The sequence below is a fragment of the Moschus berezovskii genome, chromosome 16 (genome assembly GCF_049115385.1).
Source record: "Moschus berezovskii isolate FMDL1 chromosome 16, NW_MosBer_1.0, whole genome shotgun sequence".
In the NCBI taxonomy this organism is placed as follows: Eukaryota; Metazoa; Chordata; class Mammalia; order Artiodactyla; family Moschidae; genus Moschus; species Moschus berezovskii.
Genome location: NC_142475.1, coordinates 71,368,711 through 71,440,799, shown reverse-complemented (window position 1 = coordinate 71,440,799; position 72,089 = coordinate 71,368,711). Strand labels below are relative to the sequence as shown.

The following is a 72,089-nucleotide window of genomic DNA, read 5'->3' as shown; positions in this document are numbered from 1 at the left end:
CATCTCATTCTCTGTCATCCCTTTCTCCTCCTGCCCCCAATCCCTCCCAGCATCAGAGTCTTTTCCAGTGAGTCAACTCGACCCATGAGGTGGCCAAAGTATTGGAGTTTCAGCTTTAGCATCAGTCCTTCCAATGAACACCCAGGACTGATCTCCTTGTATGTTACTTGTTGCTTTTCCCTTGCTGCTTTTAATATTCTCTTTGTGTTTAGTCTTTGTTAGTTTGATTAGTATGTGTCTTGGCGTGATTCTCCTTGGGTTTATGCTGTATGGGACTCTTTGTGCCTTTTGGACTTGATTGGCTGTTTCCTTTTCCATGTTGGGGAAATTTTCAACTTAATCTCTTTAAAAAATTTCTCATACCCTTTCTTTTTCTTTTCTTCTTCTGGGACCCCTATAATTGGAATGTTGGTATGTTTGATATGGTCCCAGAGGTCCCTGAGACGGTCCTCAGCTCTTTTCAGTCTTTTTACTTTATTGTGCTCTTCAGAAGTTATTTCCACCATTTTATCTTCCAGCTCACTGATCCATTCTTCTGCTTCAGATATTCTGCTATTGATCCCTTCCTTTCTGTTACTGTTTGTCTTATGTATTGAAGTGCTCCTATGTGGGTGCATAGATATTTACAATTGTTATGTCTTCCTTTTTGTTTGTCTCTGTATGCTTAGTCTTGAATTCTTCTAGGTGTTTGTTAATTGATTCTTGCATTTTCTCCATTTTGTTTTCAAGGTTTTTGATCATCTTTACTGTCATTATTCTGAATTCTTTTTCAGGTAGTTTTCTTATTTCCTCTTCATTTATCTGGATTTCTGTGTTCTAGTTTGTTCCTTCATTTATGCATTATTTCTCTGCCTTTTCTTTTTTTTAAATTATGGTGTTTGAGATCTCCTTTTCCCAGGCTTCAAGAAAGTAGAATTCTTTCCTTGAAGAAGGTTGAATTCTTTCATTCTTTTGGTTTCTGCCCTCCTAAGGTTGATCCAGTGGTTTGTGTGAGCTTCGTATAGGGTGAGAGTCATGCTGAGTTTTTGTTTGTTTGTTTTTTCTCTGATGGGCACAGCTGAGTGAGGTGGTACTCCTGTCTGCTGATGACTGGGTTTGTATTTTTTTTTTGTCTGCTGTCTAGATGAGGTGTCGTGCACAGGTGCTACTGGTGGTTGGGTGATGCTGGGTCTTGTATTACAGTGGTTTCCTTTATATAAGTTCTCACTATTTGATACTCCCTAGGGTTAGTTCTCTCCTCTTTCACTTTCATCAAGAGGCTTTTTAGTTCCTCTTCACTTTCTGCCATAAGGGTGGTGTCATCTGCATATCTGAGGTTATTGATATTTCTCCTGCAGTCTTGATTCCAGTTTGTGCTTCTTCCAGCCCAGCGTTTCTCATGATGTACTCTGCATATAAGTTAAATAAGCAGGGTGACAATATACAGCCTTGACATACTCCTTTTCCTATTTGGAACCAGTCCATTATTCCATATCCAGTTCTAACTGTTGCTTCCTGACCTGCATATAGGTTTCTCAAGAGGCAGGTCAGGTGCTCTGGGATTCCCATCTCTTTCAGAATTTTCCACAGTTTGTTGTGATACACACAGTCAAAGGCTTTGGCCTAGTCAATGAAAAAAAGCCTCTTGATGAAAGTGAAAGAGGAGAGTGAAAAAGTTGGCTTGAAGCTCAACATTCAGAAAACTAAGATCATGGCATCTGGTCCCATCACTTCATGGGAAATAGATGGGGAAACAGTGGAAACAGTGTCAGACTTTATTTTTTGGGCTCCAAAATCACTGTGGATGCTGATTGCAGCCATGAAATTAAAAGACACTTACTCCTTGGAAGGAAAGTTATGACCAACCTAGATAGCATATTGAAAAACAGAGACATTACTTTGCCAAGCAAGGTCCGTCTAGTCAAGGGTATGGTTTTTCTATTGGTCATGTATGGATGTGAGAGTTGGACTGTGAAGAAAGCTGATCGCCGAAGAATTGTTGCTTTTGAATTGCGGTGTTGGAGAAGACTCTTGAGAGTCCCTTGGACTGCAAGGAGATCCAACCAGTCCATTCTAAAGGAGATCAATCCTGGGTGTTCATTGGAAGGACTGATGCTAAAGCTGAAGCTCCAATACTTTGGCAACCTCATGCGAAGAGATGACTCACTGGAAAAGACTCTGATGCTGGGAGGGATTGGGGGCTAGAGGAGAAGGGGATGACAGAGAATGAGATGGTTGGATGGCATTACCGACTAGATGGACATGAGTTTGAGTGAATTCCAGAAGTTGGTGATGGACAGGGAGGCCTGGCATGCTGTGATTCATGGGGTCTCAAAGAGTCGGACATGACTGAGCGACTGAACTGAACTGAACTGAATCTTCTGGAATCTTGACTGCAATGTTCAGGGCCACATTGGGGTTGAAATAACCAGAAATAACCACCACCAGAATGGTTTTTGTAACCTCCACGCAGGTTTCAGGACAGTCTTTTCCAAGTCTTTGAGGATGGTGGTTTCTTCCAAGTCTGTGGTAAAGTTAGTGGTTGAGGGGCAGAAGGCTTCCGCATCTTACTGTGGATTCTCTTCACACCCTGGGTATGGACAAAGCCCCGCAGGAGACCTCAGCAGACCTGCCAGTAGGCAGAATCCAGAATCCGCCAAATGCTTTGGTGTCTCACTCCTCTCCTGGGCCACATGGTGAAGGCTACGTGCTCCAAGCGGGGCAGTGGAGGGCAGTGGATCCCATGGGTGGCGAGTTTGCAGAGGGTGCGCCGTCTGGCTGGGGGCGCATCGCTCCCATGGCTGGCGCAGGCTCGGGCGAGGGAGATGGTCTCCTGAGGAATTTGGCGGCACTGGGGGCTGACTTTGGACTTTGCGCTTGCTTCACCTCCAGTGGCCGTTGCATTCTCCGGGGTAAACGGAGTCGCCAGTGGAATGGGGGCCGGATGCGGGAAACCTCCACTGGCCGCCTAGAAAAAGTGCAGCAGCGTCACGCCGCTTGGAACCCCCAGCAGTGACTGGAGCAGAGAGTTAGTGAGAGCACGCGGCTGCCTCCTTCAGGCTAAAGGACCCTTTGCTCCCTAACTACCTCTTTAACATAAAAATCCGTAGCTTTCCAGAATCTAGACACCAAGTGAGATGGTATAAGGAAAGTATTGAATTTACAATATCATGCACAAAGATAAATACTTAGTCATAAGCTTAGTAAGAAATAAGAAGGACCAAACCCATTTAGGATGTAAGTAAAAACTTGAATAAATGAAAAACTGATTTTTCTTAAATAGGAAAATTCAATAAAAATGCAAATTTTTGCTAAATTAATTATAAATTTAGTAGAATCATATTAATAAAATTTACTAGTTTTGACTTATTTTTGGAACCAGTAAAGCTAGTTCTAAAACCCATTAAAGAAATAAGGAAATAGGAGTCTGTAGTGAAAAATAAAAAGTTATGGGTATACACTAAATCTGCCAAATACAAGAATGTATTAATACAGTATATTTTGTACTGGTGCAGATAATTGCCAGACCCATTGAGGTCCATAAAGTAATTTAGAATCTGATACAACTGGGCTTTCAATCAGTTGCCACTGAAAGGAAAAAAATCTGGATGTTTACTTCATTCTTAGTCTTAAAACGAATTCCAGATTTGTCAACAATTCAAATGTTAAAATTAACTTGTTTTCTACCTTGCATCCTAGAAAATAATTCCACAAAAATACAAGAAGCAAATGAAAATTTAAAAAAAAAATAATGGAAAGGGAAAAGTTTTTCTTTCTAAAAGCAATAAGAAATTAAATGCTATTAGTTTTAAACAAAATAATCACATAAAGTTAAAAATAAATGTATTAAACAAATACCTTAAACAAAGTCAAGTTAGGGAATATTTGTGATACAGTTGGACTGTGAAGAAAGCTGATCGCCAAAGAATTGATGCTTTTGAACTGTGGTGTTGGAGGAGACTCTTGAGAGTCCCTTGTACTGCAAGGAGATCCAACCAGTCCATTCTAAAGGAGATCAATCCTGGGTGTTCATTGGAAGGACTGATGCTAAAGCTGAAACTGCAATACTTTGGCCACCTCATGCGACGAGTTGACTCACTGGAAAATACTCTGATGCTGGGAGGGATTGGGGGCAGGAGGAGAAGGGGACGACCGAGAATGAGATGACTGGATGGCATCACCGACTCTGTAGACATGAGTTTGAGTGAACTCCGGGAGTTGGTGATGGACAGGGAGGCCTGGAGTGCTGTGATTCATGGGGTCGCGGAGAGTCGGACACGACTGAGCGACTGAACTGAACTGAACTGAACTGAACTGAAGATGTAGGACTTTTAAGTTTAACTTCATTAACATGTAATTACCCTTCAAATCAATAATAAAAAAATCTAATTTTTAAATGGGAGAATTCTCTGGTGGTCCAGTGCCTAAGACTCTGCACTCCCAGTGCAGCAGGCTTGGGTCTGATTCCTGGTCAGGGAACTAAATTGCATAGCCTGAAACTAAAAATATCCTCCAGGTCAGAGATGAGACCAAATGCAGCCAAATAAATAAATATAAAAAAAATAAAATGGGCAGAAAATAGTTAATAGAGAAATATAATTATCTTATAAATTTGAAAGAAGTTTTAATAAAATAAAAAAATCACAATATAATAAATTTAGGAGATGCTTTTTTACATAAACTTTGCAAGGATCAAACACTCTGATACTGCACTATAGACAAAGGATGTAACAATAATTTCTTATGCACTTTTAGAGAAACGCAAATTGATATAAAAATTTTTGAGGAGGATTTTGTATCATCCAAATTTAAAATCCACTTGTTTTTTACAAGAAAATTCCATTTCTAAGAATTTATTATACAGACACACTTTACATATTGATGTCATATTATACAGACATATGTGTTCCTAAGAATATGTGTATAAGTTCAAGTAGTTTTATAATAAAAGAATGGGTACAATATAATTGTTGGTCAATAAGGAACTGGCTAAACAAATGTGAGAAACCCATTGGCGTACTGTGAAGCTGTTAAAACAATGAGGGAGATTCAAATACAACGATGAAGAAAAATTCTCCAAGCAATATTATTAAATGAACAAAATAAGATGTGAAAATAACACATATATTACATCCTTTTACAAGTGGTGATACATGTATTCACATTTTTCTGAAAGGAATCTATTACTAGCGATTGAGTCTACAGAAGGGGAAATGGATTGGAGAGGGGAAAATTTTTTTACCTTTTATAGTATCTTTAGTACTTCCTAACCTGATTTGGTTTTCTAAATGAGATTTTATCCTAGTCCATTCTAAACTAGCTACTTCTTTGTTTTGACTCTGTGAAATTATGAATTATGAGTAAGAACAGGTGTTCTTGCTAGCAAAAATTAACACTTTTAAGTATAACCAGTACATCTTACAAGTGCTCTGATTTTAAATTCACAGTGTTTTTAAACTCTTTCCTTTTGATTTTTAAATTGCGATTGTGTGTCAGGATTCCACACAGGGAAATTGTGAGAAATCAGTAACCATGACAATTAACTGAGCCAAAGAGCTTACCAAGACATCACCACCAATCTAGTTGAAGAGGCTATTAACATAGCAACAGACTTTCAAGGTCAAATCTAAATATTTTCTTTTCTTGATGTCAAGATTGGCCCATTTTGGATTTTTCCTTTCTCTTGGCTTTTCCCAAACATCTTTTTACTTTTAACTGGTAATGTTTTGAGAAAGATGCTTTGCTATCGTGAAGTTTGGTATCTAGAAAGACAGAAGGTTCGTGTTTTAACAGTCTCTGTATTTCCTATACTAACATTTCCATATGTTCATTTACTGAGCCCTGTGTGGCAGAGATAGAGTATGAGACAGTCTGCAGAGAAATACTCTCCACCCGAGCACTGCACTGGCTTCTCCTTTTTGCTTCCGCTCCCGTCCTGTCTCAGCCAAAGGGCACTGGCTCTACAACCATCCACTTCCACCGCCCATGCATTTGCTTAGCTCGGTCTTTTGATGAGTTTTCTGGAGACTTTATGCTTTTATGTGAGATACACATGGATTGCAGGAATGTGGGATGGCTCTTATTTTTTTCATTTTCTTGTGTTCCTCAGCCCCAAATCACCTAAACTCATCCATGTGTTGAGTTGATTAAACTCAGAAAGACCTGCTGGTCCATTCTGGGAAATCAGCAAAACCCTTTTTTTCTGCTGTGGACTTGGAAGTGTTTGACCAGAATAGAACTAGTGACCTTTGACAGTATCACATCTAATCTCCTCACTCTAAAGCTGGGGAAATTTAGCCAAGAGAAATAGCAATTTCCTGGTATCTCCTGCTAGTTGAGTGACAGAGAAAGACCCCAGACCCCTTGGTCACAGTCACAGGATCACCTGAGGGACTTGTCTCAGGTTTGAGCCAGATGAAAATCAGATCTTTACATAAAAATTACATCATCCATCTTTCTATTTTGCATATGTGACAGAAGGGAGAGATTGAATTTTAGACCCATGTAAATGGATATTTGAAGTTTCTTGACTGTCACAGTTTGGTGTCATTTAGACAGGAGGTACCTAAAACTGTGGGGCTTCCCTTATGGCTCAGTGGTAGAGAATCCTCCTGCCAGTGCAGGAGACACAGGTTCAATCCCTGGTCAGGGAAGATCTCCTGGAGAAGGAAATTGCAACCCATTCCAGTATTCTTGCCTGGAAAATTCCATGGACAGAGGAGCCTGGCAGACTGCAGTCCATTAAGTCACAAAAGGGTTGAATATGACTGAGCGACTGAACAGCAACAACCTAAAACTATAAGATATTTTACCCAAACTAGATCTTTCTATTTTCTACTAAATATTTACTGCTTCATGACTTGGACCATCTTGATTACGTTTTTTTTAACTTAAAGCAGCCGTATTGGCCGTCATTACTTTAGTGGCTCTCCGGTGTCAGGCAGACGAACACACTAAGGAGAGAAACAGTTTGAGTGGCCACCTTATGCAGAAACAACTTCCTGAATTATGAAACAGAACTCTCTCAAACAGCAGCCTTGCAGACTCCATGTGAGCTGGCATGCCTTTCAGAGGACTAGCAGATTTAAATGATCAAATGAAAAGATTTAGTTTCCCTTTTGATAATGAATGCTGAATGATCAGAGAGAAAGCTGGGATGAAGCATAATTCTGGAAAGTAAAGGACACATGTAGACTAGGTGGCCATGACCTCTTCAGCATGGGGGACTTGCGGGGGTGGAGGGCCGGGCCAGCTCATGATTTCGGTGGCCCCTTCTGTAAATGAAAACCAAAGAGCATGCCATGCCCTTAAGGATATTTCCAACTATAAGATTCTTAAGTGTGTGTTAGTGGCTCAGTCATATCCAACTCTTTGTAATCCCATGGACTGTAGCCCACCAGGTGCCTCTGTTTATGGGATTCTCCAGGCAAGAATTCTAGGGTGGGTTGCCATTCCCTTCCTCAGGAGATCTTCCTGACCCAGGGGCCTAACCTGGCTGGGTCTCCCCCATAGAGGCAGATTCTTTACTGACTGAGCTACCAGGGCAGCCAAGATTTCTAAAGTTAGATTCAAAAATCATATTTAATGGTGAAAACTACTATCTTATTCCTCCACCCTCTACCACCAACCCCAGGTTTATCTCTAGCCTGAAAATAGATTGTAGTAATTTGTTGTTGTTTAGTTGTTGAGCTATGTCCGACTCTTTGTGACCCCATGGACTGCAGCACGCTTGGCTTCCCTTTCCTGCACTATTTCCCAGAGTTTGCTCAAACTCATGTCCCTTGAATTGATGATGCGACCACCCATTGTAGTAGTTAGCTAGTCCTTTTCTAAACAAACAGGCTCCTTTAAATCACATAAAAGTCCAGCAGAAAATTCCAAGAGATGTCATCCTTAGATGAGAGTTACCTTAATCATCACAGGCATAGTTCAGAAGCCTTGTTTCTGGCCATCGTGGGGCGCGTGGGATCTATTTGTTTCTTTTTTCCCCCCTGGGAGCCCCTTTCTGTCCTTGCGTCTAGCTCAGTGTGTTGTGATAAATAATGCAGCGCCGTCCCAACAGTTGCCTTAGCCATACGAGGAGTACATTTTAAAAAAGAGAACAAGCAGACACAGAAATGGAAATTAACCCCAGGCCTGCCAGACTCCGTCAGGAATAATGGTGTCACATAATTCCAGGGTTCAATGAGAAGTAGGTGCCTTTTTACTGACTCGGGCTCTTTGTCCTTGCCTTAGTGTGTCATTGTGGCAACTGTCATGTAAGGTTAATGACAGCCCCTCATTACCCTTGTCAAATATGTAATAATGTGGCCCAACAACGGGGCTGAATGGCTTCTGCTTGTCAGACCCCTCTGTTTTGCCTAGCAGATGGTCACTGTGTTCGGAGGGGCCCGCGTTCAGATCCATCACACTGATATCCTGAGCGCGCGTGTGCGCGGGAGGCACTGCTCCCTTGGGACAGCGTGCGGCTGGAATGCTAATGGAGCGCCGGCCGGGTGACTTCGCCCTTCTCTGCGCACCCCCCGCACCACCCCCGCGCCAGATCCCCATCAGATTTCTCTTAGGGAGAGGAGAAGACGGGGCTTCTCTTCTATTAATTCCGGTGACACGCGACACTTTTCAGCTGTGATACGCGCCCGTTTTCCAACCCTTTATTTGGATCACTTAAGAGGCTGCGCCCATGAAATGCAGACACATTCTATTCTTGGAGACGTAGAAACAAATCTTTTTCCCCCTTGAGGAAAGTGGCAGTGAGGGAAGTGGCAGTGGGCAGGCTTCACTGGAAAACAGCTACCGTCTAGGTGGCAGGAAGCTCGAATTCTAGCCTGTGCGTTTGTGCCAAGGCGCGACCTGGCCTCTGTTTACTTCCCCAGGAAGGTCACCGGGCTGCAGGAGGGGAGAGACACAGGTCACGGGGCCAGACGCAGCGATGGGATGGGAGGAAGACGTCTCTCTCCCTTCCCAGGACTTCTCCAAGGGCCCTTCCTTTTCTCATCTTCATTGGTTTCTTTCACCATGTCACTTCCTTTCTCGGAACTCAACAGTGGCTCCCAGTTGCTCTGACTGGGAGCAAAAATCAACTTCGACCCTAAATCATACCTGCAGAGTGAGTTACTGGGCAAGCCACTCTTTCCCTTTTCTAATCTGATACAAACCTCTCCACCTTTTTCTGTGCCAGAGTTTTCTTGGCTTCAAGTCTTCACTTATGCGTAACTGCCCACATGAAACTCTCCCTCTAATCAGCATCTCTTTTTCACAGACATTTCTTGAGCACCTTCACCAGCCCTGCTTAACTCTGATAACCCCTGCTTCTCCAATTATTCCTAATAGATAAAGAATTTCTTTGTTAGTAGTATACATTCAAACTAAGAGAATTTTAGAATCTGAGGAACCTTGGAAATAATTCCGTACAACCAATTCATTTTTTAATTTCAGCTTACTTTTATTTTTTAACTTTTTATTTTATATTGGAGCGTAGCCGATTAATAATGTTGTGACATTTTAGGTGGGCAGCAAAGGGACTCGGCCATACATATGTGTGTGTGTTAGTACTTCAGTCATGTCTGACTCTTTGCAACCCTATGCATATATATAGATTTATCAGTTCAGTTCAGTTGCTCAGTCGTGTCCTACTCTTTGTGACCCCATGGACTACAGCACACTAGGCTTCCTTGTCCTTCATTATCTCCCAGAGTTTGCTGTAACTCATATACATGTATACAGCCATAAATATATGTACCCATTCTCCTCCAACTCCCCTCCCATCCAGGCTGTCACATAACACAGAGCAGAGTTCCCTCTGCTATACAGTAGGTCTTTGTTGGCAACCACTTAATTTTGAAGACGAAATAATCTGTGTTGGTCAAGACTGAGTTCAAGGACCTAACATGGTAGCAAGACCAGCCCTCAGGTCTTTCAATCCTGAGTTTTGAGTTTTTTCCCACAGCAGCCACACCCGCTCCCTTTCTTTCAGTGTTTTAGTTGTTTTTGTCGCTCAGTCATGTCCAACTCTTTGCGACCCCATGGACTGTACAGCACGCCGGGCTTCCCTGTCCTTCACTGTCTCCTGGAGTTTGCTCAAACTCATGTCTGTTGAGTTGGTGATGCCATCCAACCATCTCATCCTCTGTCATCCCCTTCTTCTCATGCCTTTAATCTTTTCCAGCATCGGAGTCTTTTCTAATGAGTTGGTTCCTTGCATCAGGTGGCCAAAGTATGGGAACTTCACCTTCAGCATCAGTTCTTCCAATGAATATTCAGGACTGATTTCCTTTAGGATTGACTAGTTTGATTTCCTTGCAGTATCTTACAGCCTGTCCTTATCAGTTTTCTCTGCAGTGGAGTGCAGACTCTCTGAGGCATTGTGTCCTGTGTTCCTTTGTGGTTCTGGCAGAACCCACCCAGGTCTGTGGGCACAGGGACATGGCTTCAGGTCACACCTCTGATGCCAATCCCTCTTATAATCTCCACAACATCTAACACTTGGCCAGATTATCTGCTGGCACTAATCTAGAAAGAGATATTTTCTGTTTTATCTTCTGAGTGACCCATCCCTGAGGCCAGCCATTCACTGTGAAGCAGTCTTCATGAGCGAACTGCCCTGCTAGGTCTTATTGAGCAGAGAAGCCTGCAGCCTAAGACAGGGAGGAGTTGTTACTCCACTGCTTCTCCATGAACCTTCCTACGACATAGGAAGTGACCCTGAAATAAATCAGAAGAATTGCATCCAGCCTTTCCAGGATGGAAAAGGAACTAAATCCTTAGGTCTTTCTAACCAAGTGTCTGTGGAGGAAGATACTATTTCAGATGATTATAGATTTGGCATTTGGTGACTGTCCTTTTTCCCCTCCCTTTCATCAAATATGTGGAAATTTCCACTTCAGTGTTGAAGAACTTTATTTCTTAAACCAGATCTTTGATGACCATAGAATACATCTGTTCTTTTTGCTTTCAGATAGTCTCCCCGAAGTTTTTCTCATGTTGTTTCATTTCATCATGTTTTTGCTCAAAATCATACAGTGCACATGCACCGTCTCCATAGCTTTTGTAAACCATAGAATTCTTCCCCCTGAATGGCATCAAAGTTATACTCTGTAACTGCCATTTAGCAATCATGCCCTACTCTCTCCACAAACATTTGCTGAGCACCTAATAGTTCAAACATTATTCTAAAATAGGGAAAGAAGTAAGACAAAATCCTTGGTCTTCAAACACTGTCTAGGGGCTAAGGAGTCATATAAACAGATAAGTCTTATTGTTCAATCGCATCCTTTTCCTTCCTCTGATCTAATCCAACCCTTTCCCTTCTCACACTCGAGTTTTACAGTCTGCCTTCAGAGTTCTTGTCCATACTCACTAGTCTTCCCTAGATTCCCAGATGCTTCTCTAAATGCTGCTTCCACCTCCTGAATCCTTAAGTGGCACTCAGCTGTTCCACAAAGACTTGGAGGTTCATTGTGTGTTTTCTCAAATGGCAGTTACTCAGGGCTGAGGATGGAGTTGGTGTCCTCTTCCATCCCTATTGCCAATTTTGGCCATTATTTCTGCGCCACATTATAAAAAAATCCAACTCCATCCTATTACTTTGAACCCTATACCATCTGGTAAAACCACCTGTCACTCCTCAGTATGCGGGCTGCCGGTAATCTCTTGGTAACCAGCTCCTTGTTTATCATGGATTCTGGATCACAAAGACAGCCTCGTACCTTGAACACCGATCTTCAGTGAGTCTTTCCCGCTGCCCGTCTTTCTCCCATAGTCACATCTGGATGCTGCCATAATCAGGAAGGGTATTATAAGGAAGGGTATTACATTTAAAATAACATAAATGAAATGGCCTATTCTCTCCCATCAACCTCCACCTAATTCACTTGTTGAAAGATACCCTGGAAGCATCATTCCATAGATTTCTGCCATCTATTTTCCTCCCCATTTTCTTCTTGCCATCTGATCCCATGAGGATTCAGTGGTAAATCGTTATTATCACTTCCTTGCAAAAAGCCTTCAGTCAATCTGCCCCAGTTTTCATCCACCATGTTTCCCATCCACAATATTTCTTGGCAAAATCCCAAACCAGGATAAATCCAACCATCTGTCTCCCTGTGGCTACATCTGAGCAGTTGATTGCCATTGGTGAAAATAACAAACTGGACAGGCAGGTTTTCCTTCAAATGTATCAATAGCATTTCAAATGAGTACTTAACATGACCCAGAAATCTATATTTCTTTAGAAAGCATGCCCTAAAAGACCATCACATCACTTCCTCTCTCTTCAATCCGCTCTCCATCTCCTTCCGCAAAACATTTCTTGTCCGCTATTCCTGCACCTTTTCTGGATTCCCTAAGTCATTGTTCACAGGGCATCTAGGCTGAGTTTTTGAAAATGCAAATTAATTGCGTTTGTCTCCTATTGGAACCATTAAAATGATGTCCCTTTTTATCAGAACAACGTGCGGGCTCCTCTGTGAGGCTGCAGCTTATATGTCTGGCTGTGTTTCTCACGTCCCAGGTGCTCTCCTGCCAGGGCCATTACTGCCATCAGCGCCTTGATCACACTAGTCTCTGTCCCCTGTTGTCACACTTGCTGCCTTCTCTTCCTCGGACTAATTCCCCTTGTGTCTCAGATCAAACCTCCCTTTCTCAGAATAGTGTTCCCTGAACTCACCCTCCCCAGCTCTTTCCCTCCCTCAGCTTCTCCTGGGCACATAGTTCTTCCTGATCCACACAGCATCATCACAACTTACAGTTTTCATTTACATATGTGATTCATTGTTTCATTTCTAGACCTTCTACTTGACTCCACCAAAGAAGGCATCTTGTCTGTTTTGTTCATCATTGCCTACTCAAATTATAATAGAGTTAATTGCCCCATAGTGGGAGCACTTCTTGGCCTTTTGGCTAAGATCAAGTGTACTGTGGGGCTTCCTAGGTGGCTCAGAGGTAAAGAATCTGCCTGCCAATATAAGAGACGTAAGAGACGCAGGCTTGATATCTGGCTTGGGAAGATCCCCTGGAGAAGGGAATGGCAACCCACTCCAGTATTCTTGCCTGGAGAATTCCATGGACAGAGGAGCTTAGTGGCAGTGGGCTGCCATTTCCTCCTCCAGGGGATCTTACTGACCCAGGGATAGAACCCCAGTCTCCTGCATTGCGAGTGGTCCCTTGCATTGACAGCAGATTCTTTACCGCTGAGCCACCAGGGAAGCCTTATTTTATATATAATAGTGTGTATATGTCAGTCCCAATCTCCCAATTTATCCCTCCTCCCATCCCTTGATAACCATAAGCTTGTTTTCTACATCTGTGGCTCTATTTCTGTTCTGTAAAGAAGTTCATTCTTAGTGCTTTATTTCTTATTCTAGAATAAATGTTCCTGAAATACAGTGGCTTTTAAAAAATACGGACTATGTCTTTCTGATTCCTAATAGTAGCTGTTCAATAAACATGTACTGATCTTGTCATAAATAATGACAGGCAGATGTCCTCACTGTGCTGGAACTATGCCAGTTTCTTAGACAAAATAGGAAGAATGCCAAGAATGCTGTGCTGTGCTAAGTTGCTTCAGTCATGTCTGACTCTTTGCCACCCCATGGTCTGTAGCCCACCAGGCTCCTCTATCTATGGGATTCTCCAGGCAAGAATACTGGAGTGGGTTGCTGTGCCCTCCTCCAGGACATCTTCCATACCTAGGGATGGAACCTGAGTCTCCTGCATCTCCTGCATTGGCAGGTGGGTTCTTTACCACTAATGCCACCTGGGTAGCCCAATGCCAAGAATACCAACTGTCAATCTCTGGCTTCACCTTCTAGAACTATGATTTCCTAGTCAGTAAAACAGGCATGAAAGTAGCTCCTCCTCTCCAAATTTCAAAAATGAATAAGATAAGCTTGAAAAGAACACCAATGATTGGGAGAGGCAGGCCTTCTTTCTTAGGCTCTAAATTCCAAGCAGAATTTTCAAAACACTGTTGATCAGCCAACATCTGCCTGCCTGACTGGGGCTCAACTGAAATCATTGGGACCTTAATTTTCACCCGCTTTTTAAGAGAGTGTGAACAGAGGATTATAAAAAGCTGTGTGGTGGTTTAGTTTGTGACTGCCTTCTTTTCCCCTTGTCTAAACTACTTGGAAAAAAAAAAAAATAAGACAGCTGTGGAATGAGCCAGTTCAGCAATCTGTTTCTCGCCTATCATTCCGCCCCACTGTCTGTGTGTTCCTCTGGGAAGGAATCCTGGGGAAGAGATGGCAGGAAATCACAGGCAAATTCTAGAACTTCTCTGGGCTAGGAGCAGGCAGGAAAAGCACAATAAAAACTGTAAAATACCAGTGCGCAGCCAGCTACTCCCTTGGGGCTAATCAGAGGAAGCTGGCCTTCCTCCTTGGAGAATGAGGCATTTGAAATTAATTGTTTCCATTTTATGCAGACACTCCACCTGAAATGAAAGGAATAACATAATCCAGTGCTGTTACAGGCCTCCTTATAAATGTGAATACACACAGACATGCACATATGTGCATGCCAGAGAAAGCAAGTGTTATTAGCATGTAATTAAATGACCAGGTATCTTCCCCAGGGGCTCAGACGGTAAAGAATCTGCCTGCAATGCAGGAGACCTGGGTTCAGTCCCTGGGTCAGGAAGATCTCCTGCAGGAGGAAATGGCAACTCACTCCAGTATTCTTGCCTGGAAAATCCTATGGACAGAGGAACCTGGCAGGCTACAGTCCATGGGATTGCAACGAGTGGGACATGACTGAGAGATCAACACTAAGTATCTCTATACTGTCAATGTTCTAGGTAGTAACAGTGTCCCCAGTGAGTGAACAGTATGATTTTTTAATGTTTTTTTCCAGCTTCCAAGTTCCACAGTGTCTTTATTGCAGTGTTTGGGCACGTCCTGCCTGCTTGTGTTTGTCAAGCTGATGAGTGGACAGATTACTGTCTGTTTGCTGATGGTGACTCTTCCTTAGAAGGAAATGAATCCCTGGGGCTTCTTGTCCAGAGCAGAGGGGTTTACCTTTGCAGATCCAGGTGTGGGTCATCCATGCCACTGCTCCAAATCTGCCTAGAAAATTCCAGTTTCTTCTCATGACTCTGTCTATGGTCTATTTTGGGCCTAACATTCGTTTACCTTAACTCCCTTCTTCCTTCTCATCCCCATCAGATCCCATGTCCCAGTCCCTTTATTCCTCTCCTTGTTTTGGGGACACAAATTGTTCTTCTGTGTTTCTGTGCTTTGTTGTTGTTCAGTCACTAAGTTGTGACCGACTCTTTGTGACCCCCATGGACTGTAGCACTCCAAGATCCTCTGTCCTCCGGTATTTCCCAGAGTTTGCTCAAGCTCCTGCCCATTGAGTCGATGATGCCATCCAACTACCTCATCCTCTGTTACCCTCTTTTCCTCCTGCCCTCAATCTTTCCCAGCATCAGGGTCTTTTGCAATGAGTCGACTCTTCGTATCAGGTGACCAGAGTATTGGAGCTTCAGGGTCCGCATCGGTCCTTCCAGTGAACATTCAGGGTTGCTTATCCACATGCTTACCTTGTCCCTCAGCCTGGTGTTCTTGTCTCTTCCTTTCTTCGTTCAAGAAGCCTACTTGTTCTTCAAGTCCCTGCTCAGATTCCCTGTCTTCTGGGAAGCCAGAAACGTGTTTTAATGTTCCCTCCTCATTGATCTACTGGCTCTGAGCCTCCAGACTTCATTCACACTTTTTATTTTTAGTTCCCACTCCACATTCTGACTTGTGTCATTTGCATTTCTGTCCATCTCACCCACAAGAGTCTGTGAGTCCCCTGGGACTTGGGGTTCTATCAACTTCACTTTGGCACATTTTCACAGACACTCAATACGTTGCCAGATACGCAGTCAGTGTCCAACGACCAGATGGTGCGGTGAAGTAAATCCAAGTTGATTCCTGGGCCCGTCAGGTCAGCTCTCTCCTCTCCTCCGAGTATCTCTCTTTGGAGTGTGTTTCTCAAAGGACAACTGGTGTGGCTGCCCTTGTGGGAAAGCAGCACACAGAAAGCTGTCAGCGTGGGTGCACGGTGGGCTCCCATGATACCTGGAGATGAGGGGCTGCGGGCACACTGGATTCTCAGTCGTCCAAAGGTGGCTTGAATACAGGACGATGCAGGTGTCCATTCTTACAAGAATGCAACATTTGCTCAGAGAAGAAACTCAAAAAGGTGTTGGTTCCCCTCTTCATCCCTGAAGGTATGTTGTCGCTGATTGTTCAGTCGCTCAGTTGTGTCCTACTCTTTGCGACCCCATGGACTATAGCACGCCAGCTTCCCTGTTCTCCACTGTGTCCCAGAGCTTGCTCAAACTCATGTCCGTCGAGTCGGTGATGCCATCCAACCATCTCATCCTCTGTTGGCCCCTTCTCCTCCTGCCCTCAAATTTTCCCAGCATCAGGGCCTTTTGCAGTGTGCAGTGAGTCAGCTCTATGCATCAGGTGGCCAATGTATTGAAGGCATATGAGCTTTTAAATTTATAAATTGATGTTAAGTTAGTTTCCAGTCCTCACTTTGGAGGCATTTGTTTTTATCAGCTCTGGACTATCTGAAGAGCAGGAAACGTTATGTCAAAGTCATGTGTGTTCGTTTTTGTCTTCCTCCTAAGGAGAGAAGCACTTACCAATTTGGGGATGAGGGTTAAAAAGAGCACGATAATAACAACAAGCAACAATTGCATAGCAATTTGCAGCCTACAGGCCCTTCAATCTGCTATTTCATTTAACCCTCAAGACAGTCTTGTGAGGTTGGTATTATTGCCCCCACTTTGCAGAGGAGGAAACTCGGGCTAATGATGTTTAAGTGACTTGTCTAAGGTTATATAAAAGCCCTGAGACTGACAGAATGCTATTTATTCAGCATAACACAGAGTGAATTGAACTCCAGGATGATTATGCTGGAATTTTCCTCTGTAATAACATGCAGCCCTGACTGACTGCTTACAATGGAGCAGACACTGTTCTAAATGCTTTCCATGTAGTAACTCATTTAATCCTCAAACCACCATGTGAGGTAGGAATGGTTATTATTACCCTCATTTTACAGATGGGAAAACGGAATTCCAGAGAGGTTAATTATCCCAGTCTTGCTCACATAACAGATAAATGACAGGGTGAAAATTGAAACCGAGGCAGTCTGGCTGCCAAGTCTGTATTCATAACCACTAGAGGTGACTGCCTCAGGGAGGATGTGGTACCCGTGTGAGGCAGTGACTCTGATGAATAGTAATAGAATGCTTTCATCCTTGCATCAGTGTTTAACATTTTTAATTTAAGACTTTCAGAGTCAACAGAAAACATTTTAGAGATAGAATCTCGGGGTCTTATCTCCTCTTTTCCCTGCTGTGCACACCCAATGCCCAGAACAGTGCTCAGTTTATAACGATGGATCAGAAAAATATCTGTTGAATGAATGTAAATAATGCCTCCAATATTCAGTTAGCAATAGCTGGGGGAAATAGCTCTTGTGACCAGTTGGAGCATCAGCCTGTGAATTTATTCTCAGCTCTTTCTCTGTATTCAAGTTGAAATTGTCTTCTCTTTTTCTCCGGCTGTTTCTGTTTACCTTCTGGGCTCTGTCTATATGTCACCTGCTTTGAGAAGGGTGCCCTACCCCTTTGTCCTACTTCCCCCCCACCACCAGTCAATCAGATGCTCCTTTGAGGGAGTACATAGTTCCATATTTTCCCTTTATGTAATATTTATAATACTTACCTCAGTTTCCTCTCTAAGATTTTGCGTGTGTGTGTGTGCAGCACACACACACACACACAGTCATTTCTGTGCAGGCAAGGATGGTGTGATTCATCTGTACTGTTTCTCAGGGGATTTGAATGGTAAATGTTCAAATTGTAGCTATTTGTTTGAAGAATAAATGAGTGAAGGAATCCACTTTAGCAGCAGTTACCCAGAAATGTTCATTGACTGATAGAAATGTATAAACAAAACTCATAGCCTTATCTAGTAAAGCAGTTGTTAAAAGTCTTTTCAACACAATTCTTCTAGAGCTTAAGGGACATATTTCAAATGTGGAGTCTCCGTGCATTTTCTTCTTTCATTTAGAAGGGCTCAGAAAGTGGTTACGGTGGCTTCTGATTCTTGCTTGTTAGCTCCTATTCTGAGAATTCCGCCCCACCCCCGCCGGAATGTGATCTGCTGTAACCTTGACCTGACTTGAGTTGGGATATTCCTTGGTGCTGCTGTGAATGCTGTTTGTTCCTTTTTGGAGTGGAGAAATTAAAAATGATCACACACAGGAAAATTGATCTCTTCTTGATCAAATTTTCCAGATTAACTCCCTCAGTGAGTTTGACGATTTTTTATTTTCACGAGCATTGATTTGTTGGATGGGAGATTAGGGTTGTAGAAGGGAAACTAAGACAGGCCCTATCTTAGTGGAACATCGACCAGAAATAATGACGTTTAGAAATATTCCGTGGAAATATTATCTTGAAAGATCCTAGCCCTAGATGGTATTCATATTTCAGGAATATTAACATCTTAGTATTTATTTGCTTTGTCTTATAATTTGGTGGATTTTGATCTCTGGCTTTTGAACTCTGAATTTGAGAATGTACCTGGATTGGCAAAATTAATTTTCTCATAAACCATCAACACTGTCATGTGGATGACACTGTCATATAGTATGCCATGAAGACTTCTGCTCAAGTGACTTGCTTCTAAAGAGACTTTTCTAAAAATGAAAGCCAAACTGCAAGGCTGGAAAAAAATGCAATTTTTGGTCACTGTGTAAACTCAATGTTTCTATCTGCCCCAGATCTTAAGTTGATCGTCAAACAGATAATATTAAAATCTACTCATTCTTACAGAAATATAATTTCTAATAATTAACAACAATTTAATAAAGAATTTGTGGAAATGTCTTGTTCTTGGCTATAGGATTCATTGTCCTTGAGTCTTTTCTAACAGGATAATGTTTATAATTTTCTGCATATATAATTTTTAAAAACCTGTCTTCACATAGATTCAGTGGGGTTTTGCCCATGACAAATTCTTTTTTTATAAAGTATCTTGCCATAATAGATTTTAAAGGCTTGTTTACGTAAATATAATTTTATAGTGTATCCTGATGCTCAAGTGAGAAACCTGAAATTACTGTACTTATGATCTTTCTCCATCTTTATATTTTCCACACTGGCTATTGATATCTGATTGTGTAATAGCATCCTTCCTTTAACTTTTTAAATTCTAAAGTGTTTTCGAAGAGAAAAGAGAGACAGAGACTGCTATTCATCCATTAATAATAGCTATTTTCTTTTAATTTAGCAATAGAATGCCCTGGTTTTCCTTGGCTGCCTTTGATTAAGACTGTATCCCTAAGACTTCCTTGATAGATTTGGCCAAAAGATTATGTTTTGGCAATTCTGCTTTATTATGTAAGCAGAAGTGACAAATATAACTTCCATAAAGTATCCTTGTGAGTAAGGGTCAATCTTTATTTTAAACTCTCTTCTTTCTTCCTGGTTAGAATGTGGCTAGGAGGGCTGGATCTGGAGCAGTTCTTTGGGACTATGAGGAAAGTCATATGCTAAGAATAAACAGCAGAGCTAAAAGACAGAAGAAGGATCCACGTGCCAGTCTTTCTTTTCATATTATTTTTTTGTTGCTGTTACTGAGTTTTAAGTTCTTTTTAAAATATATCTTTTCAGAATCCTGACTCTGTATTTATTTATTTATTGCAGAATCTTAGTTCCCTGACCAGGCATTGAACCCCGGGACCCAGGGTAGTGAATGTGCAGAGTCCTAACCACTGGACCACCGGGGAATTCCCCACCTATTAGTCTTGAATTGCGCACCACTGGACTTTGTTTGCCTGAGATAGATTTTTGTCTTAAAACTTGTCATGCTATTTTTTCTGTTTTTAAACTTAACATTGACCTATGTAAGGAGCTAGAGTAGATTCCATGAGATTATCTCAGGCAGGTGTTCAGAGCTGTGTTGTGAAGTCATTTGCCCTTGTGGAATTTGGGGGATAGCTCATGGGTGGCTGGGACCCCTACCCTGGGATTTGTGAGGTCCTGTCTGTGGCCTCAGGAGTGGTAGATGCTGTCAGTCATTCTCCTAGGGTCCACCGTGTGCTGGCAGACTGGGTGTAGCAGCGGTCCAACAGGAGTGGTGTGTAGTATTACTTCTGACATCTCTAGCAGGGATAGTGGGATTGTTTCAAGAGAGAAGTTACTTGCCAATTCCTAGCCATCACCACTTCATATTCATATTTTGAGCTTAAATATGTCTCTGTTTCACCCAAGAGCAAAAATAAGCCTTTCCTCAAATCCTAATAATTACCTAGGAACATCCAAGCATCCTTAACACTTAAGCACATTATTAAAGTTTCGTGGAGATTTGAAAATGGTTCTGACAACATATGCTTTAGAAGAGGATTTACAAACTTTAGAAAGAAAGCTTATTAACATGTGAAACAGTTTTATAACAATCACTTAGACTCTAGTCTCTCTTTGATGGAAATATTTTATGTATGCTCAATTGCTCAATCGTGTCTGACTCTTTATGACCCCATGGATGGTAGCCTGCCAGTTTCTTCTGTCCATGGAATTTTTCAGGCAAGAATCCTGGAGCAGATTGCCATTTCCTACTCCAGGCAATCTTCCCCACCCAGGAATCAAACCTGAATCTCTTGCTTTTCCTGCATTGCTGGCAGATTCTTTACCACTGTGCCACCTGGGAAGCCCAGAAATACTTCGTACTACCTCTTTAAGCCAATGAATTAGTTTCACTTTGCCTTATCTTTCTCTTTTTTTTTTTTCTCAAAGAATAAAAAAAAATGAATAATAAAAAAATGTCTGAAAAACAGTAGTGGAACTAGGACCATGACATGTTATCAGTTCAGTTCAGTTCAGTCACTCAGTCGTGTCCGACTCTCCGCGACCCCATGAATCACAGCACGCCAGGCCTCCCTGTCCATCACCAACCCCCGGAGTTCACTCAAACTCATGTCCACAGAGTCGGTGATGCCATCCAGCCATCTCATTCTCGGTCGTCCCCTTCTCCTCCCGCCCCCAACCTTTCCCAGCATCAGAGTCTTTTCCAGTGAATCAACTCGTCGCATGAGGAGGACAAAGGATTGCAGTTTCAGCTTTAGCATCAGTCCTTCCAATGAACACCCAGGATCGATCTCTCTTAGAATGGACTGGTTGGATCTCCTTGCGGTACAAGGGACTCTCAAGCCACCCTATAAAATATATGTGACACTAAAAGTAATATTTACCTGTCCTTTATAGTTGAAGGATAACAAAATCTTTTATGAATTTGTGTGAGTATGTTTCTTATGTATAGATAAGATTCTTAAATTTCTATCCTGAATAATCTTCTTGATTACTGAGAATGTCTCAGTTTCTGATGGTGCAACTCTTTATGCTTGGAAGGAAGAGTTGAGAGTTTGTTAAGGGGCAGTTGCCACTGAAAATCCCCTGAACCAGTGTAAACGCTTCTTCTCTAGTGTATTGGGAATAAATCAATAGACATGGTAGACAAAAGCCTTAGTAAATGGCTCCTTTTCAAAACCATGATGCAACCAGACACATTATATTTTTAAAATATGAATCATTAGTGTTGACAATTATTACTCATATTGTAATTAAACATTTCAGAGACATTTCTCTAGCTTCCTTCAATATGTCTAACTTCAAGGCTATAGCAAACCACAGCCATTGTTGGTGAAATTAAACTGTAGTTTGATTGCCCACTTAGATAATTTATGAAGCACCAGAGAGTTGGGGATGAGAATGGTAACTCTGGGTAAAATAATTTAACTCTGAACAACTATTTTTATGTTTCTTCATTTGATAGAAAAGAGAGAGGCACAAGCATATTGTTGAATTACCTCTAAATCTTAAAATGAAGGTGCATATCTCAATTAGAGTACTATTTTCAGAGGCTAAGAGAGCATTTGGGGTGGGGGGTTCCCAGAAAAGAGTTCATTCCTGGTTTATTTGATTACTTGGGTAATTCCAGAGAGCTTGTGTAAATTATCTCGGTTCTTTTCTCCTTCCTTATTTATATCTAGCCAACATCAAATGCTGAAGATTCTTTATTTTAAAAAGCAGTTCGCCTTTTTGAGTTTTGCAAGGCAGACATCCACATGGTCACTCACCTTATTTTTAAATTAGCTGCACCTGTATCTTCATGTCCTTTAGGGAAATTCTGTAGGAAGTACACTGAACGGTGGGACATCTGTATATTTAGCCTTGCCCCAACCATTGCATCCTTATAGTTCTAGGTTCTGCTTTTCACATAAAAGTTCCTGGTTTTATCTAAAGTCTGATTGAGGAAGAGAGTGTATCTTTATTTAAATACTTCCTGGTAAGAAAAAAATCATGATATCCTATTTCAATGTTTAACACCCTTCATGCTTCATAGAATACTCTTGAATCCAAATTTTGGGAAAAACATTTTTTTTTTTCTCTCACATCAAGACTCAAATTCCTTTTTGGAATCTGCAAGCATCACCTCTCTCTTCCCTTTCCTGTCTTTGCTGCAATCTGGGAGGTATAACAGATGAATGCCTCAAGTCATACCAGGTCTGGCTCTCTGTCCATCGCTAAGGCTCTCCATATGGCTTATGAGAGTGGTTCCCCAAATCTCAGGCTTCTTTTTGGGGAAGAGAAGGTATTACCTTTGGGAGATCTGGGACTGTTTATTGATAGCTCCTAGACCCCAGGGAAAGAAGTGCTGGTGAGAACTTATGAATCCGCCCTGTGTCCGGCTGTGGGAGGAGGTGCTGTGACTTGCAGCTGACCACAGTATGTGGAGGAGGCTCCATTCCCAGTGGAAGGTAATGAGGTGCTATTTCCAGTGGGAGGAAAGGGATGCTGGAGAGACAGAAATAACAGATGTCTACTCCAGGCAGAAGACTATAAATAACCGGTACCTTGTATGTCTGTGCCCACGTTTCTATAGCTATACCTATATCTGCATCTGCATATCTACATATGTGTCAGTATCCACGTTTGTCTGGATCTACATCCACTTATTGTCCATATGGGCTTCCCCGGTGGCTCAGTGGGTAAAGAAACTTTCTGCAATGCAGGAGCCGCAGGAGATACACATTCCATCCCTGGGTTGGGAAGATCCCCTGGAGTAGGACATGGCAACCCACTCCAGTATTCTTGCCTGGAGAACCCCATGAACAGAGGAGCCTGTTGGGCTACAGTCCATGGGGTCATAAAGAGTCGGACACGACTGAAGTGACTTAGCACACACACACACATACTGTCTATATAAAAGTTATTTATTCTATAGCATCTTGAAATATGTTTCTGTTAAAGACGATCCATTATATGAATGTAGCCACTGAATAAATATTTATCGAACACTGACAGTATATACACTTCCAAGAACATGCAAAATTAGGTTCAAATGGTTCATGTCTTCCATGTCTTATTTTTTTCTCAACCATTAGAATTAATGTTGATTCAAAGCAGGTGAAATATTCTTACAACATTTTGCACACAGTATGCACATGTGATTTATGAACTTTTTCTTTATATGACATTGGCAGGAGGAATACTCCTGGGAGAAGTGTGACATTATATATAAATTAAAGTCTTCTTGTATTGCGGATATAAAATTTCTCACCTGAAATCTGAACTTTTCAGTTTTTTAAACCTGGTGTTTCTACCCATTGGTTTTCCTTTCATTCCTGAGGAAGATGCTGTTCCTCCAGAAAATATTGTTGGTTTTATCTGCAGAGATACAGATTCTACAACTAATTTTTAAAGCACCAGTCTGTTAAATAAGCTCAAGATTAATATAGAAGAATATGACTAAGTAATAAAGATGTTTATGTAATGAAGAGTTGTTTTATTGTATTTGGCAGTGGTTCTGAAATCTTTTTTTATTCCAGAGAATGCAGTATAGTTTTATTTAAAATGTTATATAGAATACTTTGAATCTCTGATCTAAAATAAGATTTGCAATGATGAGATGAAAAACATATCCATTAGTACCAGCAGTTTGATAGCAGCCCTCATATTTACTTTTATTAATTTTCACTTTTTCATCTTAAAATGAATTAACCATCTTGATGGTTTGCTCTAGGGGTTACTGTGTGAATTTATGAGTCAAACTGATTATGGTGCAAATGGAAAACATAGAGTTTATGACCTTTCAAACACTTAAACTAGTTTCTGAAATAGGACTATATGAATTCTGCTTCTGAAATGTTACTTCCTTTCATGGCACTTCATACATTATAAATTCTGTGATGCAATTACATATATAAAAGTGAGATTCAGGATTTATTCACTTCCAACCATTATTTGGTGGCAAGTGAGTAAAATATTCTTTAAACTATCTTGAGAAAAGGAAAAATAGGGGATCATTCCTTGGCTCATACAACCCATCCATGCCCAGGCTGGGGTTGATCTAGCCTCAAGCGAAATAAAGTCAGGGTCTGAAGGAGTGACTGACAGCAGTCGCTCTGTCCATCAGTTTGTTCTGTCTTTTTGTCCCCACCTTTCTCTCTCTTCTTGGCTTTCATGTGCTGGTGCTCAGAGTATCAGACCCCAGGCTTCTCTTTTGGGGGGATATTACCTCTAGGAAATCAAGAATCACATATCTTTACAATCTTCAGACCCAAGGGAAAGAGGGGCTGATGAGCACTGAGTCTGTCCTGTGTTTGGCAGTAGGAGATCTTCAGCCATGAGAACATAGAGAGGGGAGGGTTAGCTCTGCAATGGGAGGTACTGAGGTATTAGTATTATTTCCAGTGGAAGAAAGGGATATTGGAGAGATAGAATTAAAGATATTTACTTTCAGAAAGAAAACCTTTTGCACACACACACACATATATATATATTTTACCACTTTAGAGCCTCACACAAATTACTGAAGACCCCAGAATTTGGTGTTGGACTTTACTTGTGAGTCTTTAATTGGGTTTCCCTAGTGTCTCATATGGCAAAGAATCTGCCCACAATGCAAGAGACCTGAGTTCCATCCCTGAATTGGGAAGATCCCCTGGAGAAGGGAATGGCTACCCACTCCAGTATTCTTGCCTGGAGAATCCCATGGACAGAGGAGCCTAGTGGGCTACAGTCCATGGGGTCACAAAGAGTTGGACATGACTAACACTTTCACTTTCAAATGCAAAGTAGCATGATAATGAATAGAACATCTTCTGGCATCTAAAGACTCTGAATTAGAATCCCAGGCTTTCTTATCTCTTAGGAACTCTGTGGCCTTTCTTCTGGTTTGATTTGTGGTCCTTCAGAATTTATAGGGTGAAGTCTGACCTCCAGGGCTTCAAAATGTGACCTTGCTTGGAGGTAGGATCTTTATAGAGACCCTCATTTTAAGTTAGAATTCGGTCTCTAGGGCAGGCTCTAATCCATTATACCTGACACAAAGGAGAAGTTTGGGCGTAGAGTCAGACATACACAGAGGAAAGACTATGTGAAATAGCCATCTCAAGGCTAAGGAGAGCAACTTGGAACAGATTCCTTCATCATGGACCTGAGAAGAAACCAATGCAGCCAACACCTTGATTTTGGACTTCCAGCCTCCGGAACTTTGAGACAATGCATTTCTCTTGTTTAAGCCACACAGGTTGTGATACTTTGTTACGGTGGTCCTAGGAAATTAATACAGCCTTGAATGTCTTGCTTCAATTTGTAGAGTCACTCAAGAGATATTAGCACCTTTATAAATCCCCCTCTTCTCCCTTTACCTCTTTTACTCATTGTCCTGTAGTCCAGAAATACGACTGACAAGTTTTTTATCCTTCCGAAATGGCAACCCACTCCAATGTTCTTGCTGGAGAATCCCAGGGACGGAGGAGCCTGGTGGGCTTCCGTCTATGGGGTCACACAGAGTCAGATACGACTGAAGTGACTTAGCAGCAGCAGCAGTCCCTTTCAAAAGTAAAATATGTTTTAAAAGCATTTGGCTGCCTTAGGACAGATCCAGGTGAGAATTTAAATAATCTACTAAGGAAGAGGAATCAATAGCTATTATAGTAGATGAAAATACTGGGGTTTAATTAAAACTTTATTAAGTAAGGAGATGTAATAGCTTCAGAGTGTAAGTGCTCAAGAGGAAAGTTCTAGAGTTAGACAACCTGCATTTTAAATCTCAGTCCTGCATTTACTATGTAATCCGGGGTCAGTTATATAATCTCAATGTATTATATAATCTCCCAATGTATCTCAGTTTCCTCTTTTATAAAATGGGGGTACTAATAGCTGTGCATAGTCTCTCAGTTGTGTCCAGCTCTTTGTGACTCCATGGACTGTAGCCCGCCAGCCTCTTCTGTCCACATGATTTTTCAGGCAAGAATACTAGAGTAGGTTGCCATTTCCTTCTCCAGGGCATCTTCCTGACCCAGGGATTGAACCTGAGTCTCCTACGACTCCTGCATTGCAGGTAAATTCTTCATCCACTGAGCCATCAGGGAAGCTCCGCTAATACTGAATCAAGATTAAATAAGTTAGTAAATACAAAGCTGGCAACAGTTCATGGACCACAGTAAGCTTTCACTAGGGGCTGACTTTTGCTATTTACTTGCCTCGAGTTTCATTTCAAGACTGGTTTAAAATGAAGACTACTGTGAATGTTCCAGGGTGGAAAAGTATAGATCATCCTGCCCCATAACATCTACTATATAGATATACTTCTATATATCTTCACTGTAGAACTGGCTTAAGAATTCAGCATTTTGAAGGACTCTCCTATAAGCAAAAGAAGGCAGAACGTTCAAGGGTATCTCATTGTCTCTCAAGGCAAGGAAGTGCAAGGCTCTGTTTCTCTCGGCTGAAACGTCTATACAGTCATTCAAGAATTCAGGGCAGGATTACTCAGGAAGCACAAGAAGATTATCCTCTCATTTATCCACACACACAGCTCCAACTGTAATTGGGGTCCTTTATCTTTAATGCCTGGGCCCTGATAGAACGAATGCCCTTTGTACAGCGACACACCTGGGAGATGCCACCATCCGCTTCCTAATGAAAGAGATGAGAGGGGGTCTTCACAGAGACACCAGAAAAGCACCAGCTGCTCTTGTGACGATCGTGCCAAGAAGGCCGCTCATACCTGAACACAACCTGGTTGTGTGTAATACTTTTAACAACCTGGTCAAACACACACATTTCCCACTTTAAACCTTGGCTTGATCTGTGGCACAATACTTTTAATGGTAACCTTGCAGGAGGACAGACTAACTCAGTGATATAATTGCCTATGAAGTAATTTATAGCTCAGGTATGGGTGCAAGTCAGGCTAACAGTGGTTTATGGTCCTTGGAAACTTTGCCTCGTGTTCCGGCATAATGGAGATTTGTGTGGTCTGTTTTAAAAAATCCAGCAATTGTTCTCCCACTTGATCTGCAAATTAAGTTGCAAATAAAATGCATTCACTTGCAAGATTTTTTATGACTTATCCTAAACCTATATATAATGCTTGTTGTGTCGGTGTTTGGTAATATATCAAAGAAACTGATTTATTTTGTGTGGGGCTGCATTTTAACATTTTATTTAAATTTTCATTTTTAATTTGTTTTAGACCCAGCTTTCTCCATCCTCCCCCAAATGGGTCTGTGGATCAAGCAAATTTGTACAGTAGCCTAAAGGCATGACCTCTAAGTCACGAGCCACTATGTAATTTCCCCCTTAGATTGAAGGTCTAGAGCTACACATAGTAGCATCCATATTTCTTATATATGATTTCTGATGCCTTATGTGGTCTGCTCTGAAATACTGTCCGCAGGGAAGCCAAATGATCAAGGCCAAAAAATCAGTCCCAGGTACTCCACGAAAAGGGAGGGGATTCCTATCACTACACACTTTATTCATTCAATCCTCTGTCAGAGTGTATATATTTACATATTGCATAGAATTATGAGTACCAAGCCATTCTTAAAAATTACGCAGTTTTTCTACTTCTACCTTAAATACAGCATTACTTAAAGCTTTATCACTTGTCACTTGTTTTCTCAAAATTCTCATTTTCACTTACACATGTATTTTTCATCGACACGTGGCTGTTTTACAGTTTCTAACTGGAGCCTCAGCTCTGCCTCTCTAACTGCTTCTTAAACAATCCACGCACAGCACATCTAGCAAAATCAATACCGGTTTTAGCTCCTCCTAGGAGCTGAGCACTCTGGTAGGCCCTGCTAAGATACAAGGAGGAATTAGGTAAGGTCCAATCTCCTTTGAATCTCTAATAACCACGTAGAAAGAGCTTTATTAAAGTGCATTGTAATAAACAATGAACGGGTGTAACTGCGCATTCTCCAGTTTGGGCGAGAGAGAGCTTGACTTTTACTAAATGACGTAACGTTTGGGAAATGTTATGGGAGAAATAGGATGGGATGGGGTAGACTGATGAATACGGGACAAAGGGGAAGAAGGGAAAGAAAGGGGTGTTAGCATAAGCAGGAGACTGAAATCTCATGCTGCTAAGGATCGGAGCAGAAATCAAGAGATGCAGCTGCCGCCCACTTGCAAATGTCCCGGGCAGAGTGGCAGGAGGTGCATCAGGTGAGGGCCAGAGATAGGTAAGCTCACTCCATCCCAGGGAACTTTGAGGGCCGGGCAGGATAGTCCATGGAAAAGTCTAGCAGGTGGAGGGCGGATGTTAATAAGGCGCGCAGAAGGTAAATGCAGGGATGGAGTTGAGACAGATCATAGCAAAGAGATTGGTCCACAGGTCATGGGGGTGACCTTCAAAAGCATTTTAGAGCTGGCGAGACTTGAGTTTGACATGCAGCTCCAGCACGTTCTAGCTGCATGAGCACCAGCAGATCATTCAGCTCCCTGAGCACCATCCTTCAGTCTGTAACAGGGGAGTAAGGGATTGGGTGCGAGTGTCCATGAGGATTTGTATATAGTATCCATCGTATTTGTGCCTGCCATTTACTCAGTAAGTATTCCAAAATTTTAGCTAGTATTTTAAATTATTATTGGTATAGCACAGGTTTTCATGGATTCAATTTAGTACAGGGCATACTGATTCATCCAGCTATCCATTTAATCAGTAAATGATTCAATCAATCAATGATCCATTCAATCAGTAAACTTTGGCTGGTTACCTTCCAGGCATTGGGGATGTAATTGTGAACAAAAGTTTCCGACATCTTGGATAATATTCTACTGAACAGAAGCAAACAATGAACAAGCACCCGAGTAAACTCTATGCTGAGTGGTGACAGGTACCCTGGACCATTTATGCTGTCCACTCCAGTATTCTTGCCTGGAAAATCCTGTGGACAGAGGAGCTTGGTTAGGCTACAGTCCGTGGAATGGCCAAGCATCAGTCACAACTGAGCTACAGAGCACCCAAGAGCCTAGAAAAGTCCTGGCATATGTGTGACATGTAAGAGTCACTAACAGTGCCTCCTTTCAGTCATGTAAATGTCTTTTTGGCTGGTGAATTATATGATGACCCCAGAGAGAGAGGATAACTGAGCAGATGCTGGCACAGGGCTGGGGTAGGGGATAGTATTTTATACGATGGTTGGTCAGGGAAGGTCTCATTATTAAAGTGTCCTCTGAGCAAAGAGGGAGAAAGTGAGTAGTGTGTGTATGTGAGAAAAGAAATTTCCAAGGATGCGCAAAAGGTGAGAGTGTACTTGGCATGATCACAGATTAGCAAGGAGGCTGGCATGGCTGGAGATGAATGAATGAGGTGAAAACAATAATAGGAGATGAGGCCAGAGACCCGATCAGCTATGTCCTTGGGGACCAAGGCAAACACAGAGCATAAGGACATGGGCTTAGTCCGAATGAATTTGGAGGCAATGAAAAACGTGTGCAGGAGAGTGACATGAACTAACACATTTAAAAAGAATGACTGTACTACCCAGAATGGTATGTGTAGAAGCAGAGAGATGTTTTAGTATAGTGTTGCAAGAATCAAATCAGGAGAAGATGGAAACAGGGTGGTAGTGGTGGACAGAGTTAAATTCTGCATATTTTGAGAGTATGACTGGCAGAATTTGCTGTGGATTGAATGTGGGGTGGAGAGAAAGAGGGGACACAAGAAGGACTTGAGAATCTTGGGCTGGAGCAACTGGAAGAATGGATTTTCCACTTAGAGAGATGGCAAAGATGGTGACATGAGCAAATTTGATGACCAAGAAGGAGGGATATCGGGAGCTTGATCTTATTTGCTCTCGCTCTGTTAGAGATGCAAGGAGACTGTAGGGTATTCAGGTGGATATGAGTTTGGAGTTAGGACAAGTCCAGGATGGAAACATCAGTTTGGGAGTCTTGGAAGTGAAGTGGTTTAAAACCACAGGATCAGAAGAAAACATCTCTGAGGGGTGTATAGCCAGAGAAGAGAAGAAGTCCGTCTAAAGACTGAGCTCATGTCCACATTTGGAGGCTGGGATGATAAGGAGGAACCAGCAAGGTGGAGGAAAGTGCTTTTCCAGCAGCCAAAGGAAGGATGGATTTCAAGAAGGAGGGAGTAAAAATCTGTGTCCAGTGTTGCTGACAGGGCAAGTGGTGGTGTGAACCTCAATGATAACTCTCATGGAATGTGTTTTGGTGGAAAATGAGTACCAAATATATTGTTAATACTCTGTGGACATGAGTTTGAGTGACCTCCGGGAATTGGTGATGGACAGGGAGGCCTGGCGTGCTGTGATTCATGGGGTCGCAGAGAGTCGGACACGACTGAGTGACTGAACTGAACTGAACTGTGCAGGTGTGTGCATATTCAGTAGTGTCCGACTCTTTGAGACCCAAGGGACTGTAGCCTGCCAGACTCCTCTGTCCATGGGATTCTCAGCCGAGAACAGTGCAGTAGGTTTCCATTCCCTTCGCCAGGGGATCTTCCCGGCCCAGGGATCGAACTCGGGTCTTCTGAGACCTGCAGAAATAATTCTTTGTGATATTCATAGATATCAGAAATATGATATTCATAAACATCATATATATGACATTCATAAATTCATAAAGATATCCATGAGCATATTTTTTAAAGAATGAATTTCCCTGGATCTCAGATTCTGTCACAGACTTGACCTCAGTGGTATGTGCACACGATGAGTGTATATGTGGGTTTCTGTGTGTGTGTGTGTGTGTAATAGTGAGAGAGAGAGAGAGAGAGAGGGCCTGACCCACAGTATAGCTCAAAGAGAATCACTTTGCCTCTGGTGGCCCCTTGCCAGCCAGTGCGGTTGGCTGGCTGCTGTCTCTTATTAGCAAGATTACGTATTCCAGGATATCTGTGTGCCCTTGAAATGTCTGAAGGATTTGTCTTGCTTCTAAAATAGATAACAAACTGGAGCTTTAGCCAAGGAGCTTGGCTTCCTAATACTGCTATTCAGTTTTATCCTACTTCCAAAACTCCCTGGTCCATCCCCCAAGTCTGAACCCATGGGCCATGAGAAATAGTGACAAATGGGCAGAAAAAAAACAACCTTAGCAGGAAAAGTACGCAAGATCCAAGGTGCTTCAGAAATTGGGTGTCTCCTTAGTAAGGGGATTGCAGGGTTATGGCTGAACAGAAGTCTCTAACTCACCAAGCTTTCGTCAGTTGCAGAGGGTTGTTTAGCTGGTTGATATTTTATAGATTTTACATCTTTGATGCTAATAATACCTCCTGCACTTAGTTCAGCTTTAGCCACTCCTCTTGGCTATACAACTGCTAGGTGAATCTGAATCTAGGGTTAGGGCTTCCCAGGCGCACTAGTGGTAGAGAATCCACCTGCCGATGCAGGAGACCCAAGACATGAGGTTCAATCCCTGGTCGGGAAGCTCCCCTGGAGAAGTAAATGGCAACCTACTCCAGTATTCTTACCTGGAAAATTCCATGGACAGAGGAGCCTCGTGGGCCATAGTTTGTGGGGTCACAAACAATCATACATGACTGAATGACAGCATGCGTGCATGCAGGCAGGGTTTATAAGCCCTGTGACTTTAGTTTTCCCATATGTAAAATGGAATATCCCATAATTGTGAACTGAAAATGCACTTTGATAAGTTTTAAGGCCAAAGCTTTGTTCAATGAGATGCTTTATTTGTGTGGATACCACACAGCATGGGAAACTAAGGCACCTCATGAAGAAGATTTATTTGCTGGGCTGCACCCAGATGCCCTAATTGTATCTGTGTCTGCAATCGCTGATGCGCTGACCTGATTTGATATTCTGAAGCCTTGATTTTCTCAAAGGTTAAAGCTGAAAATAAAAGCAATGCTGCTTTGTAATGTCTATTGATCCTGAGTTGATAATAATGTCTTAGGCATCGTGGGAGAATCATTGCTTATCCTGACAAGCACAGTCTGCGTTCCATCTTAGCGACTGAGGCTATTCAATCAGCAGGCGAAGCTTTACTGGAATGTTCTTCTTCCAAATGGCTCCCCTTTAACTACACAAAATATGTTAAAATGAGAGGCCTCCGTGTCAGAAATCCACAAAAGTGAGAGGGAGAAAACCCAGCTCCTCTGTTCTTATCTCACTCACGCTGACGGCAGAGGCCTCTGAACAGCAGGGAGGCAGAAATGAAATTTATCACCAGATAAGCCTTCCCAAAGCCCAGGCGGGTGAAGGACGGGGTCTTTCTCTCATAGATGGTATTTTCCACAGGGCAGGATGAGGCTCCCGAACCCTAGAATCACCACTTTTCTCCCTTGCTGAGCCTCTGCACAGTAAAGCATGCGATGTGATGCACAGATGTGGACTGAAATTTTTTAAAAACGTTCACTGACCTTTTGGTAGCTTTCATGCTGTTTAAGAATCTACTGACCTACAGGCAATTACTGCACGTAAATGCCTAGCTTCTGCTGGGAATTCAGCTCCGGGCTTCTACCTGCAGCTTCTCTCCTTTCCTGCTTTCCCCAGGCAGTCCTGTGCTGCAGCAGGGCCCCAGCTGCTTCAGCCCACAGGGAGAACGTGGGCCCAGCCTCTCCGCCCGGGCTGGCTCTGGACTGCTGTTTGCTTGCAAACATGCAGTTACCAGGAAATGTGGAGTCAGCTCTGCTCCTGTTCCACTTAATTTTCTTCACCCCATGCACTGGGTTTTTCTCTTCTGCTGCCCCAGCTGTTCTTGCTGTTCCCAGGATGACAGAGTCCCCGCCCCTGCTGCAATCCGAGCTTCCTACAAGTTTCCTTAGCTGCCTACTTGACCTCAGCTGCCCTGCCTAGATTTTTCATTTCCCCGAGCCTTCCCATGTGTGTGCATGCTCTGGTCGTGTCTGACTCTTTGTGATCCCCTGGACAGTAGCCCACCAAGTTCCTCTCTCTTTGGAATTTTCTAGGCAAGAAATACATGAGTGAGTTACCATTTCCTTCTTCAGAGGATTTTCCCAATCCAGGGATTGAACCTGCATCTCTTGCATCTCTGCTGCAATGGCAGGTGGGTTCTTCATCACTTGCACTGCCTGGGAGGCCCACTGAGCCATCCAAACCCACCCTGAAAACCTAGTAGAGGCAGCCGGAGCAGCAGCAGCAAGTGACAAGGGCATTCATGGAGGCAGAGAAGAGGCACTGATGCATGAGTCAGATCCTGGGTTCAGATTCTGCCTCTGTTATTATTCTCATGGGCAAGCTGCTTACCCCTTCTGAGAGCCTCGGGTTCTTCAACTGTAAGAAGATGATGCCAGTCTGTTGTAAGGATGTGTTATTTTACAATAACATGTGAAAATTTCAGCACCTTGTCGCCCCCTGCCCCCAGTGTCTCTGTTCACCTCTGCTTCTCTTCCTGAAAGTATATTTGTTCAAGGCAGTGTTCTGGGGTCTATGAGCAAATGCAGATGATAAACAGCAAATATAAACTCTTCAAGGGTGTGAGCCTAAGTGGGAAAAAAGGCTCAAGCCGACTCCAGGTTTTAAATGAAATTTGGAAGCTAACAGGGAATTTCTTGGTGGTCTAATGGTTAGGACACTGAGCTCTCACTGCCGAGAACTGGGGTTCAATCCCTGGTTGGGGAACTAAGATCCCACAAGCCACATAGCATGGCCAAAATAAAAAGAGAAAGAAATAGAATTTTTTTAAAAAAAAGCTACCAATAGGGGATGAACTACAGGGCAGAGACAATTGAGGAATTAATGTGAAAGATGATGTGCTATAGAAATTGACTGGAGTGATTGAGAAGATTTTATGGAAGTGATGCAGTTTAAACTGGGTCTTCAAGATGAGCAGTTTTAATCAAGTGGAGAAAAGAGGGTGAGGGCGTGTTGGGCAGAATTGCATGGAGTCGGGAGCAGGTGGGGGAGCACGGAGCCCCTAGTCTGGCTGGAGCAGAGAGCTGCCAACTGTGGGGAAATTAGCTGACCAGAATGTGGTGACAGGACTTCTTTGCCAGATTTAGCAAATAAAAATTTGGGATGCCCAGATCAATGTGAATTTCAAATAAACAGGAGTAATTTTTCAGTTTAAGTTACGTCCCCAATACTGCATACTTATACTAAAAAAAAAAAAATGTGTTTGTTTATCTGAAATTCAAATTTAAGCATCCCATATTTTATCTGGCAACCCGACCCTAAACTCCAAGCGAAAAGGATTCTGCCCTTGACCTTGCATCACCGAGGGCTTTAAAGAGAAGAGTGAACAGATGAATAAAGCATTTTAACAGAGATCAGCTGGATAAAATGCCAGAATGGCTCGGAGAGGGAATGAACTTAGAGGCAGGAAGGTTGGCCCTTTTGCATTCTCTTCCAGTTTAAACTTTTGCTCTCATATGTAGAGACCGAATTCTCTTGATAGTGTAAAAGCTAACGATATATTTGTTTTTTCTACAATTTAGAAAATTATAGAATATGAGGATGCTGGATGAAAGTTTAGTGCCTAACCTGAAAGTCATTCTAGTGAACATTAATCCAGGCTCTGAGGGCTGTTAATACACTTCTAGAGCTAGGATCCGGAGAAGGCAATGGCAAGCCACTCCAGTACTCTTGCCTAGAAAATCCCATGGATGGAGGAGCCTGGTAGGCTGCGGTCCATGGGGTCGCTAAGGGTCGGATACGACTGAGCGAATTTCACTTTCACTTTTCACTTTCACACATTGGAGAAGGAGGTGGCAACCCACTCCTGTGTTCTTGCCTGGAGAATCCCAGGGACGGGGGAGCCTGGTGGGCTTCCGTCTATGGGGTCACACAGAGTTGGACATGACTGAAGTGACTTAGCAGCAGCAGCAGCAGCAGCAGAGCTAGGATCAACAGCCCATCACATACCATCAGTGAAGGAGTGCTGCCTCCATCTCTGTCTAGAATTCTTAGTGATGAATATTTTTTGGGGGGATGCTATTGCTTTGGTTTGATTTAGAGTTCACAAGACAAGGAAGCAGTTTAAATAGTAATGCTCTCCTTGGATATTTATTTAGATAGACTTAGGAAACACTGGGACATACTTTTTATTCATTTTTAGAGGTTTATCTGGTTGCCATTTAAAATTAGATTTCCTATTGAATGCATTTTTACTCTCTTAGTGGAAGAAGGCAAATCTTTAGGGTTTTTATTTTGGGATAAAGGAATTTCTAGGATTATGATCTAAGACAGTTTTAAAAATGGATTTTTTCTTTTTATCAACTTTTATCAAATTTGATCTAAATCGCTGAAATTCAGCCCATTGAAAACTAATAGTATTATACATCTTGTTGATGGTTTGATTATTTCCTCAAGTGATTTTGCTAAATATTTTCACTGAAAGAGAAGAGACCCAGGGAACTCATCCAATCCTGAACCTGATTTTAAAGATGTTGAATTTATATCGTTTGTTGTTGTTTAATCACTAAGTCAGGACTGACACTTTTGCAACCATTTGGACTGTATGTAGCCCACCAGGTTCTTTTGCCCATGGGATTTCCCAGGTAAGGATACTGGAGTGAGTTGCCATTTCCTTCTCCAGGGGATCTTCTTGACCCAGGGATTGAACCCATATATCCTGCATTGGCAGGTGGATTCTGTACCACTGAGCCACCAGGGAAGTCCCCTGAAAAAAAAAATATAAATTTTTCATTAACTACATTAAAATATGTATTTGTAGAATTCTATTAATATGGAAAATCCAAGTGCTTACCTTTGTCACCGGGGCAAGGACAGGTAGAAATTAATATCAGAGGCTATGATATAATGGTCAGTTGAAATCATGTTCTCAACAAGTTTTAATGAGGACACAGGTGCATATACCTGGCAACCATGTCTTTAGAAGCACTGGTGACTCTTACTTTGGTTACTGGTGAGCAGTCTTTGCTCCCCAGTATCGGGAGTTTAGGGTGGAGCGAAGAAAATTGTTTTTAGCGTGTGATGCTTTCTCACATATAAGCACTTAATGTGTGTCCCCCGACAAAGAAACATGATTTTTTAAAATAATTAAATTTATTTATTTTTAATTGAATGATAGTTGCTTTATGATATGTGTTGGTTTCTGCCAAATATCACCATAAATCAGCCTCCCACTCCATCTCACCCCTCTAGGTTGTTACAGAGCCCTGGTTTGAGTTCCCTGAGTCATACAGCAAATTCCCATTGGCTATCTATTTTACAAGTGCTAATGTATATGAGAAACATGATTCTTTACTTTATCTTCCCAAAGTGATGTCTTTTCTTGAAATGAGAACATTCAGGTACAAAGATGCAAATGTTAAACCGGCACCTCCATTTGACTCTCAGGCTCAGAGTCAACCCAGGAAACCTAATCAGTAAAAAATCATATGCAGAGACTCTATCTAGAGGCCTAACCTTGGAGGCCCACCAGTTCAGAATGCCCTGTCTAGTTCACAGTGACATCCATGTCCGCCAAGATGTTGGTGCAAATCTTCTGGCTGCAGTGACTTGGTGGTGCTGCCTTCTGGCCACAGACGCATCTCTCTTGTCACCCGGAAAACAGCAGAGGTGACTCTGCTCACCAGGGAAATATATTCTTCCCAGGTTCTCTGCTCTGAGCTCAGGAATTAGAATCAATGGATAGATACATACTGGCCCCTGAGTTTAATTTTGGTTGAATACTTTGCTCCTTCATTTAGTTGCAATTTTGAGAACCCTTCTCTGTTGAGCTACAAGCCTTATCTTATAGTTATTGAAGAAAATTCTTCAGGATTATGCAAATGAATTCAAGTTGAGGAAAACTGGCCTTCCCTCCAAATCCCATTTCTAATTCTGTGGATTTGCCTTGGAATTATTTTTGAAATGCACTTCAGTCTTTTGACCTCCTTTACCCCAATTTCATCATCTCAAACACCTTGGGTTGGTTTTGCCCATCTTTACCAATGAATGACATCTTTCAATGTCACATCCTCCTTCACAACCATCCCCTCCATTTCCTCTCCTTCCCCTTACAAAATGAGGTAAAAGACATAAATGCCTGTAGCAAATGAACAGAAGAGTTATTCAGGGACAGAGTCCCATGAAAGCTAAAGCTGGAAGGATGAAAGCAAAGCAGCCGTCTTGATTTTTTTTTTTTGAGCTTATTCCCAAATTCACTTCCTAAATCTTGACTTAGGGGCCATTGCTTATTTTCATGCCTAAGTTTTTTTTCCTCTGGCTTAAGTTTCTTCTTTCATTCCCTCAAAATATATTGGTACATAATGGTATCTATCTATTTATCTATCTAGGTATGCATTTTATAAACTTTCCACTAGTTTTGTTGGAGACGAGGTATACTTGGATAAGTACTAAAGAAAAGCTTTAGTTTGGCTTAGGGGTAAGAAGATCAGCACTTCCTTTCATGTAGAGAAGATTCCTAAGGCCTACTTTCTGATATCTTCTTAAATTCTGTCGATGATTGAGTCTTTTAAAAAACAGACCTAGTGCCCTTTGCCCGGGGCTAGCGAAAAGCCTTTTCTGAGGTGAATTAGTTTGACTTTTAAAAATCTATATCATATAAGCTAAGGGTTCTTGAGAGAAGACAAACTGACAAGCAGGCACCTTTTATCTTTTTTTGGCCTCCAAGTATGATTGAAATATGCATTTTCATTTCATAGAAATTGAGAATTTTAGAAATTGTGGGGTCATCTTTAGGGTTTTCCAAATCTGGCAGTCTGCCACATGCTTTGAGTGGGAACTTTCACAAACACAATGCATTAAAAAATTAGTTATTCAATGCCAACTAAGATGCTTCTTGACCAAGCCAAGAGGTCAGCCACATTACCCATACAAGTCATTCCATTAGCATGTGGAGCGAAGCTGATTTTTATAAAAGATGAAGCAAAATGTGTCATGGTGCTGTTATAGGAAGCCGAGCTTCGCCAGATCCGGAGGACCCTTCTCTGGGAGATGAGGTTGAAGCTCAGGGATGCAGCCATAAGGATGGTGGGAAGTGATAAGACACATGCTGCTGCTGAAACCAAATGGGAGTCCGGATAAGTGGAGGAAACCTACAGGAGACTTCGAGGGTGTCTGCAGCATATGGAGCTATCCCAGAAAGGTGGCACCCTGGTATACCAATCGTCTTCCTTCCCACTTTGATATTAAAAATGTGCTAAGCACAAAGCCTTGTATTAAAAGAAAAATAACCTTTAGCAGTTCATTAATCTTCTTTTTTTAACACAGGAAAATATTGTTGTTGCAAATGAATGCATAAATAGTTTAATACTTTAATAAAAACCACTAGAACCCATTTAAATGACTCCCTGTCGAATGAGTGTATCTCTTACCTCTAGATCACTCTTACAGGCTGCTCCAGAGGATGCTTGGCTTACCTCCCTTTTGTGAAAACAGCATCCAAGTGTTTTACTGACTGAAGAAGGTAGAGTAGTGAGTAGAATCCCCTGCCTTAATATCATTCCCCAACTAATGCAGCACAGTTTGGAGTTTCTGGAACAAAGGTATGATGTGCTTATATATCTTCCTATTTTGACACAAAATGCTTTCTGTTGTGTTGGGAAGCTGCTTGTAACCCTGTGTCCTATGCCTTCTGAAATAAAAACTGTTAGCATAAGATAAAAAAGGTTAACATTCCGAACATCTTCCATGCTCCAAATAAAGGCAACGCAGTGCAATCTGAAGTCCTTCCAACAGAGGGCTCTATGGGTTTGATTTAGGTGGAGAAAGTGAGAGAAAACTACTTGGGTTTAGGTTGCTATAGTAAATTCTGTATTATCCTTAAAAATAGAACCGATAAAAATGGAGTCAGTTGAGTTGAACTGGAAGAATCATCTGAAGATTAAATGTAAGGTCTCCTCTTATAAGACAGAATTTCATAATTCTCTGAATTGATGTTCTTTTCAAAAGAGAAAATACATTTTACCCTCTCTAAATAAGAAAATAGGCAAATTAGAGATATTCCGTGCTTTGAAGTACTATTAATATCACCTCGTTCAGCTACATTTTAAAAAGAAAAAGGAGCGACTGTACTCATTCTCTCTTCAGAGACATTTTATCTTTGCTGTTGGCAAATGATTTAGTGTTGGTGTAAGGAGCTGTGGTATGTACATAAAATGCCTTGTAAATATTTAATACGCAAAATATATATTTGTATGCATGCAAAATGCAAAATGTTAGTAAAATATTTTTACAAAGATAAGTGATACCATTTAGAAAGGTGAAGTACAAAGACATAAGAATAAGCTCTAGTGAAATATATTTCTTTACTTAGGCGTAGCATGCAGATTACTTTTTCATGTTAGGCCTAGCTTTTAAATCTGTTTTCAAATCAAAGAAGCTTACAATATATGCACCAAAGTAAAGCAAAGAATAAACTAAAACAAGTTACTTTTGGACCATAGATTTTTTTGTCTTCTAATTTTTAATCTCATCTCTTTCAGTGTTCTTTGAAATGCAGGGGTCATTATATTCTATGAACAGACAGCTTTTAAAATTTGTAACCTATCTTATTGTGTCTAGTTGAAAATATTGATATACTTTGATGTGTCCAGCATAACTAATATTCAATTTAAATAATTTGAAGTTTGATTTCCTAAAATGCATTTACCTAAAATAACCAAAAACACCCCTTTAAAACAGTCTCTAAATATCACTTAGAAATATTGGCATCTTAAATGCCCATATTCACTATCTAAATGTTTTCTTCTAGATTTTCTTGAATACAAATGCAGATTAAAATTTAATATTCTGAGTAAACTATTAGTATATAATCTATGTATAATGGGTGTATGTTTATATGTAACAGTATATTAATACATTTTGTATAATTTATATTTCTGCAAAAGGCTTATAATTATTTTCACTATAATGGCTTTGACCCGCTAAGATTTTGCTATATATGAAGCTTTGATCTGATTACATTAATAAGCAAACCCTTGTTTATTAACAGTGTGCTTATGAAGAGTAAATCCTTGTTTATGAATTGTGTTCATAACATATGTCCTTACTGTGATCTGTTACTAAGCAAATAAAATTTGGTTTTATTATCCATAAAAGCATTCTCAACATCTTTTTAATTTACAAAATATTTTGCTTAAAAAGAATAAACACAATCACAGCTGGACTGTTGATGTAGAAGGGTTTGATTATCAATTATACTTCTTTTTCTATGAATTGGGAAGAGAGACTTCTAACAGAAGGAAGATTCAAAAATTATTTATATTCCTTTCTGAGATTTTTTTGTTGTTGTTAATAAAGGATCCTTATGATACAGTTTTCGCCGTGGGTAAATGTTTTCTGATTTTTATTTTGTTTAAAATGAAACTTATCTGGAGCAAAAGTTGATTTTCAATGGATTTTCTAATAATGATTAATAGCAGCAAACAATTTGGCTTCATAGGGTGGCTGTTTTAATATTGTAAGATTTTGCATGTATTTCCAGAAGTTTTTCTTACATGTAAATTCTTCCCGAATATTTCCCTCTTCACACACAGGGAGAATTATTTTCTTTGGTTTCTTTTTACTTGCCAGTGATGAATGTAAAGTTACAGGCCAGGTGCCTTGACCCTGCAGAGGACAGAGCAGGTGTGGAGCACACACAGACGAGTATCTTTGGCTGAAATAATCGCCCGTTTTTGTCATGGGGTCCCGAGATTTAGGTAACTTTTACTGGTGGTAGTTAACCTTCACTAATGTTTCAACCTTTTTATTTAAAAGATAGTTACGTTGACAACCATAAAATGCCAAGTAAAGATAAGGTGGCTACATTTTAGACTCCATTTCCACTAAAGGTAAAAGTCACCCATATCTAAGCATCGGTTTATATAATATCAGCAGTGCATCTGTACAGGTAAAATGCAAAACAGAAGTCGTAAAGTCCTGTACCCATCCTGTTTACAGCAAGGCCTAGATCAGCATTATTTGCATCTGTGAGTATTTCTTTGTATGGTTAAATGAAAACGAAGCCCCCTCACCCCAAACAATAATATTTTCTAAAACCAGCACACAAAGCTCATGGTTTGCTTCCTGCACCTGCCAGTTTGGGAACCTATTAAAGCCACCCTGGAAATTTTCCTTTCTTTGTGCAATATTTTATGCTTTTCTTCTCTTCAGGGCAGATTGGTTCTGCCTGCACTTTATTCCTGAACCCACGTTCATTCGAAATGGATTGGCAGACTTCAATGCTCCATCCAGTGCCGCGGCTGCTGACTAATAATACCCCTCCCCCACCGCGGCTCCCAACCCATCACACCCGGCGACGGCGACGGCGCCCCCTCCTCTTCCTCTCTCTCCCTCCCGTGCCCTCTCTCTGTCTGTCTGTCTCTCTCTCGTACACACAGACGCAGGCACACACACTCACTCACAGGCACCGTGGCCCTATTGTCAACAAAGAATGCATAATGGTGAAGTACCCGGCAGTAATTTTGGTGATGTTTTGTCTTGCATGTTTTCAAAGTATTTCTGAAGAGTATAAATAAATGTGCCCTACACTCTCCCCCTTTCTCTCTGCTGATACTCGGAGCTAAGCTCTCATCCTAAGGGGCAGCCTCAGAAACCCAGTGGCCAGAGCGCTTTCAGGGGACCACTCTGTGCCTCCACTGCTTGCTCTCTTTTCAGTAATATTAGCACTGTATAGATTTAATAATGGGGTGATGGAAAACATTTTGAAGATGAGGTGGTTTCTCTGATCTGCAGAGGAAAGACTGAAGGCATCTGATTTGTTCGTGTACCAATTAATTATTGAAGCAACAGAAATACAAGCTACTGCAAAGAGGCTGCAGTGTGTGCGTGTATTCCGTTGTCTGTGCTCTTGAGCACATGTGTATACATATGTGCGTATTACCTAGAAGGCAGTCTTGGCCAGAAATTTCTTCATATTAACCCTGAAAACTACTGCAAGATTGTCTGTGTGTGTGTCTGATAAGGTACTATTTTGACGAAGTAATAGCACAATCCTTTTTTCTTTTCCTTTTTAATCTGTTCTCTCTCCACACCACCTAAATGGGCCTCTCAGCCAAACATCACCTTTAATTTTAATTTCTATTTCTAGCCTGTATTCTATTAGCACCTTTTCTGTTTTACAGTCAACTCACTGATACAGCCCCAGATCTGTTGTGAGCAAACAATACGGTTTTGTTTCATGTTCCCATAAACATTGTTCTACTGCGTGGTGGTGCATTCCTTATTCCTGTACCTTATTTCATCTGGTTAGGTTTGGGGGGTACTATTTCATGATATTCAGACTTGAGTTCATCTTTTTTTTTTTCAGAGTCTAAGGCTCCTTAAAGTTTTAAGGTAAAAGACGAACATATCCTTAGGTTTTTGTAAAATTTGTTGCTTTGTATTATGACAATAGTGTTCCTATGCCTGACATCCTCATAATAATATTAAGCTCTATTTTTTAGTGTGATGTACTTTATACATTTGTATAAATGTCACAGCCTGTAATCACTTCCTTTGTCATCGACGATTAATCTAAAAAAATCGAATAATTCACTGCCCCTTGCCATTTACATATCGTCTGCTGCCATCTGCTCTTCTCAGCAGCAGTAAATGATGGGTAATTAACTCAGTGCCTTTGTCTTTCCCTTGCTGAATGTCTGACACATATAGATTTTCCTCTGTGTGTGTATGCGTGTGCGTGTGTGTGTGTGCACGCAAGTGAGGGGAAAAGGGAGGGAATAGGAGAGAAGAGAGCGGAAAAGAATGAATGATAGTGCAAGTCTGGAAGTCAGCACAAGATAATTTCAAGAGGAAAAGCCGAACAAAGATAGTGGTCCAGAGAAAAGGCATATCTCATGACCTTGAGCTAAAAGGAAGAACTCCTAGAGCCATGGCTGCTTTGCACAAGCAAGAAGCGTTTTCCTAAAGCCTCAGTGGTCAAGGTCAAGATGCAAAATCAAGTAAGGGCTCCATAAGCTATTCCTATCTACCAGAGGGAAAGAGAGCATGTAAATGAGACAAAATAGAGGGTACCCTGACCACAGGACTTCTGAACCAGCAGTCAGCATCTGTGGTTTAAGAAATGATTATGGAAAGGAAATCTCGGCTGATCTTGATGCAATGCATTTTTAAAAACAGAAAATATCTAGGAAAACTTACCAGGGTTTATGAGACTGCGGAATGTAGACATGCTTATTTTCAAAGGAAAAAAATCACCACCCTGGATTTTCCCAAATTTCCTGTTAAATTATTCAGTTCTTCCTGGTGTAGCCCAAGAGTGCTTTATGAAGACTATGGTATTCTGAAGACTTTTTATATAAAGACTGTAATTATTCTTGTTGGAATAATACCTTATAATATGTGAAAATTATTTGACAGGTGGCTGTTTGATACATTAAAAGAAAAATAATTAAAAAATAAAATTTTAAGGAAAGTCAGAATCTGCCTTGCTTAACATGGTTTTTATGCTAAGTAAAGTCAGCCTATAAGCTAAGTACAAGAAATATGCTATAATTGTTTTCTCATGGAATTAGTAAAGCTTGCTTCAATTAAAGATGATATATAGGTATCCCCCCCGCTTTTTGAAAGACCTACACTAGTATCTGTTTTTGCTAACTGAAATAAATCAAAGACACTGGAAGGATATTGTTGCTTCCATGAAAAAAGGCAAAAAGCAAAAATCTAGTTTAGTGTTTATTTGGTAGCCAGCGGTTACAGAAGCAGAGGGCACCCGGAATGGTGAGTGTGGCACCGCCAAACTCCTCCCCCAGGAACCACAGTCAGCATCTCAGTGTCCAGCCACCATAGCTTTGAACCATATCTGTGAGCATTTGTGTTTTAACTGTTTATTTTGTGCATTTGTTCGCAAGATGTGACCTGAGGTAATTGCTTCTTTGCTTTCACCATTTCAGCTTAAGAAAGGTTTTGTAGGAAGCCTCTGTTTTCGGAAACCTGTATGTTTGCTGGTCTGTAATTTAAACAAGCAAAATATAATTCTTGTTCTCATATATGTACTGACAGGGAGAATTGTTCAATCAATCAATCAAAGAAATACCTAAGATATATATATATATAAAGATACTGATCTTATATTTTTTAAGATTGTCGTTCTCGTGTGTTCTTAAGGTTTGAATAATCCTTGAACGCACCACCTGAGGGGAGAGATTAATATAGAATCTGGAGAAGTTCTTTGAGCACATTTCAGTCTGTGTGAGATTTTCTATGTAATATTTTATAGTGCAGTTCTAACTCTGTACTTCTATTTTTCCATCTGTATAATGGTCATGGAAACACTCTCCTCTTTTTCTAAATTAATAATGTAATACAAAGCAGTTGTGTTCTGAAAGCAAAATGCATTCCTAATGATATTGTAATGCATATGGTAGTGCTTATTTCTGATACCTCAATCAGACTATTGATGTTTTTTATGAATCATGAATACTTAAAAACATTAATCTGTTGACTTAATTTTGGTACGTATGGTTAATCTTTGCTTTAACATCTATCACCACTGGCCTTCTGAAGGTTAATTTATTTGTTTGCAATTATAAAGCAATTGTACATCACTTGGAAGGCCATTGAATTCGTGAATTACATTTTCTACGTTAGCTTCAAATGACTTTCAGAGACAACTTAATACACATTATGTGATGAAATGGCTAAAAATATACATAAGTATTTGACTTAGTAAATCACTTAAATATAAGAATGTTCTAAATACATAAAATGGACTCAGTATCTCATTGCTATTGTGTTAACTGTATGAAGTCATGTACTTTATGAAACTATTTAAATTGCATAAAAATTTTATGACTTACAGGTAAATTTGTCAGTATCTAATTGAGTAAGAGATTCTTGAAAGCTTTCACTGCAACTGTTAATTCAGCATCTTTGTTCTCTCAGGCTGTTACGTGACCCAACAGGCTGGGAGAACAATATTGCTGAATGTAATTGGCATATGTCAGCAAAATATAATTAGTAACAAGCCTTTTTCTGAAATGCTCTTTTTGTTGATTTTAAAAAGTTGAAGATTTCCTCTTGGATTAAATTATAGCTTGAATTTCTCTCTCATTTGATTTTGGTAGGTCTTAAAAAGAAATCGTGAATTCATTTATTTTTAGATTTAAAAATAATTTTTATTCATGTATTTGTATTTTTGGCTGTACTGGATCTTTGTTGCTGTGGGGCCTTTCTCTAGTTGAGGTGTGCGGGTTGCTCATTGTCGTGGCTTCTCTTGTTGCGGCTCCCGGGCTCTAGGGCACAGGTCCAGTAGTTGTGGCACGCTCGCTTGGTTGCTCCTTAGCATGTGGGATCTTCTTGGACCAGGGATCAACACAGGTCTGCTGCATTGGCAGGTGGATTCTTTACCACTGAGTGACTAGGGAAGCCCCTAGAAATGGTGAATTCATTTACATTTTTATTCCAGAAGTATGTATTGGTTTCCTGTGCTGTGTACACACTGTGCAGGCTTGTCTTTCCTTCAGTGGGATTTTAGTTTGATTTTGGGTATGAGAGCTCTGTATAGAAAATATGAGACACTGTATTTTCAAAGGTTATCAACCAAAATGAATGCTCAACCCTTCAATTTCCATCCCACCCCCGCCTCCCCACTGCCACTCCACACATCTTAAGGTTTGGAATAGATGTGATGACAGGCTATTTCTCAGGGATTGGGATTGGTAGTTACTGACACCAAAGGCAGAGACAGAAGAAATTGTTTGAATAGGTTATCATGGCACCTCTGTACATTTAACTCCAACAGTGTTATGGTCAGTGTTGGGAATGGGGGAATTGGGGATACAATTGTCTTCCCCCTCCCTGTATAAACAGGAAAATGGAAATCTTTCACTCTAGGAGATTTTGGAAGACAAAAACTTTTCCTGTAATATGTAACTTTTTTGATGGGAACAGAAAAATGTTTGTCAAATTGTTATCTTTGGAACAAGAACACTGGAAAATTTCTTCAGAACCCGGAGTTGCAGTGAAACATCATTTTAATGAAAGGCTGCTTTAGATTCACATCTGGAAATGTGATCATTTCACCTAAGAAAGTTGTGACTTTGTGGTTGTAGCCAAGTCTGCGGAGATCAAACTAGTCAATCCTAAAGGAAATCAACCCTGGATATTCATTAGAAGAACTGATGCTGAAGCTGAAGCTCCAAGACTTTGGCCACCTGATGCAAACAGCTGACTCATTGGAAGAGACCCTGATGCTGGGAAAGATTGAAGGCAGAAGACTGGGACAGCAGAAGATAAAATGGATGGATCGACTTGATGGACGTGAGTTTGACCAAACTCTGGAAGACAGTAAAAGACACAGAAACCTGGCGTGCTGCAGTCCATGGGATCGCAGAGAGTCAGATATGACTGAGTGACTGAACAGCAGCCAAGTCTAAGTGAGGGGTTGCACCTGCCCCATCCACAGTTGTCAATGGGATGAACCTGGAGGAGCAAGGTAGATAAGGAAACAAGTGCTTAGTAATCCATACCGAAGTGTGACACAGAAGAGGCAGTGCTCAACCATTCTCCTTGCCAGGGTCTTTCTCTCACGTCTTTAAGCTAATCTGATCCCATGCTTTGGGTCCTTCCTCATTTGCTCTCTCGCTCTGGATTTGGGGCTTCCTGGGCACCATCCCTACCTTCCGAGCAGGCTGCTGCCCCTCTCTTTCATCCAGGATCTTCATTTCCTTTGTCTTGTTCTTGGGTGCTGTGTTCTTGGGAGCCTGTCTTCTGTTCCCCAGTGTTCCACACAAACTATGATTGTCTGACATTTATGCTATGCTAAATCACTGTGGATGCTGATTGCAGCCATGAAATTAAAAGACACTTACTCCTTGGAAGGAAAGTTATGACCAACCTAGATAGCACATTAAGAAGCGGAGACATTACTCTGTCAACCAAGGTCCGTCTAGTCAAGGCTATGGTTTTTCCAGGGGTCATGTATGGATGTGAGAGTTGGACTGTGAAGAAAGCTGATCGCTGAAGAATTGATGCTTTTGAACTGTGGTGCTGGAGAAGACTCTTGAGAGTCCCTTGGACTGCAAGGAGATCCAACCAGTCCATTCTGAAGGAGATCAATCCTGGGTGTTCATTGGAAGGACTGTTGCTAAAGCTGAAACTCTAATACTTTGGCCACCTCACGTGACGAGTTGACTCACTGGAAAAGACTCTGATGCTGGGAGGGATTGGGGGCGGGAGGAGACAGGGATAACAGAGAATGAGATGGCTGGATGGCATCACCGACTCTGTGGACAGAGATCATCTCTTTGAGTGAACTCTGGGAGTTGGTGATGGACAGGGAGGCCTGGTGTTCTGTGATTCATGGGGTTGCAAAGAGTCGGACGCGACTGAGTGACTGAACTGAACTGTACTGATATTATGTATCTCACCATTCTTTACTGCACAGGGATCATTCCAAATGTAGAAAAGTTCTGCCCATAAAGTGAATTTGGGGCATGGGGGAAACCAGGTGGGAAATATATCTATTTCTCTTCACACACATCACCCATCTCAAGACTTTATAGCAACTCTATTTGTGCCTGGGCTTCCAAGGTGGTTCAGTGGTAAAGAATCCATCTGCAGTGCAGGAGATGCAGATTTGATCCTTGGTCAGGAAGATCCCCTGGGGCCGGAAATGGCAACTCAGTCCAGTATTCTTGCCTGGAGAATTCCATGGACAGAGGAGCCAGGCAGGCTTCAGTCCATCAGGTCTCAAAGAGTCCGACATGACTTAGTGACTGAGCACACATGCACATGTTCGATTCAGACTTCTAAAAAAGTTGTAAGAGTTCATTCACTAAAATCATACAGCAGAATTTAGAATTGTGAACATTCTTGGTGAGCATGATATTACTAAACTGTAAACCTATCATCTTGTGTTAGATATGGAAAAGCTAGAAGGTCAAACTTCAAATCTTAGCCACACTTATCAACATAATTAATCAAGTTGCACCTGCAACTCCAAGCAGTGATACCATATGCCCTTTTGCATCCTTCATCTTTGGGCTGTGGAACTCTGGAAATGTCAATAAAGCATAAGATGGCACATAATCTAACCCATAATTTTATAAAGGATGTTGTAGTGAAATGCACTGAGTTTAAAATAGCAAGCCAGGTAAGCTTTCACAGCAGGGGAGCAGAGAGCTGAACAGAAAACAAAGATCCCTAAAAGAAGGCTTATTACAGCCCACTCCAAGCAGAGACTTATTTGGGGCACTTCACATAAACTGAGAAGGGTGGGGGAGGTTGATTAATTTTCGTAAATTTATAAGAGACTAAGTTCCTGCCTATGAAAAAAAAAATCAGAGTGGGCAGAAGGACCCACCAAAACAAAATGAAACTTTTCTGCAGTGCAGAGGGTATCTCTTTGAACCAAATAAAAACTTTTACCTAAGAAAAAAATGGAATTATCAGAATGTTCTTAGTAGTATATACAAATAATTTTAAAAGCAAACTGCATTATTTGTTTTCACTCTCATCTTGAATATGATCTGAAATTTTGAGGAAAAAGTAATAATAGAAAATGTGTCTACTTGGTTTTATTGAGCCTATCTTTGCATGAAATGTTCCCTTGGTATCTTTAATTTTCTTGAAGAGATCTCTAGTCTTTCCCATTCTATTGTTTTCCTCTATTTCTTAGCATTGATCACTGAGGAAGGCTTTCTTATCTCTCCTTGCTATTCTTTGGAACTCTGCATTCAAATGGGTATATCTTTCCTTTTCTCCTTTGCTTTTCACTTCCCTTCTTTTCACAGCTATTTGTAAGGCCTCCTCAGACAGCAATTTTGCTTTTTTGCATTTCTTTTTCTTGGGGATGGTCTTGATTCCTGTCTTATGTACAATGTCATGAACCTCCATCCATAGTTCATCAGGCACTCTATCTATCAGATCTAGTCCCTTAAACCTATTTCTCACTTCCACTGTATAGTCATAAGGGACTTGATTTAGGTCATACCTGAATGGTCTAGTGGTTTTCTCCACTTTCCTCAATTTAAGTCTGAATTTGGCAATAAAGAGTTCATGATCTGAGGCACAGTCAGCTCCCAGTCTTGTTTTTGCTGACTGTATAGAGCTTCTCCATCTTTGGCTGCAAAGAATATAATCAAGAAATTTAGGGATACCACAGGAATATTTCATGCAAAGACAGGCTCAATAAAGGACAGAAATTGTAAGGACCTAACAGAAGCAGAAGATGTTAAGAAGAGGTGGCAAGAATACACAGAAGAACTGTACAAAAAAGATCTTCATGACCCAGAATATCACAACGGTGTGATTACTCACCTAGAGCCAGACATCCTGGAATGTGAAGTCAAGTGGGCCTTAGGAAGCATCACTATGAACAAAGCTAGTGGAGGTGATGGAATTCCAGTTGAGCTATTTCAAATCCTAAAAGATGATGCTGTGAAAGTGCTGAACTCAATATACCAGCAAATTTGGAAAACTCAGCAGTGGCCACAGGACTAGAAAAGGTCAGTTTTCATTTCAATCCCAAAGAAAGGCAATGCCAAAGAATGCTCAAACTACCGCACAATTGCACTCGTCTCACACGCTAGTTAAGTCATACTTAAAATTCTTCAAGCCAGGCTTCAGCAATACATGAACTGTGAACTTCCAGATGTTCAAGCTGGTTTTAGAAAAGACAGAGAAACCCAAGATCAAATTGCCAACATCTGTTGGGTCATAGAAAAAGCAAGAGAGTTCCAGAAAAACATCTATTTCTGCTTCATTGACTATGCCAAAGCCTTTGACTCTGTGGATCACAATAAACTGTGGAAAATTCTGAAAGAGATGGAAATACCAGACCACCTGACCTGCCTCTTGAGAAACCTATATGCAAGTCAGGAAGCAACAGTTAGAACTGGACATGGAACAACAGACTGGTTCCAAATAGGAAAAGGAGTATGTCAAGGCTGTATACTGTCACCCTGCTTATTTAACTTATATGCAGAATACATCATGAGAAATGCTGGGCTGGAAGAAGCAGAAGCTGGAATCAAGATTGCTGGGAGAAATATCAATAACCTCAGATATGCAGATGACATCACCCGTATGGCAGAAAGTGAAGAAGAACTAAAGAGCCTCTTGATGAAAGTGAAAGAGGTGAGTGAAAAAGTTGGCTTAAGCTCAACATTCAGAAAACTAAGATCATGGCATCTGGTCCCATCACTTCAGGGGAAATAGATGGGGAAACAGTGGCTGACTGTTTATTTTTCTGAACTCCAAAATCACTGCAGATGGTGATTGCAGCCATGAAATTAAAAGATGCTTACTCCTTGGAAGGAAAGTTATGACCAACCTAGATAGCATATTATAAAGCAGAGACATTACTTTGTCAACAAAGATCCGTCTAGTCAAGGCTATGATTTTTCCAGTAGTCATGTGTGGATGTGAGATTTAGACTATAAAGAAAGCTGAGTGCCAAAGAATTGATGCTTTGGAACTGTGGTGTTGGAGAAGACTCTTGAGAGTCCCTTAGACTGCAAAGAGTTCCAACCAGTCCATCCTAAAGGAGATCAGTCCTGGGTGTTCATTTGTAGGACTGATGTTGAAGCTGAAACTCCAATACTTTGGCCACCTGATGTGAAGAGCTGACTCATTTGAAAAGACCCTGATGCTGGGAAAGATTGAAGGCAGGAGGAGAAGGGGATGGCAGAGAATGAGATGGTTGGATGGTGTCACTGACTCGATGGACGTGGGTTTGGGTGGACTCCGGGAGTTGGTGATAGACAGGGAGGCCCAACGTGCTGTGGTTCATGGGGTAACAAAGAGTCGGACATGCCTGAGTGACTGAACTGAACTGAACTATTTGGTTTACTCAAAAGAACTTACAACTCGAAAATAAGAAATCAGAATTACTTAACACTTAACAGGTCAGGTAGTTTATAGCAAATAATATTTGGGGAAATGTTTTTGGTTTCCAAAGTAAATAATTAAAAATTAAAAAGGAAAAGTTGTACATTTTTAGAATACCTTAATGAGTAAATTTAATACTGAAAAATTTAAAAAGTAATAAGGTAACCATTGCGAGCATTACAATGAGTACTTTTTTAGAGAAATTTAAATAGTCATAAAGAAGTAAGCATAGCCTTGTGCATTTCAATTGTTTTAAATAAGCTACAAGAATCTATTATACAACATGGGGAATTTAGCCAGTATTTTATAACTATATAGAGAGTATAGACTTTAAAAATTATGAATCACTGTATTGTACACCTGTAAATTATATAATATCATACAGTAGCTACACTTTAAAAAATTTAAGAGTAAGCTGTTTAAAATAAAGGCAATTGTGTAGAGGGTTCTCTATGTATGAAGAGCAGAGTTAGTTTTTACATACATTAATTTAATCTGAAATTGCTAATTTGAAAACTGATCTTCCTACCCTGTAAATACTATAAATAATTTGTGCCATGAAATCTACCCATCCATTTACTTTTTAATTGCCCAGTCAACAGATATTTCTAGTAACCCTTTGTTCCAGGCACTTTTCAGAGTGCTGGAGAAGGAAGAATCAATAAACTAGAACCCCTGATTTGAGGAACTCTCAATCCACTGAGAGTACTGAGCATGTAAATACATGTAAATTCTTTCTCCATGCCCAAGGAGCTCAGTTAACTTTGTTCCAAATGACAAACTTTACAATGATTTGTCCCAACAAAATGCTGCATTTTGTTTGAAAAGCCAGTGTGTACCCTACTTTTAAGCAGATAGTAGAGCTGCTTCCTCCATGGTGAACAAGGGCGACTTTCTTTGGGCAAGACTTAGAGAAGAGTCTTGAACAAACCTGGAGAATGGGTGGTTCACTCTCTTCTTACCCACTTTGATATGTACTTCACCATTCCAGAAAGCATGGCCCTGAATACATGTTTCACACGAGTAAAACATGTGAGTAGCTGCACAAAAGGAAAAAAAACAAAAACGGAGAGAGAAACAAAAGATTAACCAGAGAAAGAATTCCAAAATGTTTCCAAATACTTAATAGGCAGTAAGCTTTGAGTGTGTATACTGCAGACCCAGGGATGGGAATCTTAAGATGAAATTATTGGGTGAAAGTAAATAGAACTGATGAGCCTATTTACAGGACAGGAACAGAGACACAGATGTAGAGAATGGACTTGTAAACACAGGGGAGGGTGGGATGATGAGAGAGTAGCATTGATGTATACACACGACCATGTGTAAAATTGCTAGTGTGGCACAAGGCACTCAGCTTGCTGCTCTGTGATGACCTAGAGGGGTGGAGGGAGGTTCAAGAGGGAGGGGATATATGTACATATATATATAGCTAATTCATGATGTTGTATGGCAGAAACCAACACAACATTGTAAACCAATTATACTCCAGTGAAGATAAATAAATACAAAACAGTAAAAATAAAAATTTCTTTATTTTTTGAAAGCAAGATGTAGACAGGGATTCCCACTGTAGGTAACATTTAATTGACATTAACAATTAACAATATTTAAAAACATTTAACAATATTCAGATCATGGAAAACAAAGTCATGTTCATTTCTGAGCACCATATTTTAACTGGGACCCTGGCAAATTCCATTGAATAGGGGAGAAGAACAAGAATAAGGAAATTCTAAGTTTCTCCCCATTTCTAATTGCTGGAGTCTAACTTAATTTAGGATTTATCACATAGTTTAAATATGGTCCCCAAGTAAAAGAGAAGAAAACAAACATCTTCACTCCCACTCTTTTTTCTTTATGTGAAGGATGAATTCAATACATCTTATTAAAAGAAGTATCAAAGTCTGTCTGTGTGAATTTGTACTTAAATACCATCCTGGGGGAATAAGTCCTATGTAAAGATTTAAGTCTGCAGACAGGAGAATTTTGAAGATCTAGAATTAAAATAGAACAGAAAGGAGATTTGAATAATGTGGAGATAATTATTTTTCTTTTGATGCACATTTCTTCCAGCAAAAGTAAGCACTTTGCCTTGAAAGGTGTGTATGATTTTTGGCTAAGCCATTCCACTTTTAGAATTGTATCATAAGGAAATCATTAAAGATTTATGCAGTTTTCTATAAGAGTGTTCATCTCAGTGTTACTATTAATATTGAAAAAAAATAGAAGTAATCTACATGCTAAATGTTGGAGGATGGGTTAAATAAATTATCCTCACAACGTAATATGTAATAAATAGTTGCGATGGAAGCTATTCACACTACATTGTTAAGTGAATAAATCAGATTAAAATTTGTATGCATTTTTTTTACATTATTTTATCCCAAAATATGGAAGGAGAGGATTAAAAGAATAATATGGTAATTGTGGCTCTTTTGTGTGTGTGTATGTGGAGAGGTTATGGCTCTTTCACCTTAATTTCCTTATTTTTGCATATTTTCTTTTTTATAAGTGCTTATATTCTAATTCTTCCCCAGTGAAATTGTATTGTCTTTGTAATAATGAAAATATATTTTAAATTTAAAATTACATGTTGTGTATTTAGGATATAAAATATGCTTATTTCTATTGGGATAATACATATCTATGGTATAAGGAGTATATGTTACATAAACATATATAGATAGATCACTTCCCTGGTGGCTCAGATGGTAAAGAATCCGCCAGCAACGTGGGAGACCTGGGTTCAATTCCTAGGTTGGGAAGATTCCCTGGAGGAGGACATGGCAACCCACTCCAGTATTCTTGCCTGGATAATCCCATGGACAGAGGAGCTTGGCGGGATACAGTCATGGGGTTGCAAAGAGTTGGACATGACTGAGAGATTAAGCACAGCACAGCACACATATAGATCAGTGGTCAGATGGATGGATAGATAGACAGATGAAATAAAAGCAGAGTCTGTGTTTCTCTCATGCTCCACAGGTACTCCATCACCAAGTATGGTCAGTGTTGTATTCCAACCAAACTCACCACTGGTTCTTTAAACATATCACAGTTACTCTTATTTTAGGATGATCTCTTGAGCTAATCTCTCTGCCTTAAATGTTTTCTAACATCTATTATACATGGCTGCTACAGTCTCACTTATTGGACTCAAATGTCCCATCCATAATGAGGAAGTCTCTGATCACCATTCTTCAAGTGTCTTCCTCCAATTCTCTCTTATTTCTCTACTTACTTTCCTCAGTCCTGATCACAACATGTAGGTCTTTTGCTTATCTGTGTGCTTGATGAATGCCTGTCTTCTGTCGAATTTAAGCACTGTGAAGTCAGAAACCTGTCAGTGATCACTGAATTTTCAAAACCTAACACAGGACCTGACGTAGAGTCAGTATAGGATGGATTAAAGCTTCCCTGATGACTCAGATGATGAAGAATCGCCTGGAATGAGGGAGACTCGGGTTCAATCCTGGGTTGGGAAGATCCCCTGGAAGAGGACATGGCCGCCCACTCCAGTACTCTTGCCTAGAGAATCCCCATGGAAAGAGGAGCCTGGTGGGCTACAGCATTGGGCCGCAGAGTCGGACATGACTGAGCGACTCAGCACAGCACAGCAAAGACTTCAGCAAGAGGGGCAGACTTTCAGCAGAAAACCTGGAGAACCAGTGTTCAGTGTTGAGTAGATATAAACTTACTTTATGCTGTTTCTAATGTGAATATGTACATATATATATTTATGTATGTATATATACATCCATACAAGCTTAACACTTGTATTTTGTTGTTCAGTCGCTCAGTCATGTCTGACTCTTTGCGACCCCATGGACTGCATACATACATATAAATTTATAATTTATGCATATTTAAAAACATGTAAATATATTTTGTATATACATGTAAATATTGTATGAAATTTCAGGCATATACAAAAGTAGAGAGAATAGTATAATGAATCTACTTCATGAGTCCATCAGCTACCTCTAACAGTTATCAATTTATGGTTAATCTTGTTTCATAAACAGAACTTTCTTCTCTCTGTCTGGGTTGTTTTAAAGCAAATTCCAGACATATTATTTTTTCCTATAATTTTAATATATACTCTAAAAACATAAAAACAACTATAATTCCACTCTTGTACCAAATTAATAATAATACCTTAATATTTTATGTCAAGTATTCTCAAAAATGTGTATTAGCATTTCTTTTAATCTAAAACACTGCTCTTGAACCCTCTTCACCGCCCATCTTTTTAAAAATTAATCCTTATTTCTTAGATTTCATGCAGTCAGAAATACAGGCTGTTTTTCTTAATGTGGATAGTTCTTTGGCTTTCAAAAGTAAAATCCTTTTCAGGTTGCCTCAGAGATAAGATAGACAAACAATATTTTCTTTTGCATTATATTTTATTTATTTATTTATTTTTTTATTAGAGGCTGCTGCTGCTGCTGCTGCTAAGTCACCTCAGTCGTGTCCGACTCTGTGTGACCCCATAGACGTAAGCCCACCAGGCTCCCCCGTCCCTGGGATTCTCCAGGCAAGAACACTGGAGTGGGTTGCCATTTCCTTCTCCAATGTGTGAAAGTGAAAGTGAAGTCGCTCAGTCGTGTCCGACCCTTAGCGACCCCATGGACTACAGCCCACCAGGCTCCTCCATCCATGGGATTTTCTAGGCAAGAGTACTGGAGTGGCTTGCCATTGCCTTCTCCGTTATTAGAGGCTAATTATTTTAAAATATTATATTGGTTGGTTTTGCCATACATTGACATGAATCTGCCCCAGGTGTACATGAGTTATTTTGCATTATATTTTATATATGTGTATTTCTGGTATATTTTCCCATGAATCTTTTTATCCCTCTCAGTCTTAACATTTTGTTAATCTACCATCAGATGATAAATCACTTTCAGAGAGTAAATGATCTTGAAACTTTGTTCTAATGAAGAGTCTGGATTTGTAGGTAATCAATACATATTTGTTGATTTTATTCTGATGTTTGGATACTGCAGACAGTATAGTATGGATAATAAATTATTAGTAGCTGTGTAAGAGTAATCTTTATTTTTCTACAAGCTATAGGCCTTAGTTTTTCTGTATATACCTTAGTCTGGTCCAATTTCTTAAGGCAGTTTTAGGTGACATTCACTAATTGATTGCACTGTGAGTTGTTTATAAGGACAAGAGACATATTCTTCACAAGTTTGCACTATCCTGGCAGAAAGGCACAATTTGGTGACGAAACAGAAAATCCTACTGAGATGCTGTGGATGTAGCATATTTTTGCCAGGTTTCCAGTTGTTAGTAAATTGCATCCTCAGTCCTCAAGTCAGGACACAAGGCTGACATACCAGTTGAGCACATCCATCTGTGGTTCACTCATTTGGTGAGTAAGAGCCTGCTAACTAACCTCTACCAGCTGCAGCCAACAATACACACTAGATATTAGCCAGGGAGTCACCAAGACTGGTCTTTTTTCCCCCTTAATTCTAAATATTGTATTTCATCCATCTAGCATTGTCACATATTCATCAGCTAGCCTCTGACTAGTAGATAAATGGGTGGTGGAAACATCCCTGGAGACTAGGAGACTCGCCTCTGGTTTTGATGGGATTTTATTCAGAGGATTCACACATTTATTGACCTCAAGGCTAGTGAGGTCAACATGACAATACAGTGTGTATTGATTTGGTTCAGTCCAGGAATTGCTCATGTATCGTCTGTATTTATGTAAATAAAGCACTAGTCTTTCATCTTCCAATTACAACGCGTTACTGAATTAATGTGATTAAAGATGGTGCTGGACTGATGTTAACAGGGCCTTGCTTTCTGTCATAAAGTGCAAGGGAACAATCATGCAAAATTAATATATTTCTAAGGCGGTGAATATGCATTCCGGCACCAGTTATAAACTCCCTGCTCTTTTTTTCCCTCTTGTTCAAGCCAATTTCATGCTAAAATACCTTGACATCGTTTCTTTTTATTCCTGGCTTTCCCCCCTGTTCTATGCCTGCATCTCCAAATTATATTATGTGGTAGATTTTTCTATAAATGGGAATATGATATCTTTGAGATGAACAAGGTTGGCAGGAATTTAGCATCCGAAAGGTTTTGAATAGGCATGTCTGTTATTTTTATTGAAATATTTTCAGCTATCTATTTTTCTTAACCCAATAATAAAAATGACAGTGTATGAGGTAGGAATTATGAGTTCATACATTTGGCAACTGAACTGCTTTTTCCTAGGTCATTGCTTTGTTGTCTAAGCTTGAAATCACATTTTGGAACCAATAATACAGGAGACACACAGCTATGATCCAAAAGATAAATCTTTTTTCTTTTTTTAATTAGAGGAGGGGAAAACTAAGGTTAGAAATGTGAGGAATTGTATGGGTTCTTGCTCTAACTGATAGAACAAAGCAGCTCTTGACACTGACATATAAAGAAATGTATATGCTATATTATAATTGGTTTGATATCTTGACTTTTAAAACTGTTGAATGCAGAAATCATTTTATGGAAATGTTATAATAACAAAGGGCATCTGGTATCTGTTTCACCTCATCACTTATCCATTCAGTAGAAAAATAAATTAAAAAGCGCATTCTGTAGGACAAGATTTTATGGGAAATACAGTATGGTTGATATTGCGATCTGTTTCTTAAACTTATCAAACTGTACCACCATGGGTACAGACATTCAGTATAGGGACAAGAGATGCATTCCTAAGCACTCCCTTTGGCTGCCAGGTAAGGGACATCTAAGAACTGACAGCAGTGTAGCATCTTGGGGAATCAGTCTGGTACAAAAAAAATGAATATAGACGAGATGGGATCTCTGGATATGGAGCAGTGGGGAAGGAGATGATTGGCACTGCCTGCTGATATATAAAGGTATATTATGCACAATAGCAACAGCTTGGCTCCCTGGGCTCCTAAGGCTCACCACACTCTAGAACGGAAGGTACATAATGTGCAGGATAAGTTTATCTTCCAGCATGGTCTGGGCAATTACTTGGTATTGATTTTCTGAAAGTTCAGTCTTACGTGTCAGCATCTTGTTGGCAAACTTTGCAACATCATCCAATCGAGTCAGGGCAGAGATGAGTGTGGCTCGAGAGAAATCAACACCAGCTGGTCCTTTCTGCAGGATAGGTAGAGAGCCCCCCAGCCCTCTTCATGAACAAGACTCTTGCAATTGCCAGGTCTCATAGGGGGAATTGTAATCTCAGGGAATCCCTGTGCCTGATTGCGGCTCTTTTCCCAGTGGTGCACCTTTGACCTCTGTATTGATTCTACCCTCTCATCAAAGGCGCTGATGTCATTCCTTGTGATCAGGCAGTATTTGCATTTAAGAGCTGCAACTGTGCGCTGACCCCAAACCATTTCACCAGAATGAAAGTCGACCGCATGGCAGATGCGTTTCCCCATGATATTAGAATCCATTGTGCCCTTTGGTAGGTGTTTTTGTCATCTAGAGAAAGGGCATATACTTGCTGCTCCAGATTTTCATTTCACTCCAACCAGAAATTGGGAAATTCTTTAAAAGAGAACAGGGATCAATTCCGACCTTCAGGCCAATAAACAGTATTCCTACTTGTTAAAGCTTAACACAAAATGATAAGTCTGAATGTATTTTCAGAAATTCTGGCTCTTTAAATAATTCCTATAGTCTTTTTCAGTGTTTCCTTATTGATATATACCCAGTGTAAGGCCTGTTTGTTGACTGTCTACTTAAATATACTAAATAGAAATGACATTTAATAATTCTCTGAGGAAAATAGTGGATGTTTCATTAAAAAACGCAATACAATCTAAATATCAACGTTTAAATTGTTTTCTTTCTCCCACCCCCCAGCCCTTTCCTCCTCTCCTTCCTCCTCCTTCTTCAAGTAGGATGGAAAAAGGAAAGAAAACCACTTCTGAGGGATAGACACCTAAAGAGAAACTAATGTCCATCAACAGTTACCTGGATACAATACAGGTAACTTTCCTCTCTCTCCTTTAGATTTTATTCATTCTCATTTATTAATTTCAATCATAAATATTTACTGAGCACTTATGTAATGGTAGTAGGAATTCAGTGATGAGAAAAATAGATGTGGTCCCTCAGGGAACTGACAGTCCAACTCGGGAGACAGTCATCAAATGACTATACAAATAAAGATGACAACAACTAGGACAGAAAAGTTTACATTAATAGCTGAGAGTAGAAATTATTCTATGAATGGAATCGGAAATATTTGGACAAATACTGAAAAGAACTTGCTTTGGGGGGTATTGAAGGTACTGAAGGGGGCGTATACCTTGGATACCCTGGATACCAAGAGAGGTAAATCAAGGCAGCATATGGTGACAGAAAGGGTGTGTTTGAGCATGCTAAGTCACTTCAGTCATGTCTGACTCTTTGCAGCCCTATGGAGTATAGGCCCCCAGGCTCCTCTGTCCATGGAATTCTCCGGGCAAGAGTACTGGAGTGGCTTGCCGTGCCCTCCTCCAGGGGATCGAACTTGCATCTCCATGTCTCCTCAAATGGCAGGTGGGTTCTCTATCCCTAGCGACACCTGGAAAGCCCAACAGATGGGGTATGGTTTGTCAAATGCTCTCAGATTAGCAGAAAATATGGGAAATACTTTAGATTCTTATAGACTAGGACTTAGAAGTTCAAGCAATAGTCTAATTTTTTTTTTTAATTTTTGAAAAAGAATCTTCAGTCATTGCTGTGAAGATAAACTACAGAGACTGTGAATGAGGATAACAGGGGCTGCAGTTTCATCTGACGTGAGAGGGACATTAGACAAGACTTCTTGGTTTTTTCAGATCTTGAGCGCTCTTGATTTTATTTTCAAGAAGAGTTGGATCTCCCTGTAAGAAAATAATTGCAAAAACATCTGAGTTTGTAAAGATGTTAACTTTCACATGGCAACTTGATTATGTTCTCTTTTGCATGAGTTAAAATTAAGAAATACTGATGTCAGTTTCAGTTTTGTAATACATTTACAGTTATATCATGCCTTAGTGCTGTTTTAATCAACTTTTAAAGGAATCAGATCAAAAGTAAGGACAAGACCACTGACATTCACATAGGACTCTGGAAATATAGTACATGGCACAGGCAGATCTTGAATTCAGGTCTTGTTCCCATAAACTCTGTGCTCTTTCAACTAGTTTTGAAATCCAATGTTTGAGGTTATGAAAGCATTCACAGGTTGTTTTTTTTTCTCCTTTAATTTAGCCATCTATTACAATAAATATAAAAGGTATTCAATTAAAAAAAACCCATATTATATGAAAACCTCTATCCAATATAAGAATGTCTATATTGAATACATCAAGATAACTTCCAAAGATACCATTCTTATGGTGGACAGAGAATTGAAAAGAGGTTCAGATGGAGTGCCTAATAGGCTTCTCGTTGGACTGGAAACAGCAAGAAATAGACTAGATCTTGGTGAGGTGGGATGATCTCTAATTTCCCACTTTATTTAGAAACCAGGCTAAAATTAAAAATAATAACATTCTGAGGAAAAGTAACAATAGCCCCGCCCCTGAGATAAGCACCTATAGAGAAATACTTTGATGTCATTAAATAATCTCCATGTTGCTGACTTTTATCTTGGGGGAGAGTGGTTTAGGAAGCCTTTGACAAATCTCCCATCTCTTCTGTCATATTCTTGTGATTATTATTTCATGGAATAGGCTCAGTTCCATGAATCATAATTGACAACATGATTGTACTTATTAATCATTATTTAAATCAGTTATTAGATAACAAATAATTGAGTGAACTGTCCTCTATATACATAGAAGATGCTGATTAGACATATTTACAGCATGCACACTGTTCTTTTTTTGTCATTTATTATCTGTCGTTTGGTTAGGAACTTGTATTATAAACCTCACGGTTGATAAACCAGTTTCACCACTTTATCATATGTCTGACCCCAGGTAAGTTAATTAAACTTTCTAGGGTTTAGGGTCATCATCAATAAAATGGGGTTAATGACACTTACTTTAAAAAACACTTTTCAGGATGAAGTTAGATGGCTAATATGAAATAAACTAATGCAGGGATTTTTTGCCTGTCATTCACTTGAGAGATGAACAGACCAAGTACTGGGTGTTGTCAGTGGCCGGGGGACAGGATAGATCAGGGTAGGCCACAAAATAATATAATCAGCATCTCCTGTTAACACCTAGATATGTGGACCCAGATCCTGGGTTAAACGTCACTGGTGTACATACATAGGTCATGGTCTTTTCTTCATCTGTGAACTTTCAACTGGTCACTTGATTACATTCTCTTTTGCAGGATTTTAAAAGTTGTGATCAGAAACGAAACGGAAAACCTATGGTTTCAGGTCCCATGTCTTCTTGATTTATCATAATGCTGCGTGTCCCTAACCTTCTTCTTCAATAAATACACCCAGAATGTTCTTCAGAAAATCAAAGTCCATGAGGACAGCTTTGCACACAAGGCAAAGGAGCATAATGTAACTGCTTCATCATGGTAGGAAAAACTCGAAAGAAAAAAATGGATGTTTTTACTCAAAAGCACAGTTTTCACCTCCTCTCCCTGGGGCTGCTCTAGGATGCTATATGTAAGACAGATATTGTTGTTTAGTTGCTCAGTTGTGTTCGACTCTTCATGACTCTATGGACTGTAGCCTCCCAGGCTCTTCTGTCTATGGGATTTCCCAGTCAAGAATATTGGAAAATATCATGGAAATGGGTTGCCATTTCTTTCTCCAGGGTATTTTCCTGGACTCGGAATCGAACCTGAGTCTCCTGCATTGGCAGGAGAATTGTTTTTTTAACCGCCGAGCCACCAGGGAAGCCCAAATCAGATACATTTATCCATTATTTCCAATGATAACTCTGGGAAATATTAAATGGCATCCCAAACCATATTGCCTCATCTCAAATATTGATTATAATCAGTGACAATAGTGATGGGTTATATTTTGGAAACTGAAATGAAGAACACTGGGTGTTCATTGGGAGGACTGATGCTAAAGCTGAAACTCCAATACTTTGGCCACCTCATGTGAAGAGTTGACTCACTGGAAAAGACTCTGATGCTGGGAAGGATTGGGGGCAGGAGGAGAAGGGGATGACAGAGAATGAGATGGCTGGATGGCATCACTGACTCGATGGACATGAGTTTAAGGGAACTCCGGGAGTTGGTGATGGACAGGGAGGCCTGGCTTGTGTGCTGTGATTCATGGGGTCGCAAAGAGTCGGTCACGACTGACCGACTGAACTGAACTGACTGAACTGAACTGAAGCCAAGAAAGATGGACATTTTTGAATGTGCATGATCTTACTTGACCATCTTTTTGTGTCAGGTAATTTGTTTTATTTTCAGTTTAGAATTCCCTTGCATATTGATTGTCATCTGTCTTTCTCAGATCCACGTGCAGGGAAGAGAAAATGTTCACACAATTATTTTGTATGTTGAAAAACATTTACCTTTGACAATCAGGTATCTGGTGAGTACATTTTGATGTGGCTGCTAGGAATTATGGGATGTATCTATTTAAATTAGTTCTTTCTGAGGCTGAATATATGTCAGTGTTTCATGTATTGATTCTTACAAGGAAGAAATACAAAAGATTAGAAGAGATACTAAAGATGGCAGCTTTCCTCCAAGATTAAAATCTTTTGGATAATTTTTTTTATCAAGGAAAACCATTAGGAAGCAAATTCAGCATTTAAAATGGTATGTGGTTATGGCAACATGTGACCTGCCCTTGTCGATGGAGTCAGAACCTTTTGGTGAGGGCTGCTCTTATGAATTATGGACTTGCCCATAGGCTGTGATTAATTTTTGAGATGAAAAATGTAAGTACACAAGTACACGGTAAGATGAGAATATATTTCTTGCACTTCAGTAATGACTGACTTTGCTTTTGAAAACTTGTTACTATTTAATATTTCAAAGGCATATCTAAAAAATTCTGTGGGTCCATCTGAATCATTTCTTGGGTTAGAGTAGCCAGAAAGAAAGCCTGGGATGTATCATAGTGCTATTTCCATGTTGCCGGTGAGGGGAGTGAGGTACACAGATGGACAGAGAGCAGTTATGCTATGGAGGCCAAAGGGTGACCAGCGAAGGCAGCTGCCAATAGGAGTCTTGAGCATAGTGGGAGGAGCTATCAGTTGAGGATGTGGCAACATGCCAGAACTTCTCCCATCATGCTCAGAGCTTTATCAAGGGTCTGGGCTTAGCATGTGGAACCACACACTTCTGGCTTTCATTTCCCAGCTTTTGAAACAGCCTGACTCCAAGCTCACCTGACAGCAGGTTAGCATCACTCACCCAACAGCTTACCGCCCCCACCCCCCACCCCGGATTTTTTCTAGTGATACAAATACATTCAACAGAAACACTCTGACCACATCAAATGTTACCTGTATTTTTTTTTTTCCAGGTGAACTAACCACATCCACCAAGCCTTTAACCCTATTCTATACATTTCGGCCACATTCATAAATGCTGATTTTCCTGCGGGTTGGTTTCTTCTGCTACATCAGAGAAGCTGAACATTTCAACCCTTTGCCGCCGTGACAGGTGACGCATTTGATTGTTTGCTGATGTTGATTTGGAATGTTGATGCTTCAGGAAAAAAGAACTCCATCGAACAGACAATCTGCACAGCTCACGAACTACACAAAGAGCATTTGCTATAAATAAAGTGTCAACCGGGCGCTGCAGCTTTGTGTGGAATCATTTTCAAATTTTCCTTTTTGAATTATTAAATAGACCATGTCAGAACAACTCTGATTATTATCCAATCCATATGCTTCCACACCAACCTTTTATGTAATATCAAGCGACTGCAGTGATCAATTGGACCAATCATGAAGGCTCCCTCGTTCTGGAAAGGAGTCAAGCCCACCATCCCTCTGCAGCATCTTACGCAGATACGCAAACACCTACGGCATAGCTTACAGAGGAGGCCACAGCAGGATCTGCCTTTAGGAATGTGTGCAGGCTGTGAAAATATATTTAGTTCCTTATCAAGAACTTTAAGCCTAAGTCCATCTTTGTGCAATTTTAAGCCTGTTCAGGTGAGTTAGAAATAGCACTCTTATCCAGCTATACCTCTACCCAGCAGAATTATGTACATAACTTACATGGCAAATAAAATGTGCTAGTGCATAGTTTTGAAAGCTGTTGTATATAAAAAAATAAAATGATGCCTTTGGTTTTCTTTTTTTTTTTTAAGCAAATACAGTATCTCCTGGAAACGGAGATGGATATGCAGGCATGTAGCCACGTGTAATTTATAAAATGTGATAAAATGATAATCTCTCACCTACACTAATACAGTTTATCTAGATAAATAACTCTTAGAATGAATACTGTGGATGCCTTGAGGGTTTTCAGCATTTAATTAAAACGGAACAAAAATATTCACTGTCTGTGTTGGGATTTTAGCATCCACTCTTGACAAGGATATTCTTTAGGCTGAGAACAGATTAGTGACATTCCCTGGGAAACAAATGGGAGGTGGTATTTTTCTAGTCCTCAAGAAAAAAGAGGCTAAAAATGCATGGTATAGAAATCTTAAGATGAAATGGTTTCCGGAGTACGCTTCTGTTCGCCACCACAGCCCCACCCTCCAGGGCTGGGACTGAGGATGGAATTCAGGGGGGCTCCTCTGATAATTGCGGGTGATTGGAGGTAACGCTCTCCGGCACTCTCACCAACGTCCTGGTGTGTAGCCATCACTCACAATGACTGCTGAAGCACAGGCTTTCTTCCTCTTGACGGTGTGTGATTTTGACGTTGGACGCAGGGAGGCAGGACGAGGCAGTGGCAGAAACCGAAAGAGAGAGGGAAGATGGGCCAGCCCAAGCCCTGGAGCAGACAGCCTCCCAGAATGCGGGGGATTATAGGAGCCTCCATTGTGGCCCACTTAACCCTAAAAATACATCCCAAGCCGCAGTGCCAGAGAAGTATTCAGAAGGAAGCCTTTTAATTGTTCCATTGTCTACTGAAAATTGATTTAGGTTTTCTTTTGAGTCAGTTTTTCTAGGGAAGCACTGATTACCTTTATGTGACAAACTCTGCTCTTTAAATACATCGCTTGTACACTGTGTACGAATCATGCGTGTTTCTTTTGTTTACTTTTGATCTATTTTATAGGATTTGGGACACAAAGAAAGAAAAGTCTTGTAACGCAGTGCTTGCCTATCACTGAACAAATTAATCTGGATGTTTTTGCACAATTTTGATAACAGATGACATGCTGAAAAACCATGAAATTATTACTACAAGTTAATGTGGTATATTTCTATTTTTTTTTCACACAGCAAATTCAGTGTTTGTGTAACTTGGTTTAAAGGCTCTTCTGTGTGTGTGGAGATTTTTAGCACTCTTGAGAGAAATAAGAATTTGTGCAAAAACTTGAGAAAAAATAATAAGTAAGGAGTGAGATTTTTCTAATCACTTTTATTTCTTGTTTGGAATATTCGTTTTCCCCTGGGATTTCACTTTTGGATCTGGAAAATGGGATAATTCCTAAGAAAAGAACAATGGTAATGGGACTTAATGGGTAGAGTTTGTGAAATAATTTCGTGGGTCTGGAACAAAGATGCTATTCAAATAAGCAAATATAAGATGATATGTGGATGATAGATATTAACAGAAACAGGCAGTAGCCCAGAGGTGCCCTCTCTCTCTGTGTGTGTCCCTTTTCTCACCACACCTGGATACTCATGCAACAGTTATAATCAGTCTCAAAATGTAACTCTTATAATTTAAAGTGGAAAAGAACTATGAGCAGTCAAATTGGTAATAATCCAAGTTAATAAGCACATTGTATAATTTCTTCTTCTGGGTACCTCTTAGCCATCATTGTTGACAAGCAACCTCAGAAAGGGTATTTTCAACATTTCAAAATCCTTTTCAGGAGGAGGAAAAGCGAATAGGACACTGTTCCATATATTTTCCTCGTGGGCAAAGGAAATAAGCTCATATGATTCCATAGTCTTTTAGCCTCACTCCCCTTCCCCCCCATCTGATCACATTATTCACACAAGGAACCAATGAGCCGATGTCTCATTACCTTAAAATCCTATATTAATGAGACAGCGACAGTTTTTAATCATTTGAGTTAAGCCTTGAATATTTTGTTTGCTAATATCATGCATCCATTTAAAGATGAGAACAAGCACTTTATTATAATATTTTACTTGCCAGTAGTGACTAAAATACTGATTTTTCTCTTTGAAAAGTTGTCAAACATGCTGCAGAAAGCCTTATATTCTTCTTTAGGAGTTAATTTTCTCTCTAAAGGCCTGGGTTAAAAAGATGGGTCAAAAAATGTGTCCTGGACAGTCAGCTAGGGAAATAAGAGCCCTGGCACTTTGTTTTTCTGGCAGAATTTTTTGGTGGAATTAAATACATATAATACATACACACATTTTGTGACAAGCCAAACTCCACCATTTAACAAAGTTTGAAAGCATTTGAGCTAGTGCTTAAATGGTACCTAAACAACCTAGACTTGATGTCTTTGGAGATGTAATAGTGAATAAAAGAAAGATTTTTGTTTTTGTTTCTGCTTAATCTTTCATCTGGTAAATTTGCTTTTTTTGTTTATTAAAATGGCTTAGAAAAGTACTTTCAGTGGTTTTCATGGCACCTCACATTAACTTTTTTTTTTCTTTTTTGCTAATAACTCTTCTCCAGCTTTAAAGCATGGCATCTAGGTCACCTTTATTCCATATACCACATAAACTCGAAAATGTTCTCACCTTTAAAAATTCCTGTATAAAAGGGCAGTAGCATAGTTAACCTCTTGAAAGTTGCCAAGCAAATTAACTGTGGACTATTGATATCTTTTAGATAATGTTTTTCTTGGTTGATGAAAAATCTAACATTTGTTGGGATGCTAGTTAAGAAAGGGGATAAACTATTGAATTCTGATTGCCTCTTAACAAATACAGAAGTTAAGCTGTAACATTAAATTTTAAAAGGAAGAAAGGTGTTTTAAAATGTAATTTGTGTTTCTCTAATATAAATTACATTCATAAATAAAAGCCATGAGCAAAATTTAGTACAGATTAAAAGGAATTTTATATAAGTGGAGTTTTCATGGCTAATAAAAAGAACCAGACCCTTTAACGGATTATCGTATCCACGTCGCTGAATATATACTTTAAAAACCAACATAAGAATATATAGGGGATGTTCCTTGACTTGCGTTTCTCACATCTCAGCAGTCGCTTAATCTTTTATCTAAGATTTCTTTTCAATTTTCCTAGAAAAGGTGCCACACCAGCATTTATAAGAATTTTAGGGTCTGAAGCTTAGTTGCGGTATATCTGGGTGAAATGGCTATTTCATTTTGCAGATGAACAAGGTGATTTTTAATCCACCTTGAGATTACAAACAACATAGAACCGGGACACCGTTTGGGAATATCAGGCTCCCAGATCAACTCTTCACTTTTAAAATAGACTCATCTTCCCAGTTTATTCTAACCTGGGACGTACAGTCTCCTCTCTGCCTCACTCTTGTCCCAGTCTGCCCCCTTAGCCATGTCCAGATGCCCTGTTCCTTGAAACCCTTGTATCCACTTCTTTTTTCTTACCATGGTGATGATTTCTGCATAAAGAATCAATCAGTCAACCACGCTTTTGATCCCATTAACTGTCCAGGGCCGCCCCAATCACAGAATTTTGCTAAGTTCTATCTGATGCATTCTTCTATCGAAGCAAATATATTTTCCCCAAAGCAATTATTAGGCACTTTATTTTAGTCCCTGATTTAATTTTTTTAGCAACAGAAGCTAAGTAGCCTGATTGGAATTTCAAATGATCGTCACACTGAATTGAAAAGTCTGTCTAACAGGGAATGTAACATTTTTCTTATATTTTAACCAAGTAGAGGCAAAGAGAAGGTCTTTACTTTTTGTCCAACTGAACCTATGTTTGATGATTATTAATTCAAACAGAAGAAAGAATACCCCAGTCTTTGGCTCTTTATACGGTTTTTCAGTTTTTTATTAGGTTATTAACTGTCCTTCTCTCAGTATTAAGTATACCAATTTTCCTCACGCTGTGATCTGGTTTACTTTTAAGTGGTATGGCACCTCTTAGTACTTGCCAGTACACACAAAAACTAGCTTGTTTATTTGTTTGTTTCCTTCTTTTTAAATTCATTTCTAAACAAGAAAATAGGTTTGAGCTGTTGCCTGTTCCCCTGGTCTGTTTGCTAACACTCAGTTTTCCTTTTTTCACACACGAAGAAGCAAACATCGTCCCTGTCAAATGATAAATGAAGCAGAATCGGTGACGTGTGTTTGTCAACATAAGCAAGATCAAATGATTGCTCAGCAGGAAGAAGCCATGGGAAAGCCCATGATTTTTGACTAATTAGCAAAATAATAATAATGTCTCCCTAATGATTACCTTGTACTGGGTTGTGGCCTTTTATCAAACAGATATTCTACCAGTGCAAACTAGTGTTTTGAAAACACACTAGTGATTTCCTTTGAAATCATGGACACGGAGCGTTTCTGAGGAATCTTTTGAAGCATCCTGTCCTGTATCACTTAAATAATTGAGACTGAGAATGAAGCCCCATTTTTTGGTTCATGTGGTCATATAACCACTGTGCGTTTTAAGTACTGCTTTATAGGGAAAAACAGTGCATATTTTTCAGGATCATTTAAAGTTCAAGTTCATTCTCATTCATATTTGGGGAGTTTTATCAGAGGTATTCACAAGGAGGAACTTGATTGAAAATAGAGAATTCTTTTCAACATCCTAGCCAAAGTCAGAGTGGCCGTTATCAGACCTAGCTACATTTTTATAAATCTTTTATGTAACTTTGAGAGATGTTAAGGTAGATCTAAATTCTTAGTCCTGGAAATGTCACTGGAGCTGACATTTTCTGTGAAGATCTGTGGTCAACCACTATTTATAGAAAGCGCAGTGGAGACAAGAGCACTGCTCAGGTCACAGGGTGTGTGCTGAGCCCTATGAATCAACCTGCCTGAGATAAATTTACAGGATTCCTGGCTCGGGACAAAGCTATGTACTTCTCAGTTTCCTGTGTGTCAGATTCATACCTTAAAAATAGAGATCAAAAGCAAGTGACCTTGGAACCAAGAGAACATTGTCTTGAGGAACTTAGCTCGCCATGTGGTATCTAGGTTGGGGAGTGCTACATGGACCTTGCTCATCTGGACGTTAAAACTACTTGAATTGTACTAAATTTCACCAGGAATGCTGGCAAACATTCCAAATGATCAGAAGCAAAAGTGTCTCATTAAAAAAAAAGCAGACATGTCTTGAAGTTATTTTTTTTCCTTTGAGACAATTAAGCTACTTTGTGTTAAAAATTTTACCCTTTCATATAATATAAATTATGTTTTGTCTTTCTGTTGTGACTCTTTCGCTGCCACATAGATTGTTATTACAACAATCTGTACAAAACAACAAAAAATCTGTTTTTTCCTTTATATGGATATATGATTCGAAATCATCAAGAAAGAAGTTTTATTGTTGGATAAGGGTTGTTTGAGGAGAAGGCAATGGCAAGCCACTCCAGTACTCTTGCCTAGAAAATCCCATGGATGGAGGAGCCTGGTGGGCTGCAGTCTGTGGGGTCGCTAAGGGTCGGACACGACTGAGCGACTTCACTTTCACTTTTCACTTTCACACATTGGAGAAGGAAATGGCAACCCACTCCAGTGTTCTTTCCTGGAGAATCCCAGGGAAGGGGGAGCCTGGTGGGCTTCCGTCTATGGAGTCACACAGGGTCGGACACGACTGAAGTGACTTAGCAGCAGCAGCAGCAAGGGTTGTTTGTGTGTACAGCAGTGAATATGGGACCTGTGATTATCTTTAAAAATTTTTACTTTTTGACATCCTAAGCCTGTCCAGAAAGTTCTTCTGGCATCCTTCTTCCCCCTAAGGTCACTCCCAGTCCCTTCTCCAGGAGCGATTTCTATGTTAGTAACTTGAGAAAAGCAATAGCAAGCATCTTTCCTTTGTCTTGCCCAGGAGAGCCCACTCATGGGGAGACCAGGAATGAGGAAATTGCAGCAAAGTTGGGGAACCTGGTACCTGAGAGGGAGGGCAGACGGAGGGGCTCACAAAAGACAAGAGCAGTGTTGATAATATGCTGAGGTGGAACTGGGGGTGAGAGGGTACAGATCAGTTTAGTGAGCCACCTGGCTGCCCCACAGATGCTCAGATATTCCTCTTAAGTTTCCACCAACCTCGCTGAATATTTCTCTGACTCTCTAGTGCTGCACTGTCCGACAGAGTAGTCACCAGCCTGCTATGGCCCTTGAAATGTGGCTTGTCAAAATCGCCCCATGTTTTAAGTGTAACATGCATCCTGGATTTCAAAGACTTAGTATTAAAAAGGTATAATACTAAGGTATATAATTCTTAGTATTAAAAAGGGGGTTCGGGAGGGGGAACTCATATACACCCGGGGCGGAGTCAGGTCAATGTATGGCAAAACCAACCAATATAATGTAAAATAATTAGCCTCCAATAAAAATTAAAAAAATAAAATAAAAAGGTATAATACTCATTAATAATTTTTACATAATTACAAGTTTAAATAATATTTGAGATATTTCCTTAGAATTCATTTCTTTTTTAGACTCTTTAAAAATGGTTACTAAGAATTGTATACTTACATCTGTGGCTTGCTTTAACAACCCACATTTTCTAGTTTCTGTATTTGATGCTTTGACATGTTAGGGTTTTGTTGACCCTTTGAAGGGGCTGCCTCTCCCAGGGCTTGCCAATTTCTAGAGATAGCAATTGGCTTGCCAATTGCAAAACAGGTTGGCATGTGAGAGCACTTTCCATACACAAAGCAAACATCCCAGAGCCCACACCCCCAGCTACCTCCTTTATTACCTCCATTTGCGCTGTGGCCACTATCCCCCCTGCTCTAATCACCCAGGGCTGGCACTCTATGCCCCAGAGCAGGCTGAAATTATTCAAATTAGCCAGCCCCAAGCCTGCTTGCCCTGCCCCACCCATTCCTCCCTACGGAACTCCACAATAAAGGTTCTTACCCACTTTCTCCCTCACCCGCTGCCTCTTGACTGACGCTGGTGCTGCCCCAGGTGGCTTTCCATGGAATGAATGACCTGCCCTCCTCTTGGGATCTGTGAACATAACAAAATGTTTTTTCAGTGGCAGTCATCTTCTGATCTGTCGGCCTTGCCATACTTGAATGATAATAAAACCTACATTTTAAGACACTTGTAACCTCTTGCTGAGGGACAGTACTGCAAGAGTTCTATTTCTCCAACTGGAGAATCACCTATAAAACTAAACATCCAGAACTCTCGGCCCCCTTAGGACTAACACAACTCCTAAAATATAGTATCAGCTCAATAAATATTAGCTATTATTACTTTGACACCATAATGACAATTATAATGATAATAAAGTGATTTAATTCTGACTGAGACCATTTTCTGTTCTTTTTGTTATTATTTTTGTTACTATTTCATTACATGTTTTAAAACGTCGGAGAAGGCAATGGCAACCCAGTCCAGTACTCTTGCCTGGAAATCCCATGGATGGAGGAGCCTGGTGTGCTGCAGTCCATGGGGTCTCTAAGAGTCGGACACGACTGAGCGACTTCACTTTCATGCATTGGAGAAGAAAATGGCAACCCATTCCTGTGTTCTTGTCTGGAAAATCCCAGGGACGGGGGAGCCTGTTGGGCTAACGTCTATGGGGTCACACAGAGTCGGACACGACTGAAGCGGCTTAGCAGCAGCAGCAGCATATATATATACATTTATATTATGTGTGTGTATATATACATATCCTTACTTGTAAACTAGCATTTATTGAGTTGTTACTATTAGCCATGCTTGTGTTAAGTACTTTACACATCATTTGATTTAATCACCATTACAATCAACTGAGTAACAAGTAAGCAAGAAAAGCAACTTGCCTGGAATCACACAGCTTGCTAGTATTGGAGCTGTAGGGGAGCTAAATAATAACGAGGATTATTTGGGGCTGATTGTTTTAAGAAATTGAAGACTCACGATG

The 72,089-nt window shown here is 40.4% G+C and overlaps 1 long non-coding RNA gene across 1 annotated transcript; it reads left to right on the top strand.

Annotated features, from left to right (window-relative positions):
- The first annotated feature begins 15,903 nt into the window (after positions 1-15,903).
- LOC129560393 (uncharacterized) lies at positions 15,904-64,232 on the top strand. Its single transcript, XR_008686754.2, has 4 exons — positions 15,904-16,189; positions 58,888-59,013; positions 59,443-59,568; positions 61,342-64,232. It is a non-coding gene; the product is annotated as an uncharacterized LOC129560393 (long non-coding RNA).
- The last annotated feature ends 7,857 nt before the right edge of the window (positions 64,233-72,089 follow it).